Source organism: Acipenser ruthenus, chromosome 11 (assembly GCF_902713425.1).
Source record: "Acipenser ruthenus chromosome 11, fAciRut3.2 maternal haplotype, whole genome shotgun sequence".
Lineage (NCBI taxonomy): Eukaryota > Metazoa > Chordata > Actinopteri > Acipenseriformes > Acipenseridae > Acipenser > Acipenser ruthenus.
In genome coordinates, this window is record NC_081199.1 from 29,712,673 (window position 1) to 29,784,761 (window position 72,089).

General features: G+C 36.0%; 1 protein-coding gene across 4 annotated transcripts; it reads right to left on the reverse strand.

Annotated features, from left to right (window-relative positions):
• Positions 1-6,508: 6,508 nt before the first annotated feature.
• Positions 6,509-46,442, reverse strand: LOC117426272 (pre-mRNA-splicing factor CWC22 homolog). Of its 4 annotated transcripts, none has more exons than XM_059033623.1 (21): positions 46,352-46,442; positions 41,889-41,982; positions 37,501-37,679; positions 34,748-34,803; positions 32,969-33,088; positions 31,707-31,988; positions 30,611-30,739; positions 29,005-29,173; positions 28,859-28,912; positions 28,397-28,532; positions 28,115-28,321; positions 27,360-27,422; positions 26,927-27,025; positions 26,583-26,667; positions 17,865-17,925; positions 12,266-12,343; positions 11,786-11,938; positions 11,441-11,568; positions 11,125-11,226; positions 10,812-11,017; positions 6,509-7,477 (listed from the first exon to the last, which is right to left on the reverse strand). In XM_059033623.1, the coding sequence occupies exons 2-21, from the start codon at positions 41,962-41,964 to the stop codon at positions 6,882-6,884; spliced, it is 2,979 nt and encodes a 992-aa protein (XP_058889606.1). In that variant the 5' UTR covers positions 41,965-41,982; positions 46,352-46,442; the 3' UTR covers positions 6,509-6,881. The 4 variants fall into 4 exon arrangements, with proteins under 4 accessions (XP_058889606.1, XP_058889605.1, XP_033899580.2 ...); XM_059033622.1 differs by having other exon boundaries at positions 37,501-37,682; XM_034043689.3 differs by lacking the exon at positions 46,352-46,442 and adding an exon at positions 46,058-46,208 and having other exon boundaries at positions 37,501-37,682.
• Positions 46,443-72,089: the final 25,647 nt, after the last annotated feature.

Below are 72,089 nucleotides of genomic sequence, written 5' to 3' on the forward strand. Positions count from 1 at the left end.
TGCCCCAGTTTTCCCCCTGCATCTACTCCTCTGGTGCTGCTGTGATTTGTAGATGTTTATGGATCCATGTGATTTGTTTTAAATACTTAAAGAATATAAAAATAATACTTCTCTACTACGCTAGTCTAGACAATAATGCGATCTAGTGCAGTTGTCGAAGTAGCCTATGTTGGAAAGATTATGAACATATATTATTATTATTATTATTTATTTCTTAGCAGACGCCCTTATCCAGGGCGACTTACAGTCGTAAACAAAAATACATTTCAAGAATCACAGTACAAGTAATAATACAATTAAGAGCAAGATATATATATATATATATATATATATATATATATATATATATATATATATATATATATATATATATATATACAGTGCCTTGCAAAAGTATTCAGACCCCTGACCAATTCTCTCATATTACTGAATTACAAATGGTACATTGAAATTTCGTTCTGTTTGATATTTTATTTTAAAACACTGAAACTCAAAATCAATTATTGTAAGGTGACATTGGTTTTATGTTGGGAAATATTTTTAAGAAAAATAATTTGACTGAAATATCTTGCTTGCATAAGTATTCAACCCCTGTGCTGTGGAAACTCCCAGTTTACACCGATGAAATTGCCCAAACGAGGACACAATTACCTTACCATTGGCCTCCACCTGTGAACCATTAAAGTTGCTGTCACATTTTCTAGATAAAACCCCCACTGTTGAAGGATCATTGGTCAGGCTGTGAATCTGAAGGAAAATGAAGACCAAAGAACATTCTACAGAAGTTAGAGATAAAGTAATACAAATGCATAGATTAGGGAAAAGGTACAAAATAATATCCAAGTGTTTGGATATCTCATTGAGCACAGTTGGATCAATAATCAGGAAGTGGAAGCTGCATCACACCACCCAGGCACTGCCAAGAAAAGGCCGTCCCTCAAAACTCAGCGCTCAAACAAGAAGGAGACTTGTGAGAGAAGCCACAGAGAGGCCAACAGTCACTTTGAAGTAGCTACAGAGTTCAGTGTCTGGGAGTGGAGTAATGGTGCACCAGTCAACCATATCAAGAGCTCTGCATAACACTGGTCTGTATGGGAGGGTGGCAAGAAAGAAGCCATTACTCAAAAAGTACCATCTGAAAGCACGTCTGGAGTTTGCCAGAAAGCATGAGCGTGATCCAGCTGCGATGTGGGAAAAGGTTTTGTGGTCAGATGAGACCAAGGTAGAGCTTTTTGGCCAAAACTCAAAGCGCTATGTGTGGCGCAAACCTAACACTGCCCATGCCTCAAGACACACCATCCCTACAGTGAAGTATGATGGTGGCAGCATCATGCTGTGGGGATGCTTCTCATCAGCAGGGACTGGGCATCTTGTTAAAATTGAAGGAAGAATGGATGGAGCAAAATACAGGGAAATACTGCAAGAGAACCTGCTTCAGTCCGCTAAAAAACTGAAGCTTGGGAGGAAAGTCACCTTTCAGCAGGACAATGATCCCAAGCACAAGGCCAAAGCAACATTGGAGTGGCTCAAGAACAAAAAGGTGAATGTCCTACAGTGGCCCAGTCAAAGTCCTGATCTCAATCCCATTGAGAATCTGTGGCACTATTTGAAAATTGCGGTCCACAAGCGTCGTCCAACCAACCTGAACAACCTGGAGCAAATCTGCCAAGAAGAATGGGCCAAAATCACTCCGACGCTGTGTGCAAAGCTGGTACATACTTACCCCAAAAGACTTAAAGCTGTTATTGCAGCGAAAGGTGGCTCTACCAAATATGAATGTGTGGGGGTTGAATACTTATGCAAGCAAGATATTTCAGTTTTTTATTTTTCTTAAAAATATTTCCCAACATAAAACCAATGTCACCTTACAATAATTGATTTTGAGTTTCAGTGTTTTAAAATAAAATAGCAAACAGAACGAAATTTCAATGTACCATTTGTAATTCAGTAATATGAGAGAATTGGTCAGGGGTCTGAATACTTTTGCAGGCACTGTATATATATATATATATATATATATATATATATATATATATATATATATATATATATATATATACACACACACATTATTTTAATTTATCTGAGATCATTATCTGAGCATTCATTCTGAAAGTGAAGAGCTAACTAAGCAAGTGCACCACAAGCAAAGAAAAAATAAACATATAGTGCACTTTGTTAAAATGTGAATGAAAAACAACCACAAAACACTAGACAGACCACATTTTAAGAAATGTGTTCTTTCCTTAAACTTTCAGAGACATCCCTGGGAAGAAATAATATACATACTGTGCTATGCTACACATTTTATTATTTATGCATAACATATTTAACCTTTTCTGATTAAACCTACTTGCTCTACTACCAGGACTAGCTGCAGAACAAGCGAATTCCTTCTTCCTACAGGGGCTGGGTTGTCTCATAACATACATCATACTCAAGTCACATCATGCATATTATTTAGTAGAGCCAGCTACATATTTATTTAAAGCTGCACAAATGACTGATGTTTAACACAAAACAGTTTTAAAAGTGTTAACAATGTCTGCTCCATATTTCCATCACCAACCTCCCTAAAGGAAATCGTTGAGGAATGGTCAATGTAAACAACAATTTGCAGACTTCTGATGTCAAACCAGTCCCATCCCTACTGCCCATGATGTCCCTACACACTGTATTCAATGTGGAGAAGATTATCATTGTGAGAATTCCAAATACTGTACTAGGACATTGCTTCTGCCAGAAGGAAGGCTGAGTGAACTGTTTTTGCATGACTGGATTGTGTGTGATACGAAAGTGTGGCGCAAAGAGGACTAGGAGCACTGAGAATCAAGAGATAAAAACCCTCAACCAGGAAGACTCAAGGGATAACTTTCTTTGTAGTCGACACTACAGATAATACCATGTTTAATACATCTGGTGACCAGCTGGGAACAAAGATTTTGGTTGTGTTGTGGGGACTGTCAATGGAAATTAGCCTACTGGCTAAACTGAAAATGCAATGTATCTTGTGTCATATAAGTGATATTTATGTTATAATTGTATGTGTTCCTGATAAATAAATACAATAAACAATATCCTGGAAACTGTGGAGACTTTTCAAACTGGTTAAATTCCAAAGTCTGGTCTGGTCTTCAGACATGACTGAGGGCTTTCAGTGCTTTACCGTGTAGTCCTAAAAAAAATACAATGTTGTTTTATTTCATGCATTTCTGGAAAATACATAGACTATCATTACATTGAATAGTCGCAGTTGTTTTTATTTCGATAATGTATAATTAAGAACTCAAAAAGGACGTTCATCCTCTTCAGTGTCTCTGAGGATGTACATATTCCTAGATCTGAGCTCTAGACGAGGCATATAGTCAAATCTTTTTTTTTAAGCAAATTATAATTGTAGAATCGTTCTTGCTTGTTAAATGTTACATAATGCATTATATCTGTAGGACATTTAGAATGTTAAAGAATTATTTTATTAGATCCCTCCAGCGTATGTAGTTCGTCTACAAATAAATGACACAATTCTAGTATTGAATTAACTCGTGTTTTAATTACAGGCGTATCCAGGAAACACCAACACGTTCACTCAACTCTGATGCATCTCTGACTAACTCTCAAATCCCGTGCGTGTGTGTAATTACACGGCACATTCGATACATCACAGATTTGTAGATGTCTATATATGACATACATCATATCATTAAGGGAACTTACTTCTAGTATGACCTACAGTATATTTAATTGTATAAAATGGAAATGGATTAGATGCTAATGCTAAGAGACCAAGTGCAATGCCTAAAAATGGATAGCTCTCATCAGTCGACAATTCATGCCTTTTATTTTATTTTTAGATAATTACATGAACTGTTTTGTTCCAGTTAATGATACAAATTATATTTGCCCTGTAGTAAACTATATGCATTTGTTTAAATATAAAGAACGACTAAATGCTCAGTATTAAACCACTCTTTAATTCACCGTTAGTTTTCTTCCTTTTTTATTTTTTTCTCGCACTCATAATGTGCTGTCATAGGCAAAAGTGAAACCTGGTTTATATCATGACCCACTTTATATCACGAATTATGCCTGCACGGCAATCATGATATCAAGCGGGTTCCTCTGTATAGACTGCTGGAGTCAAAAAAAAAAACTGTCAACAGGACAATGTGTAGCGGAACGTTCCGTTGTTGGAAAGGGTACGTCAAAATCCACTGTTTGGAAAAATTACGACATTGTTGTATTCAACGACAGTAAAAGTCCATGTGGATTTGTACAATGCAAATCTTGCAAAATACTACTGAAATAATAGACAGGAAATAAATCTCTGCAGCGGCAGGCACGCTGAAAAGTGATGTATTCGTCATGTAGCTGTTTAAAAGCACTAGTTGTGGTGTAATATTCGTTGTTGAACGTTAATTTAGCGGTTTGATATAGACTTGTACAAAATGAGCATGCGAATTTGCAAGAGCATCATCCGTGTGTCTATTTATGGTAACAATGATTTGTTCTGCACACAGAAATGTGACACTTTAAAAATGTGATCTCCTTTTGGCCTTGAACAAATGCAGGTCATTAGAAGCAGTATCTGCACTATAGGTCTTTTCCCATGTAATTACCAATCTTAAAAAGTGAACTGATCATGTGTCATTAGGAATAGCTATGCACTCTGAAGAACTTTTGAACTGCAAGATCTGTAGCAGGGCTTCACAACTCCTGATGGCTCATTTCCTTCCCCCTAATGACCATTACATGAAACTATTCCAAGCTCATCCAGGGAAAATGTATGTAAACAAAAACGTAATACAACAAATTGAATATGTCAGGGGAGAAACACGGACATGTTTCTTTTACCAGAGATACATAAACAATATTTTATTGTCAATTCTCGTTGACAACAAAAAAATTGACCACTGAATTGTTGTTAAACGTGCCACACGCACACTGGAAAACTGACAATTATTTTAAGCAATTTTAAGATGGTGCCCGACGTTGATGTAGAAAAGCACTTTGGAAAATCATTTGTTGCACTCCGATTCCTCTTCAGATATTTTCCTTCTCCCAGCACAAACAGGTTTTCAGTTGGTCTTTTACCTCCGCTGGCAAGTTCTCAAATATTTGTGAATATTTCCTTATATTAGACTTCTTTCTTACTGCAGTCTTTCTATTTCCCACATCTAAAATCTCAAACATTTTCACTGTGCGTCCACTTGTCTGTAGCATTTACTTCCTATCTGGTAAAATGGAGTGTGAAATCATGCGATTAGAAAGTGCAATGTCATTGGCTGAACACACACAAATTGTCAACTACATTTCTGAAAATACAGCAGAGGTCTATTCTAGCAACAGTTGCCAAAAGAACATTTCTAACACATGGTCAATTTTTATTGTCAATTTGAGCTGCCAAGAAAAAAGTGCTTGTGTATTTGTGGCCTTACAGTTAGGGAAAATAGAAAAAAAAGTAGTTGCCTAAGGGCTTTAACTATTTTTTCTAATGAACAAAAAAATATAAACAACCATATTATAAAGCACATTGTCGCTATACAAGCAAAGATTAAGCTAATCAGGCTTGGCTAAATATAAAAGTTTTAAATGTCACAGAGTAGCACGTCTTTCAGAAAAGTGGAATACTGGGTTGTGGAGAATCAATTTTTCTGTAGACCATTCAATTAAAAATCAGTTGGGCTAATAAAAGAACATCTTTGCCTTGCAACTTTTTAATTGACATTTTTCCAGCCATTCAGTAATTGGGTAAGAGTACCTGCAATAGAAAACAAAATGAGATTTAGTAGAAGACTTGTCCCTAAAGGCTGTGTGGTCCGGTGGTTAAGGAAAAGGGCTTGTAACCAGGAGGTCCCCAGCTCACTGTCTCACTGTGTGACCTTAAGCAAGTCATCGAACAACCTTGTGCTCTGTCTTTCGGGTAAGATGTTGTTGTAAATGACTCTGCAGATGACGCATACTTCACACACCCTAGTCTCTGTAAGTCACCTTGGATAAAAGCGCCTGCTAAATAAACAAATAATAACAACATTGTATTTCAGGCAGCTTATTTAACAACCTTTTGCATTTACTGTGTAGAACATAAGAAAGTTTACAAACGAGAGGAGGCCATTCAGCCCATCTTGCTTGTTTGGTTGTTAGTAGCTTATTGATCCCAGAATCTCATCAAGCAGCTTCTTGAATGATCCCAGGGTGTCAGCTTCAACAATATTACTGGGGAGTTGGTTCCAGACCCTCACAATTCTGTGTAAAAAAGCGCCTCCTATTTTCTGTTCTGAATGCCCCTTTATCTAATATAAGCACAGTTTATCTAATATAAGAACAAAACAATGTAGCTTTAATAAGAATTATGTACAATGCCTACTCTTTAAAAAGTCACTTACTAAAAACTCACCCAAGCTAAATGCCGACAAAATCCTTTATATCTAATAAGAATTTCAAAAGAACAGATTCGTTATTATAATTACAGACATACAGACATTTGCATCACGTAACAGTTCAACAGCTGTTTATACATTTGCAAGATTTTATTTTTTAACAAAAAAACATTTACAAGACAGCAATTAAAGAGGTTGAAAATACCTCTTTAAAAAAAGAGCATGAATCAATATTCAGGTCCATAAAAAAATGAATACTCCATCAAACACCATCAAATTTCATTCGATTTTATAAAATTAATCATATGACTCCATCATATGATTTGTTTCTTAAAATCATCACATTTTACCCAGTTTACAAAAAGTTAGCCATTAAGTGTAACAAGGAAAAAAAAAATCAGAATTTTAAAGGAATTTGTTTTGCAACTATTAAATGAACTGCAAACAGCCATTCAATTTACATACATATTTTTTTAGCATGGTTAAAAATAAATGTGTTCTACACTATCTCCGTCTTCGTGGAGAACTTTCCCTCCTCCTATCATCTGTTCTTCTGTTGTCCCTAGATCTATCAGAGTGTCTACTCTCCTTGTCAGATTTTTCTGCTCGTCTTCCATCGCCATTCTTGTAGCCATCCTCGTAGCCATCCTCGCTACCTGCTCTTGGGTTTGTCTCCTTGCGGCCCCTCTCTTTTGACTTTGACCTCTCTTCTCCCCTGCTACTGTACTTCTCCTCCCGGCTCCGGTATCTGTCTCTGTCATTTTCAGAGTGGGGGTTATTTTTAATGTTCTCTTTGTCTTTCCGAGAGTCACAGCGCTTGTCCTCAAAATCTTGGTTTCGCTGACGGTCAGGGTCCTTGTTACTGCGCCTGTGATCCTCTCTGTCATGTGTCGAGGTATGCTCTGGACGATCCTTTTGTCTTTGGGCTTTGCTGCTGTGTTTATGGGAGGACTTCTCTTGTTCTTCATTGTTGTCACTGTGCCTACTAGCCTGTTTCTTGCTGGGTGGCACTTTTTCTGAAGATCTTTTTTTACTGGTAGACTTTTTAGGTCCTTTGTCTTTCTTCTTGCTTGATTTTTTCCTGTGTTTTGAATCTGAATCTGTGAAGGCACAAGACACTAACATCATTACAAATAATATTTGCAGTATGAAATATCCTTAATGCAGCGTTAAAACAGTGTATTAAAACACCCTTAACATAGAAAGCAACACTGTTCACAAAATGAAATTACAGAGGTTAAGAAAGACATGCCTATTTTTTTGTACCAAATTAACTGTACAAAATGTATACATATTGGTTCTACACCTTTTAAAAAAAAAAAAAAAAAAAAAAAAAAAAATGAAGGGTAAGCCTGGTATTTCATGACCTTAACCTCAATTGTTTCCCACCATCCCTATATGTCACTTAATTTACCTGTGTGACAATGGCCCCCATGACTTTTCTTAAATTGTGACACACAGAGCATGAAGGATGGACAGAAAGCATAAATGTAGTTTACTGAGCCTTGCTTCACACTGTAGTAAATTATTACACAGATTACTTGATTTTAATATATATTTTTTATATTAAACAAGATTGATATCACACCATATAGCCAGACTGCCATATTTATTTGTATATCTTATGCGTTTGTCTGATGGGGCAATGTATAGGTAATGGTCACAATTGACCTGGGGTGCATTCAATAGCAAAGCACTCTCTTATGGCCCCGTAACACGTTAGCAGTTATTGAACGGTCTGTAGGAGCGAGAAGTTTTACAATAGCAGGCAATACATTGCTGTGCATCAAAACAGCTGCTTTAAGTGAGTTTTGAAATTTTTGTATTTTTTTAATGTAATTACTACTACTGTATTTTTGTAATGTAAAGTTACTGACACTTTTTTGGGGTTTATCATCGTGAGGCGCAAGTCAGATTTGTCAAGTTATAAATAGTTTTCTAATAAAAAGCCAAAATGACAACAAAATATTACTCATCACACATGTGTTGGTCATACAAATCCATATTTGAAAAAAATTGATAATGCAGGTCAGCCATTTTGGACCTCCATCGAGGCAGGTCTGAGCTTGACTCGCTACTGTTAGGTAGTGCTCTCTGTGTGCAGGTCATTCAATAGCAAGCGCTACGTAATGCCCTGGGACCCCTTTGTCTATTGAACGCACTCCTGGTTTGACTGTCTTCCCACCTTTGAAAATTGCCTGCGGTAGAATTTGTCAGCTGATTTTTCCCCAACAATTTTAGCACAATAAAGTAATCTTTGTGAATCAGACATTTTCTTTGGCTGATGGTATATGGTCTTGAATGTGTATTATGTGGAAAAAATAGGGCGGGGGGAACAGAAAAAAAAAAAAAAGGACAAAATGCTCTCATTTCAAAAGTATTTTATACAAGACATCTATCTGGAGCAAAAAATTAAACTAATCTTTCATTGCTCTCTGGAGTTGCCACTACTTACTCATATTAAATTAATCAATACATCCTTGTCTACTTTAATCCCTTAATGCTCCACAACAGAGAGGAGCTGCCACGTGTCACAAAGCAACCACGATACCTTGGCTGAAGCAAGAAGATTAGCATTATGTAGATTTATGGTCATTACATGATGGCATTCATTGAGACAGATTGATGGTCATCACACTAATCTGTTTACATTGTGTACAATATTAGTTTATAATGCCAAGTTTATAATGATTAGTACTAAGTCTACGTCAATATTAGGTTTGAAATAGCTGCTTTTAAAAGTGACCTTCTATGTCAGCAGTCAATAAAGGAACAATTGGACTGTCCACCTGACCTTTTTTACTGCACATGCTTCTTTGAAGCCTGTACTCCAATACAGAATTAGCTTTTGAAGAAGATACTTTACTTTGTTTTATAAGTACATCTACTGTATCCACTGTACTGGATTCCTAGACCTTTCCTAAGGGGGTCCTTTTTTAATTATAGGGCTTGGTATTTTACAATTTTCACCAAATAAAGTAAAACCATTATTTTGCAAAATACATATACATATGTGCACATAAAAACAAATAATCAAAAAAATATGTTTAAAATAAGGCATGTCTCTCAAAATATAACAGTAATAAACCCCCAAAAACTCCCCAATGCACTTCTTAACTGCTTAATTTAGGGCAGAACAAGATCTTGTTCCAAGGTTTCTTAATCGGAGTCCCTCTCCAGAGCTCCTGTCAAACAGTTCAGCAGAGGTGCAGCTCTCCATGTAACAGCCATCTGGCTTATTGCTGAATCAATGCTTTTCTGGCACACTAACTATGTGTCTTTCCTAAACGTCCCTCGTAACATTTCAAATCACTCGACAACTTGAGTTGTGTGTATACTGTCATTTTCTTTATGACACTCCATAATTCCATAACAACCATTTCCTGTGTTAAAAGTATGGAGTGCCACAACACTAGCTTTACGTTGCAGTGGATAAAATGTAATTATCACTCCTGTTATTATGTATAAATGGCCATGCTGAGAAACTCACCAGCGACAGTTTCTATTGTTTATAAAATGGCATAAACCCACTGAAAAAAATCCAATATAATGCAAGCCAAGCACATCAAGGCAACCATGCTACATATAAAAATACAATCAAAAGGAAGAATACTTTTTTACAGTTAAATACATAATACAAATCTAATATATTTTTTAACAGATACAACAAATAAGCAAATGTACCATGCACAAGCGCTGCTGTGCTTAACACCTGCTCTTGAAACACAATGCGCTACTGCACTAGATGATAATACCTGTCAAATTATCATCATTATTTTAATTTAGAATGGCGATCATTCAGGTTGGGTTACATTACTGTAGTTCATTATTCAAAACAGACACCAATGAATGTATTGGTCATCCAACATTAGGCATATTGTGAATGTATTGGTCTCCTATATCGAATAGTTGAGTCATTGTAAAAGTTTTCAATCTCTGTATTTCCCAGATTACCTAGTAAAAGTAAAGGGACAGGAACTGCTATAACTCTTACTCATGTACTGTCATTATTGGTTTATGGATTATCCTTTAATTAAAATAATTTGGCTCAGCTGAGTGATATCCTACTAAAACATTCCAGTGCTTCCAAGTTGTCTTGGCTTTGGGGTGTGGGGGTTAAAAAAAAAAAAAAAAAAAAAACTGATCGCATGTCAACTACTTGTGTTGTATAGCAACAGAAGCACTAATATAATAGGCTATACAAGGAATCTCTGCACCAAAAATGTCCAATCCATGTAGAGTAGGTTGGAGGCACCTGATGTTTGATGTTACCTTCCTCCAGAAACGTGACTCTCAAAATACTGCACACTTTCTTTTTCATGGTTATTATTAGTGAGCCTGTGTGTCTAACGTACATTTCTAATAAGTGCACGCCACACATTTATGTAAGGATCTGTATTGGCTATTTGTTATATACACAGTTAGCTACCGTACCTGAGCTGCTGCTGCTTTCACTGCTGCTAGTACTAGAGGAAGAATCACTGTTGCTGGATGAGCTGCTATCGCTGTCACTGCTGCTGCTGTCTGAATCGGAGGAAGAGTCAGAATCCGAGGAGGATGATGAATCGGACGATTCCACTTCTTGCTTCTGCGTCATGATCATTTTGGGAGCATTTTTTAAATGCTCTCGAAGCTCATCTCTGTCAAAAGTAAAGTAAAAGAAAAAGTAAAAGCACTTTTTTTTTTATTTTGTCCCACAAACTAAAAAGTTAAATATTCAGAACAGGCCAAATCTAAATGTACTTACGTTAGACCTCCCAGACCAATAGAGGTAAAGAAATTGATGGCAAATCTTGTGTTCCTTGGATTATCTCGAGGAAATAGTCCCTCAAAGTACGGCTGTAATGTCCTTTTAGAAAGAAAAAAAAAAAAAAAATTATTGTACGATATTGAAGTGATCTTATCAACTTTTTTTTTATCCCCATAAAACAAACAAGAATCTTGTAAACACAATACTTTTGCTCATTCTAGCTTTAAAATTGTTATTTGATATTCATATTAAAAATTCTTAATTATGGTTTAAACAATCACTGAAATTGACATATTTGTATTGTCTAACTTACACATCTTGAAGCCTTTCATTGAGTTTTGGAAGTCCCATGTAAGCACAAAGCTCCTGGAACAAAATCTTCACAAAGATTCTACTGGATGATGTAGTGGTATCTTCACTTATTAGTATACATTCCAGGACCTAATAATAATAAAAAAGAACATTCAACATGTACCTTTTTTAAGAAAATGAACACTTAATCAAACTGTAATTTATTAAAGTTGTTGAGACTTTGGGACTGTTATATTAAATAGCACACACATTCTTTACTCAAGACAGTCCAACTACAATGTAACACTTGTTTTCTAGATGGATGCAACAAACAAAAATAATGAAAAAGTAAACTTGTTTTACGCACACTCCAAGGGATAGAATCTGTATATAACAGATGAGCAAACATCCTGGCAACGTTTCGTAATTTATTGGTTTCAAGTCGGTGAATGGTTTCATATTGTTCTTTGAATATTGCTTCAAAACTCTCCATGTAGTCTTTTTTTAACAGACAAAAACGCTGTAATAAAAAATAAAAAACATTAAATGGTGCATGTAAATGAAGATATTGCAGACAAAAATAAATACATATTATATTTACAGATACTTATTACTTAATTAAATGCAAAAGTTGCCAAACTTGGTAGCCAAATTATATATATTTATATATATAAATAAATAAATAAATAAATAAATAAATAAAAACAAACAAACATGTTTTGGCCCAAACCTAAATACATTACACTATTGCCAATCAAGATTCTGTAAATGTAGCTTTCCATTAAAAGAGTGATATGCACAGAAAAAGGGTTTTCACATCTGATTACATCAATAGAGCTCAACTCACCCCAGCAAGCAGGCCAAAGAATTTCTCATATGTTCTTTGCTGTGCACAGCAGTCTAGTATCATATTGCAGAGTTCTTTCTATAAAAAGAAAACAAGATTGTATTTGCCTTGAAAAGTAACACATTCATTGAAGATACTGACAATAACAGGGCACAAAATAACCAACGGCACTGGCGGCAATTGCCACAGTGCCCAAAAGTTACAGCAAAAGTTGCCTGTAAGCCCACCCGTTATTGCCGCCGGTGTCCCTCAGCACCAGAACATCTGATCTACAACCCGTTCACAAACTTGCTCAGCGTCAGCTGGCCCGTTCTGTCACAATTGAATTTAATTCTGTCTAATCTCATCCTGCGGGAAAATGAGTCATTATCATAATGTATTATTGTTGCCATTCTTTTTATTGTAGCCTGGTGAGCAAGTCCAAGGCCGGACTTGAGGCTGGTAGGGGAGAGTGTAGCATGCACAGGGATACGGGTCAGGGCTGATAGGTGATGCAATCTAAAACGTGACGACATAAGCCCGATATCTGCTCCTGCAAGGGAGCCGGCATTTTTGTACAGCGGTATCGGAGCTATGCTTCAGTGCGGGAGGTCCCGGGTTCGCATCCCACCTCCGCCTGTGAGAAACCCCTGCCTGCGGGATCCATGGTTCACTACATTAATGCTACATTAAAAAAACAATGTTAAAAATAAACAAACATACACTAGGTAGATAATTATTAGTTTTGATCAAATTCCTACACCAAAAAAGAAATAGAAAACTGAGCAAGTAGCTAGAAGAACATAAGAAAGTTTACAAACAAGAGGAGGCCATTCAGCTCATCTTGCTCGTTTGGTTGTTAGTAGCTTATTGATCCAAGAACCTCATCAAGCAGCTTCTTGAAGGATCCCAGGGTGTCAGCTTCAACAACATTACTGGGGAGTTGGTTCCAGACCCTCACAATTCTCTGTGTTGAATGCCCTTTATCTAATCTCCATTTGTGACCCCTGGTCCTTGTTTCTTTTTTCAGGTCAAAAAAGTCCCCTGGGTCGACATTGTCTATACCTTTTAGGATTTTGAATGTTTGAATCAGATCGCCGCGTAGTCTGCTTTGTTCAAGACTGAATAGATTCAATTCTTTTAGCCTGTCTGCATACGACATGCCTTTTAAACCCGGGATAATTCTGGTTGCTCTTCTTTGCACTCTTTCTAGAGCAGCAATATCCTTTTTGTAACAAGGTGACCAGAACTGAACACAATATTCTAGGTGAGGTCTTACTAATGCATTGTAAAGTTTTAACATTACTTCCCTTGATTTAAATTCAACACTTCTCACAATATATCCGAGCATCTTGTTGGCCTTTTTTATAGCTTCCCCACATTGTCTAGATGAAGACATTTCTGAGTCAACATAAACTCCTAGGTCTTTTTCATAGTTCCCTTCTTCAATTTCAGTATCTCACATATGATATTTATAATGCAAATTTTTATTGCCTGCATGCAATACTTTACACTTTTCTGTATTAAATGTCATTTGTCTGCCCAGTTCTGAATGCTGTCTAGATCATTTTGAATGACCTTTGCTGCTGCAACAGTGTTTGCCACTACACCTATTTTTGTGTCGTCTGCAAATTTAACAAGTTTGCTTACTATACCAGAATCTAAATCATTAATGTAGATTAGGAATAGCAGAGGACCTAATTCTGATCCCTGTGGTACTCCACTGGTTACCTCGCTCCATTTTGAGGTTTCTCCTCTAATCAGTACTTTCTGTTTTCTACATGTTAACCACTCCGTAATCCATGTGCATGCGTTCAGTTTGAGAATTAATCTTTTACGCAGGACTTTGTAAAAAGTTTTCTGGAAATCTAAATAAACCATGTTGTATGCTTTGCAATTGTCCATTGTCGATGTTGCATCTTCTTTGTTTCTGTGTGTGATTTATTTATTCTACTTTTGAAAATAAAAATCTTGCTATCAAAGTTCTGTCGAAGACAAAAAAAAGAAAATAGAATTACTCTACATCTTGAGTGGTATTTCCATCTTATTTTTGTGACCTCTATACTCAGAAATAAATATACTTTTTTGTTATCACAAACAGGGTCATAATGTCTCCAGTCTCAGTTTTTGGATAGTCTTAGAGCTGGTCTGCATTTGCCATTTTGGAGGTTGTTTTTTGTAAAATACCATGCATTGTAAAACCTTGTGTAGCTCTGCAACTGTACAAGATATTTCATTTCTGACTTGAAATCCTTGGAAAATAATTTCTATATAACTTGGAAAGAGATCGAAATTGGCAGTTTTTAAAAATATTATAAATGTTTCTATTATTTTTTGGGAGGTGTGGCTTATATGAAAAAAAAAATACATTCCACAACAAAATATATTATATAATTGGAAACAGCTACTCAATGCCTTTCTGTAGGTATATTGGGTTTTAATTTCTGAGTTAAGGTTGCCAAACTACAAGTGCTAAAACACAAAGTGGTCATATTCATCCCCATATATGGGCATTCTGCTTAGGCAGCAAAGGGTTAAAACTCACATTTAAATGTAACAGTTTTCAAACAGACACACCTCCTCTCACCACCGCTCAGTTTGCCACTCCCTGTAACTGCATCCCTCTTCTCTGAATTGACAGCTTAATAGAGATCCCTGCTATCATTGGTTGTTTCAAGTGCACATTAAAAGAAAATTATTGATCTTATGAATTGGGAGCGGTTTCACCTATCACTCTCCATTTTTAAATAAAAACTTGAAATTGCCAATGATAGCGCTAGCAGGGAGGGACTGTAGTTAAATTGGAACCCTCCTGGAGGTCGTTGACAGAGCTCGGAGACCCTGTCTCTGGGGAAAAAATCCAGAGGTTAGGCAGGTATGGCTCACATTGCAAGAGTGAGCACCTTCATTGCCTTTAGGAAAAATGCTATCCTGTTAAAAATGTACCAACACCTTTGCTTCTTAAAGATGGAAGTCAGCATTTTTCTTTATTGGTTTGCAAGCGTACCAGTTATGTGAACCCCTGTACATAAAATATTAAAATATGAGGGACAGACAGACTCCATACACCTATAGATTCTAATACCATCAAGGACTTATGCTTGCAAAATACACACAGATATCTCCATTAAACCCCAGTCGCCACAGATATGCATGCCCAACCAGGCATAATAATGGTTTTAACAGCTTGAATGTTTTTGTTTTCCTTCTCAAACAGAAGCAAACACCAACCCTTTAACTGTCAAGTGGAAACACCAATAAGTAGTAGTAACAATATGTACATAATAAATTTATCATGTTATATATTGGCTATTATGTGTTATTGGCAGCAGATTAAAATGTGTATACCCACATATATAAACGTGTATAACAACAATGTTGTGTATCACTTTTGTTTCCAAATGATATTGTCTGAATTGCTTCTATTAAACATGATCTGGCAGACAATGCAAAGCAACAGATGGGCTTGGAATAAGAAGTTGTGTAGCTAAGTGATGCAATATTAATTATTTCCTGACATATTCACTTTATTACTGACCCCAATAACATCCATAAATAACTATGCCACATTGAGTGTAATTTTCTATCTAAAAAGCTATTAGTGATGCTACATTACTTCGTAAACCACACCTCAGCAGATCTGTAAATATGGGTTAATATTTACAACAAAGAAAGAAATCAAGAATAAAATAACTGTGATACCACAACCTAAGTCAGCATTTCTTGCTAAACACATTAAATTGCTTTCTCTTAAGCCCAAATGCAATTACAAAAATATTATCCATTGTGGATTGTATGAATTGTGACTGAAGGCTGTAATTTTCATGTGTTGATTATGGGAACCCAAGACACTGACAAATGGGTACCTTCTAATTACACTTACCAAAAAAAAAAAACAGAAAAAAACTTGGTTTTAGCATTAGTTTTTAGGTTTTTTGTTTACCTGTACCAAGCTGCTTAATATATCACAATGTCAGTGTGTTAAGCCACTCTCAGATACATATTTATGAGAATATTAACTCTACTTTTCTGACAGGGACCCAACCAGACTGTCAGTTCTTCAATCTCAAAATGTACTGTGTGTATCACTTCTATCACTGTCGTGAACCATTATTTTACTGCGGACATAATAAAGTATGTCAGTGACATACATCCCTGGAATGCCAGTAAGTAAACAATGAGATCCATCAGTATCAAGAAAAGTGAGTCCCCTTGACCTACATCCACCACATGCACACGTAAAAAAGGTAGACTTTTTTTTTTTTTTCAGAGAACTTCACTCCGTAACTATACAGTATTAAGACATGTTAATGTGTGGTTGCTTGAGAGCTGTTCTAGCCCAACCGAAAGCCTAAAGCCAATTTGAATTGGTCCATTTCATGTCTGTGAAGTGACTTCTTTGAATAGCCTTCAAGACATGCAAACTGAAACCAACGGATATGCAAGTAACAAATGTTCTAGTTTGTCCCTGGGTATGGGTAAAAAAAAATAAAAAAATAGGTACAGTAAATAACAAACAACTGAAGCCAGTATGTTCACTGGTGTTTTTTGATTTTGTGATCTAATCTTAGACTTGAAGTTAAATGAAGACAAAGGAAATAGTTGTATGACACCATTTTCCCTTGAAGATATACACTTTACCAAATCCTGAATAGTCTGCCATACATTTTACTTTATTTAAAACTTTAAAATACATCTTGAAGTTTGTAAACAGTACAGTATTGTATACTCTTAAACCTCAAAATATATACGTGTGCAATAAAATCACTAACGTACTTGTTACAAACTTATAACCTTTTTAAATATTACATTCAGGGAATAAGTGACTGTAAATGGGACTTGATTGCAGGTGGTAAATCCAACATTATAGCTTTATAATTATTTTTATATTGTGGTTTATTATTACAGAAGATAGGAAAGCTTGATAAAACCTTAAAATACAGAATTATATTCTTGAATTTCACCTTGTGATTGAATCTTGCAGAGACATGACTTTGGTAAATTGGCTTTGAATGTCTAACCTTTTTCTTAGACCTAATTCTACAATTTGCTGAGAACTTGAAACACTGGGAAATGCTTACAAAAATGTAATATAGCAAGGAAACATTTTGGAAGAATAAACTACTACTTATTAAGGGACCACTGTTTAAACAATTTCAAATCGGGCAACCAAACAACATTGCCACACAGACACTAGGGAAAAGCCATACTGAGCATTGAACTTGTGTGATGTGTGTAAAATGGCAGAAAATGTGTAAATTATTAGGATGGTCCATATAACATGGTTACTTATCTATATCAGAACAAACATAGATCATTGGACAGACCTCTGATTTAAGCCTGCAAGTCACACTGGTATAACCAGTGCAACAGTAACAGTGTACTTTCCTTCTCGGCTTTATGTGTAAAGATTAAGAACATGTTACTTTCAACAGTCATATGTTACCTTTTTTCGATTTAATAAAACTTACTACATATTGATTTAAAAATACCTTGCACTCCTAAACAATTAGGTAATTGAGAGCTTTACTACCAATATTTAGGAGCGGATATTGGATAACTTTATAGAATGCAAGCATGGTTATTTTGATAGGTTACATTTTATGAGAAGTAAACATACCGTTTGGCTGTCTGGAAAATCCATCTTTATCAATTTGTGGGCACATTCTTCAAAGTCCAAGCTGTAAAAAAAAAAAGGGAATACTTTAAACATGTCTTAATTATTAAGTTATGTAATTTTAATGTAATATTACTCAATAAAGTAGAAATTATACAACTAATAGTGCTAATGAACTCCTTTTGAAAAAAGAACAATACTGCAAATATCTAAATAGTTACTTAAATATAGACACCAAATAGCTGGAAGCCCCTTGTTTTGGTCCCTGATTACCATGTGGGAATTCTGAGATTGTCAATGTTGAAGGTGCCAGTTAACATTTTATAGAATACTGTACTTAATGTAATTATGGGAAAGGATTTATTTTTATTTAGAGTAAATTTTGAATCCCACCATAATCATCTCAATCTGCACAACTAAACTATAAACACATACAGGTTTACTAAGTTGAGGTTAATATTGTACATGCTGTAGCGGTATGTATGTTAAATACAAAAAAAAAAACTGTGTCAAAATAAATCTCTCTTTAAATCTTAAATTTTAATGTTCCCAATAGGAAGTTGTATATATGAATTATACAGTAACATTGTTTTATTAGGTACTTCAGGTGAAAATATTTAAACACACAGCATCTATAGATCTGTTAGTTGTGAGAGAATTGGTGATCACAACATAGATCAGTGGTACTCGCTTATAACCTTTTCACTGTACTTAAATAATGCCTGATGGTCAAGTTTTTTGTGAATTGTAAAATAAGTGAATAACAATCACATGGTTTCAATGAGTGTTGATCGCGTATTGCTTCAGTAGTGTGATAGATATTACTGGCTCTTGCAAACCAGTCCAGAGCTTTGGACTGGAATGGACTGAATTATTGAACAAACATACTATTAATGACCCAAATTGACCAGCTTCAAATGAATCTTGAAGCGTTACATAGTTCCTATTACAAAGATATTTAGCACTTCCACAACACACCTATGAAAATACTTCCCCTCTCTGTTCATCACTGCGATGTAAGTTTACAAAGTACACAGTAAACTTAGCAGCTTACGCTAACTTTTTTGCAAACATACCACACCTCATTGTTAACACATACCACAGCTCACTGTGCATATTAAAAAAAGTCAAAATAATGCGCAACCTCAGTACACTGTGCACCAACTGTATGCAGTGACTTCAATGGAGTTGAATGTAATGCAAACCCATCTTCAGATTAATAATAACAGAAATAATAATATGTGAAGTGGAAACCTGCATCTTTTGAGGATGTTTGTTTACACATTTTTAGTATAGATCGATGTAAAAAAATGATTTTTTTTTTTATCATAGCAATTTGAAGCTTTCCCTTTAAATCACAGCACAAAATGTAACACATTTGATTTGGTTATGAATAGAACAGTTTGTTCACAAACCACATACAGTGCCTTGCGAAAGTATTCGGCCCCCTTGAACTTTGCGACCTTTTGCCACATTTCAGGCTTCAAACATAAAGATATGAAACTGTAATTTTTTGTGAAGAATCAACAACAAGTGGGACACAATCATGAAGTGGAACGAAATTTATTGGATATTTCAAACTTTTTTAACAAATAAAAAACTGAAAAATTGGGCGTGCAAAATTATTCAGCCCCCTTAAGTTAATACTTTGTAGCGCCACCTTTTGCTGCGATTACAGCTGTAAGTCGCTTGGGGTATGTCTCTATCAGTTTTGCACATCGAGAGACTGAAATTTTTGCCCATTCCTCCTTGCAAAACAGCTCGAGCTCAGTGAGGTTGGATGGAGAGCATTTGTGAACAGCAGTTTTCAGTTCTTTCCACAGATTCTCGATTGGATTCAGGTCTGGACTTTGACTTGGCCATTCTAACACCTGGATATGTTTATTTGTGAACCATTCCATTGTAGATTTTGCTTTATGTTTTGGATCATTGTCTTGTTGGAAGACAAATCTCCGTCCCAGTCTCAGGTCTTTTGCAGACTCCATCAGGTTTTCTTCCAGAATGGTCCTGTATTTGGCTCCATCCATCTTCCCATCAATTTTAACCATCTTCCCTGTCCCTGCTGAAGAAAAGCAGGCCCAAACCATGATGCTGCCACCACCATGTTTGACAGTGGGGATGGTGTGTTCAGGGTGATGAACTGTGTTGCTTTTACGCCAAACATAACATTTTGCATTGTTGCCAAAAAGTTTGATTTTGGTTTCATCTGACCAGAGCACCTTCTTCCACATGTTTGGTATGTCTCCCAGGTGGCTTGTGGCAAACTGTAAACGACACTTTTTATGGATATCTTTAAGAAATGGCTTTCTTCTTGCCACTCTTCCATAAAGGCCAGATTTGTGCAGTATATGACTGATTGTTGTCCTATGGACAGAGTCTCCCACCTCAGCTGTAGATCTCTGCAGTTCATCCAGAGTGATCATGGGCCTCTTGGCTGCATCTCTGATCAGTCTTCTCCTTGTATGAGCTGAAAGTTTAGAGGGACGGCCAGGTCTTGGTAGATTTGCAGTGGTCTGATACTCCTTCCATTTCAATATTATCGCTTGCACAGTGCTCCTTGGGATGTTTAAAGCTTGGGAAATCTTTTTGTATCCAAATCCGGCTTTAAACTTCTCCACAACAGCATCTCGGACCTGCCTGGTGTGTTCCTTGTTCTTCATGATGCTCTCTGCGCTTTGAACGGACCTCTGAGACTATCACAGTGCAGGTGCATTTATACGGAGACTTGATTACACACAGTTGGATTCTATTTATCATCATTAGTCATTTAGGTCAACATTGGATCATTCAGAGATCCTCACTGAACTTCTGGAGAGAGTTTGCTGCACTGAAAGTAAAGGGGCTGAATAATTTTGCACGCCCAATTTTTCAGTTTTTTATTTGTTAAAAAAGTTTGAAATATCCAATAAATTTCGTTCCACTTCATGATTGTGTCCCACTTGTTGTTGATTCTTCACAAAAAATTACAGTTTCATATCTTTATGTTTGAAGCCTGAAATGTGGCAAAAGGTCGCAAAGTTCAAGGGGGCCGAATACTTTCGCAAGGCACTGTATATCTATTGACTATATACCCTGGGCTCTCTAGCAAATTCAAATGCAATCTATTTATTAAATATGTACAACTGAGGCCCTAAGAAAGTAATACCATGCTAGGTTGGCACAAAATCTGCTGCACTTCCACTGTAAGCAGTTTAGATATTTTTATAGTTCTGCAGAATGGCAAAAAGAACTGTAGTCTTAAATCCCACAGGTAAAAAAGAAATGATTAGATGACATTAAACTGCATTGCCTGTGGAGTACTGTGATATGTCTAATTAATTAGCGTTCAGCCACTGACAAGTATGATCTATGAATCTAGTAAAACAGCACATTTAAAAAAAAAGTTAGAACAATTAACAGAAGCTATCATTCTACAATTTGGAGAAAGTCGATATACAAGTGTGTTTCATCTTTCCACTGTAAGCAAGATTAACATAAAGGGTACATATTATCAACAGACCACTGGTCATTTAATTAAGTGTGTCTAATATTTGGACAGTTTAGAAAATAGGAGACTCATTACAAAATACAATACAGTCTCAAAAAAAAAACCCAAAAAACCTGCAAAACCAAAAGCAGTGAAACCTTTGCCGCTCATTCTAATGAACCTTACATGGAGAGAGGGGTGAAAATAAAAATAAATTTAAAAAAAACCTAGATTCATTCTTTTGGCTTCATTGATATTTTCATTGAAATTGTAAAACACAAGGCCATTTGTGTGCTAAGTTTGCAGCATTCCTTTGTAAAACCAATAGCAAACTTCTATTGTTACAGAACAAAAGGTTAATCCAAGAGGTGACACATTTACGATATTATTAACCTTATGTTTATTTCGTAATAGGCTATTCCAACAAGTCACATATATTTTCCAATAACCCCAACACAGCTGCATTTGAAAACTGGCATGCATAGATATATTTTAGAAAGTCTGACATTTAATAGGTGTGTTTGATACACAATTACATCCATAAGACTATATAAACCTAAGTTTTGATTTATTTCTTAAATGATAAAAAGGTAGCTTCAGATAAAATGAAGTCAACGGCAAGAGAAATAACTTTCAGTTTACTTTCCTTTGCATTGCTGGCCTACATTGTGCCTGTCAGAGCTAAATTTGGAGCTTCAAGTTTCTGGAGACAAACTATGTCCTGTGAAGAGAGGTTAATACCACACACAGGACTACATCTCCCATCATTCATTTTCTAGTGTATGCTGACACCACCTTCACCCAGCTGTTATAATTAGGGACCTACCTAATTCGCGATTTCGCGGAAATCGTGAAATTGAGGGGTCACCGCGATATTCACCTCTTAGGGGCCAATGCATACAAAAAGTACGGAGAGGAAAAAAAAAAAAACTTGTTAAATGAACTACTGCACAACGCTAGTGACGCAAACTACGTATCTTCCTTCTGTAGATAGCCCATTTTTATTCCTTCACCGTCCCGTGTGCACTGCACTTAAGTAAAAAACAAACAAAAAATGTCCACAAGTAACATTTACAAAATAAATTCTCCAAAGCAGTTAACATTCTTGTTTACTATTCAAATGACAACGTTTTAAATCAGCCTATCAGTGCGTCTTTACTGCTTTTATGTGACCTGTACTGTGCAGGAGGGGGCGGGACAAAGTTGCATTGTTTTCATTTAGGTTGCTAAAATCTAGTTTTCAGCATTGGAGGTAAAATAGTAGAAATGGATCATCGGCTGATGATTGTTTCAAGATATTTCCCAAATAAACTACATGCAGACTGAGGTAATTGTTTTCCATATCTGAATGGAGAAAATACGATTGATCGCTATTTAGCTTCAGAATCACACATTAAACAAAAGGCTACTACAGAGGCTGTTGAACAGAACGTAAAATAAACAGCTTTCAGAAACCAAACTGGAAAGTCAGCCAAGACAAAAAGTATTCCTGTCTGCAAGTTAAATCAGTACTAAAACGATCCAGCACAGCCACCTCGCTTCAACCTGCTGCTTACAGTTGGAATTTTAGACCAGAATAGCCGCGTCTTCTTTGTTTTGACTCGGTACTAATAAAATAAATTATTGGATGGGACAAATAACATGACAACGAACGTGATGCATACATTGACTTCATTAAAGTATGCCAGATACCCTTGTGTAACCGAGTTTTTGGGGTGTTTCTAATCGATTTCTACATCTGTATAACTTGGCAAAGCTTTGCCTTAACTTCCAACCAATTCAGTGGATGCAGACGTGCAGTCTCAATGTATGGGCAAGTCAACTGCAAGGGGATGCTGCATACTTGCTTTTAACAAATGCCAGCACTCTGTTTTAGTAAGGAAGCAAGTACCACTATTTGTAGGCTTCATAGTGTTCTGAAATACTGTCTACTTAGGTTTATTTAATGTTTAAACATGTCCGAGAAATCCTAATTTTATTCCGCAACATACCCGTGAAAAATACGTAAATTTACCGCGATTTAAGTAGACCCCTAGTTATAATCTAACTGGGTCTTACTAGTCTGCAAACCATCCTGGAACTGACCCAATTTTCAGACTCATTTTAAGCACTACTCGGACTTTAGGTCCCGGAAATAATGGTAAATTGTAGTTTCCAGCAACAGAGCAAACCAAGACCACAACAGACAACCCAATGAGCATTTACATCACAGGAGTTAAATGTTAAAAAGACATCTTAGCAAAACATTTTGTGATGGTGATGGATATTATTTCTTATCCGTCTTATTTGATTTAAGGATATGGATGGATGGATGGATATATATATATATATATATATATATATATATATATATATATATATATAGACACAGACACACACACACAGTTGTAGTCAAAAAGTTTACATACCCCAATCGAAATTTATAATTTCTAGAAATTTCTGTTTAGGAAAAAACTTTTTTAGCAAAAGTTTTGCTTTTGTGGATGAGGGAAAAAAAAGTTAAAGAAATATATGTCTACAATTATTTATTTCAGCAATATTTTTGCAAAACTTCTAACACTTAATTCAAAAGTATTCATACTCTTTGATGCTATGATAGTATTGTCTACAAGGTGCTAGAGATTTCAATATGATAATGCAGAACCTAATTCTAGAAAAATCTAGAAAATGCTGGATTGTAGGTGAAGATTTTTAGAGCGTATAAAAAGGTTAGGCATAGGAGGATTGCTGCCAATACCAATAAGTCAATATGGGAAAAAGTAAACAGCTATCTGAAGACAGGCAGAAAGCAGAAATTATTTATTGTCATAAAGCTGGAGAAGGATACAAGAAGATTTCTAATTCCAATTTCAAGTATTGTTTCTATTATCAAGTAGTACTCATGGTACTGTCACAACGTTTTGATATTCAAAGTGAATTGGCTGCAAGTGGGACTGGGGTTTCCATTTCAACCATAGGCTGAGTATTGCATGGTGAAGGTCTCAATGGTCGCAGACCAAGGAAAAAGCCGCTCTTAGGAAAACGTCACAAGGACAATTGCTTAAAGTTTGCAAAACAGCATTTGAGTGATAGATATGAGTTCTGGTCAAAGGTTTTGTGTAGTGATGACACAAAAAATCGAGCTATTTGGTTACGCTGATAGTCGTTACGTTTGGAAAAAGTCTGATGAGGCGTACAAAAGAAAAGAACACCATATCTACTGTCAAGGATGGAGGTGGTAATATCCTTCTATGGGGCTGTTTTTCCTCTAATGGCACAGAAAATTTAGTTCCAAAACATGGTAAAATTGATTCCATAGCATACCAAAAGATATTGGCCTGATCTGAAACCGTCAGGTCCAATTTATTTTCACACGCGCAGTTTATTTTAGACGCGCTGTTTAAAAGTATTTTTTTCACAGTAAAACAGGTTTAAAGGCACTGCATATCAACAGGACACTCAGTACTGCATCTCCAGCCCTACCCCACCACTTGTTCGATATATTTTTCAAATACCTTAATAATAGTACATACCGATAAATCATCTCCTGATCACTTGTTTTATCATCAAACTCCTCAATAATGCGATCCAAGTCGTTATTTTATTACTATAACATCTAAAAAAGCTCTGCAAATGTCTGTGATGTTCTTTAAGCGCTGAATGCGGAAGCAGCTATCTTGTTTGTTTATGTCTGTGTTATCTATGTGGTGTCGGGGCTATCAGTATTCATGAGATACGCCCTTTTTTTTTTTTTGGCTTCTCTCGGTCTCACTCGGCCATTGAATGGTTTTCTCAGCTTTTTCCAGAGAAAAAACGACTAGAGACCTGTTTTTTGCGTCTGAGGACAGAGTCCGACATTGGACCGGAAAGGGAAAATTGCAATGTCGGACCAGGTCTGACATTGGACTGCAAAGGGTTAAATGACTTAACCCTTTGCGGTCCTATGTCGGACCAGGTCCAACATTACAATTTTCCATTTCCTGTCCATCAAAAAGACGTAAAGCACAGGTCTCTAGTCGTTATTTCTCTGGAAAAAGCAGAGAAAACTATTCAATGGCCAAGTGAGATCGACAGGGGCAGAGAGAAGCCGAATAAAAAAAAAGTGGCGGATCTGAGCAATACACATAGCTCCGGCACCACAGAGACGGCCATAAAACAACAAGATAGCTGCTTCCGCATCTGGCACTCAAAGAGCTTTTTGATATGTTACAGTAATAAAATAACGACTTGGATCACATTATTGAAGAGTTTGATAAAACGAGTGATCAGGAGATGATTTATCAGTATGCATGACTATGAAGAGGTATGTGAAATACAGCGAACAAGGGGTGGGGCAGGGCTGGAGATGCAGTATTGAGCGTCCTTTTGATATACAGTGCCTTTTAAACCAGCTTTACTGTAAAAAAAAACTGTACGTGTGAAAATAAATTGGACCTGACGCGCCTGAGACAAGCTGCATAAAAATGGAACGCAAAGGGTTAAGGCATTTTAGAAACGCCGCCATGAGAGGCTCCGATCTGCAGCACTATACTCTTGTGTGTTTTTGGGGCTTGAATACAGTACATTTACTGACAGTTAACGAGAGCCTATTAGGTGGGAGTTGGGAGGTCAGGGGAGTACTGTACCAGCGAATCAGTAGTGTGTATTGGTTGCTATGGGGCGGGACAAAGAGGAGAGATTTATAAAATATTACCTCTGAATATCGGTTTGATTTCTGTTAAAACTAAAATATATCCTACTCAGTTATTTTTTTTTTCTCACTGTAATTGACCTGCTTAAGTTTAAGTTTTCACCATCCAAGCTGACGACGATTAAACAGACAGCCCTTGTTTTATCCCCTGCTGTGTTGGCACTGAACTCTGCTGGAAAAAAGGGACGCGAAGGACTGCTGTGCTGTAAGTAGTTCATCTTGGGTTGTCTGTCGGGACTGTACTATAAAATAACATTTGCTTACTAAGGTGGGTGTACATTCGTTTGTATTACATGCTGGATTGAGGTTGCAGTCTTCGGGGGTGTCATGTACATAGGCAGAGTTGCGCGTTTTTTTGAGCAGGGGTAGAAAAAAAATACCTTTATGTTTCTTTATTGAGAGCGGCGTTTATTCGAGGGCGGTGTCTATTAAAAAGCTGATATCTGAGTGAGGCGTTAATTCGAGGGCAGCATGAAATCGATGTAATACGGTGTGTGTGTGTGTGTGTGTCTAATATATATATATATATATATATATATAATATCACATACTCTAAAGAACCACATAAATACAAAGTACTGCTGACCTTGACTGAATAGCAAGATAGATGGTACGTCGAAAGGCAACCAAGTTCACCTCAGTCTTGTCATGAATGGTAACTTTCTCTTGTTCTAAATTAATGGAAAGAAAGTCAATTCTACAGTAAAGCATATCAGTCACATTTTACAAGTTATGCAAATCATGCTTTATATCCCCCCCCCCCCATGTAATTATTTGTTTGCTAAATTGTTGATTATATTTCTGTAAATTCAGCTCCAAAATTATAATCTACAGTTAGTTATTATTTAAATTAAATGCAAAGGTTGCCAAACTTGGTAGCCAAATAAATATAAAAGCACCTTAAACCATTTACTTTATAAATAGAAATACCTTCATCCTCTTCATTCACTTCCTCCTCGTCATCATCTTCATCACTGCCGTCTGCATCATCCCCAGACCCAGAGTCACTGCTGCCTTCATCAAGGATATCTAAACAGCAGGATTACAATATAGGCATACAGTACATTATTACCACAAAACAAAAACAGCTTTTCAAAAATCAAAGCTTCCCAACACAATGTGTATTTATACACATCATTAAAATACTACTTGTGTGTGATATAGAAGAGAAATCCAGAACTGTAATGTTTCTATAAAATGTAGATAGCTACATTCTCAGTGGGTACTGATCTTGATTAACTGCAACAAAACTTTATAAAATGATCTTGATTTAACTCTTCATCGCACAATTACTTTATATATATATATATATATATATATATATATATATATATATATATATATATATATATATAGCGCTTACCCTTTTTAATTGTTTTATACTTCTCTTCATTTTCCAAGAAATTAGGGTCCATCTTGAAGACATCTGCAAAGTTAAACATTTTTTTGTAAATACGATTTCTTTGCAATTATATATTTTACAGCAGTTGCAATTTTCAAAGGCAATTACCCTCAAAATGCATTTAGAAGCAGAGTATTAAAAAAACATTACTCTTCATAATATGCTAAATGTGTTAATGGCATTTAGTGGACCCAGAAGTGCTTTTGCATAGATTATTATAGTAGTCATTAAAAGCTGAAAAGAAACCCTAACAACTATAAAACTTGAAAGCACCATTGTTAGCATTGTGTAAGAGGAGGAATGCTAATGCTGATAATGGTTTGTAAACATGAAGTAAAATTGATCTGTGGGAAACCAGTCAAGTGATTGTAAAGCAGAAGTATATATTGCTAAAGCTTTCTGGAGGTATCGCCAGTAATAGAACTTGGCTGAGAGAATTGAAAAATGCAGCTGTGTACCAAATATGAAGGCAGTATTTCAAAGTTTGCAGTCTCCAGCAGAACCATAAAATACAATTGCCTAAATGTGCCATATTAAGTCAGGGGTCAATGAAAATATGAAGTTAATCTAAAATGTAGTGTTTAGAAGTACAACAACTCAACTGTTGTACCATGTGCAAAATAAATAAATAAGGGAGATTTAACATAATCTTGAGGTGCTCTAATAAATGTGCACACATATATGTAGTTCTCAATTTGAACTATTGAGCTACTTACTGAGCACATCCTCTGGGTTGTACTCATCTTCCAAAGGGAGCATATGAGTAAACTGATCCTCTTCTTCTACCAGATCAAGGCCTTCAGGAATTATAGGATGATCCTTAAAGCCGTCTTTGCGAATTGCAAACATGACTTCTATCATGTACTGGACACGCTTGTCAATCTCAGATTCATGAAGAATGTTGCGTAAGCGTTCAAATATAGCTGCAACACAAAGAAACAGTTAAACTGGGAGTAAGGCTTACCAGTTTTATCAAAGCAGTGCTCTATTGCACTCACCATTAATACCACGAGGGGACACTTCAGTCAGTTTGAGCCCACACTCTTTCAGAAAACTGATCGCTACTTCCACGCTGTCATCGTTAGGCCGCTCTAAGAGGAGAGTGAGCATTTCCAAGCAGAGAACTTCATGGGCCTTTACAGAAATTAGAAACATTTATTTTATTCACACAGCTCAAACCGCACAATAGTAACTAAACATCCACATGATTTACACACCTCCACTGTGTGTGCTTACCAGGAAGCTATTGTAGACAGCACATTCCACAAGGACAAAAAAAAAAAAAAAGGTTCAGGTCAAAATTCTTCAGACAACCCTTTGCTGCAATCACCAAAACCCCTAGGTCCTTTGCAGCCTTGTAGGTAAACAGTTTAATCCCTATTAGTATGCCCAGGCATTTTATTGTAATGGTACTATGCCAAGAACATTAAGAAATTACACTGCATCAATAAAGCACTTACCACATTCTGATTAACGAGGTGGGCCACAAATTTGGATGCTGCCAAGCAAAGTTGCTGAAACAAAAACAAAGTATATACTAATAGAATTGAAAACAAAAAAGGAGCAGGTATTTTTAGCCATGCATAAAGAATGATATTTTACTCACCTTATCATTTCTTCTATATCCCTTTCGGAAATTGAGAATTAATCTTTTGAGCATTAGCTCTCCAATCTGCGGAAACTTTGAATTAATAATTGCTACAACTGCCGCATACACATGTGTGAATATTGGAGAGGCATTCTGTGCCTGCAAGACTGACCTGGCCAGCTGACCTCTGAAAAAAATGAACAATGATTGTGTGAGAAAAAAAAGGACATTCATATTTAACCCTTTCGCACCTGTGCGAGAGTAAACAGTGCCTGCTAATTTATAAAACGGTTGCTTGGTGTTTCAGCAGTCAAAAAAATAAGTTGTGTTTTTCTATTTTCAGTTAAATTCCTTATCCTTCTTCATTTAACTGCAGCTTTATTATATTCATATGCAATTCTAAATATTAATTTCACACTTTCAAATATAGGCCTGTAATAAAAACTGTAAGCAACTGGGGTCTGGGGTCGACCAGACAATCAAACCACTCTCACTATGATAGTACTACAACAATGTTTAACATAATGAAGTGGATATTTTCTATGAAACCACACTGGCAATGAAATAGAAGAAAGCAGCAAAAGATGGTTGCATCGATATAAAACTCCATAATATAAGTTATGCACTTTATCTTTAAAACAATGAACGTACATGTATTATCCTCCATTTAACTCAACTACACAGCCACAGAATTACATAAAAAATGCATTAGTCTTGTAGCACGTAAAAATATAAATTTTAAATTAAAAACAAATAATTTAGATTCCCAAAACACACAAGCTAACAAGTTGCTGTAGTTTTTTGTAAGTATTTATTTACTTATTTTAAAGAGGAGTACAGAAACAGCAATGCATCAGCATGAATCCTGCATTTTGAAATGACTGATCTGGTACAGAAAAGTAAAAGCCAGAACAGGGAAAAAGAGGAGATAGGTAAAGAAGGAGAACATTAAAATGGCAGTCACAATCACCATTGGTCTTGCTATCAGTGTCCTATATCCTAAAACTCCCTACAACTTTTTTTTTTTTATATATAAAGTAAATGCAAGGACAATGTCCTTTTTTCATTTCCAAGAATACTCAAAAGTATTCAGAGCCTGATTAATATAAAGAAAGCATGAAATCGACAGTACCGAAGTAATATATAGCAGAAGAAAGGGTAAAGTTACTGAAAGAGGTAAGTTAGTGTTTGAAACATTAATTTCTTGTTATTCTGCAAATCAGTTTATTTCAGAAATTGGATGTGAAATACACAAGCTCACAGATCATAAAAATACAAAAATGAACCAGTCAAATGAGTTCACTTCCAAATGGTAAGTTTGGAGAAAACAGATGAACTCGGTTTCTTCCACTTGACTAAAACTCTCTTCGATAAATTGCAAGAGAGAACCAAATGTGAAAAGACCCCTGCAACCCACTCAGAAAGGATTCTTGATTAATAAAAAATAAACCTATAGTTACCAAGTGCTCTTGGTTGGCCAGAGAAAAACATTTCCCCGTCTTAATAATCAAACTCCATTTTATAATACACTACTCGAGAAGCAGCAAATCAGTAATAGTTCGTTTAAGAAACTGCTTCTGAATGGAAACAAAAAGGAAGATTTCAGCACCAAGAAATCACTCACCTTCCTCTCACAATGTTCTCTTGTAGAAGTTCATGAATTATATTGGCTATGTTTGAGACATTCACTTTGTTGATGAGACCATTGATTGACTTCTTCAAGGCTTCCCAACTCATTCTCTGATATGCCAGACTGCAATGAAAAAATGCTTAGTACTACCGTACCTCTTGTTTCACATATGATACAAATAATTACATGAAAACTTTTATTTTATAGAATTACACAATACACAACTGAAAGCACTTCATGTTTAATACAGACAGTTCATAAATGCAGCACAGAACTGTCCATTGGCAGACAACTTATCCTGCATGTTCCTCTCCTGGCTGAGCACATGGTAAACAGTATTTAAATGGTATATAAGGGCCTTTTTATTTTACTGTGTTACACGTTCCCATGTGTTGCTATAACTGTTTACATAAGTTGTGTTTTATTTTTATTTATTTTTTTTAAAAAATGTTGACCACTTTAAGCTTTTAAATTGCATACCCTGCCTCAAGATGGCTTCACATATACCCGCATGGACCTCTCAGAACTACATTTCCCATTATCCTCCTGCTCACATATGTAACTGAGATGGAGGATGATAGGAAATGTAGTTCTGAGAGGTCCATGTAGGTACATGTGAAGCCATCTTGCGGCAGGGAATGCAATTTAAAAAAGTGGTCAAAATGTAAAAAATGTAGCAACACATGGGAACATGTAACACAATAAAATAAAAAGGCCCTTACATACCCTTTAAATGTACCCATCAGTTCTGATTCTCCAGAAGTTCCTCCAGGGGGCCAGGATAGGTTAGATAGACAGAAGATATACGAGGCAACACCAAATCTTTTAGCAACAGGTTGCTATAAAATTCAGCGTGCAATCCATACATATTCACCTTTTTCAGAATCACGCAGTCAGCTAAAGATGTCATTTTAGATTCCCACTCAGAAAAACAGAAAAATCAGTCAAGCATTATATTGTATTGATGCCTCAGCAGTGCTTGCAACAAAACATTTGATACCAACCATTACCTTTTATAACTTAACAGTGTTCAGATTACCATTTTTCATCAGTGTTTTCAGTTGTGCTTGTACAGAGGTTTACTGCCTACCTGCTCTTGTCAGTGATTTGTGCCTGCATCATCCGGAGCTTGGCAGGTGGAATGTAGGCTCCTCCTGTCCGAGTCAGGATTGGATCCAGCTCTTCTTTCTTCTTTTTTACTGGAGGCTCTTCAGCAGCAGGGGAGGGAGATCTTCCTCTTCTCCGGAGATCTGCATCCCTCTCTCTGCTGGGACGGCGATCACGAACCCTCTCTCTGCTGGGGTAGCGTGTCCTCTCCCTCTCTCGTTCCCTCTCTCTGTCCCTATCAGGGTATCGTTCCCTCTCCCTCTCTCTAAATATGGAAGCAAAAAAAAACGTAAATATAGTGTGGCAGACTAGGGAGGAAAAGGAGAGAAATGTAGTCCAGGAGGGGCCAAAAGACTACATCCCCCAGAATGCCACGCGGGACAGCCAGGATGACGTTTACCTGGCTCTAATTAGGAATAAATGCCACCTGCCTGCGATTAGTCTCTAGTCTGTGTGTGAAGAGAAAGACTGTCACAGTGAAGAGACCTGTGTGGTTAGTAAATGGTTTTTTGTTTGTCTTTGTCTGTTAAACTATTTTGTAACTGGGAACCGGATTAGACGTCCATTATTTAGTTTGGGAATTTACAACAGTTCAGTTAGTACTCCATGTGGGAGTTAGGTTTTTGTTTTGTTTTGGATTTTTTTTGTTATTCTAAATAATAGAAGTGTGCAAACGCACTAAAAACATAAATCTTGTGTCTGGGTCTGTATTTTAAAAGGGCACAACGAACCTCAGCCGTGAGGCTGTGTTACAATAGTTATAACTAGGGCTTCAAGTTTTCGGGTTTTATTTTGTCCCTTTAAACATATTTTGAGCCGATTCGCTTTCTTAATCAATTCAATTTGAACCTGCATTTCGTTCTGGCTCTAATTGCCGAATTCAGTGTATTAATTTCCACTGCATTAGTTTCTGGTAGTGCGTCGCTAATTTAAACAATCTGGTATTCAGTTAAGGCTTAACAACTATTAATTAAGGTTCAAAGTGAGGGAGAGAGATGGAAAATAAAAACCGAAAACTAGAAGCCCTAGTTATAACCCAAAGCCAGAATGCAACTTCAGAGAAAGCGATAAATACGTATCTGTACTAAAAACAGTTTTCATTTTGATTGTGAAACTTGATATTCTAGGTGTTCATTACACAGTATGTATTTTAGAGGTAATTGCCCATTGAAGGTATACATATATATTGCATTATGCACAAACTTGGTATAGACTATCAGATTTACAGTTTAAAGAATGGGTCACCTGGGGTTTTCATCTCTGTCACTGTATCTCCCAATGCCAGGACGCCCACGGTCGCACCGCCTATCATACCGATCTTCATCATGGTCTGGTGGGGACCTAGACCGCCGGCGTTCGCCATCCCTGGAAAAACAATGTGACAGTACAATAAAAACAATGCATTGTTATTGGCACAACAAACTGACAAAATGTCCTGAAGTTTTGAATGCAGTTCTGCTTCTGAAATGCAATAGGCATGTATTGTGTATTAAGTAAATGTGATAGTAATAGCAGTAGTAATAATTAATAATAGCAACAACATGATCTACTTACACTGTTCACCATATACAGTAATAGTCAACAGTAAATCCTTAACCACTTCAACACCATGACGGAAGCACATACGTCAATTGAAAACCCACTTACAGTACCATGCCGTACCTGCGTACGTCACGTTTCCCATTCTACTCTATGATCGGTTTCTCAGTCTAGCGTTTCAGGTTTCATTCTCTAAAGCAGTGCTAGTACTGTGGAATGTGCAATGAAAGTTGGGGGAGGGTCAGGTGATATTTTTATCCAATTGCGTGTCATGTAGCAATTCCAGTCTGTAGTTCTGGGCGTTTAGAAGGCTGAGATATATTGCAGGAAGCCATTCAGCTTTTACAAGTATATATATATATATATATATATATATATATATATATAGATAGTGTTTTAAATGATTATTATTTTTTTATTTATTATTAGTTTTACTTGTTTAGTTATAGTTTATATAGTTTTTAGCAAAAGCTAAACATGGCAATGTACGTGGTCTTTCTATAATGAGCAACGGGAGTGAAGTTGGTTTGGAGGATTACGATACCAGCGACAGTGATGCTGACTTATCACTCAGCGATGATGAGGAAGAGGATGTGGAGCCAAGAACAGTACAAACAGAAGAGCATGCAGCTACTTTACAGGTAAGCCAGCTGCAAATGGGAAGCTGTTTGAAGCTGGTTTGAAATGGCAGTGCTGTGACGAAATACTATCAAAACACAGCACTGGGTACAGGCAATGTGGCAGGCAGATCCATCACAATGCCTGCGCAAAGTAGCTGTGTACACGCATTTGTGACTATCCCTCCAACACAAGCGAAGCAGACACCGTAAAAAAGGTACAGGGTCTGCTACAAAAATGAAAACAAAAGAAAACACGCAAGAAAAATGTGCAGTGGTTGCGAAGGCAATCCCGGGTTCCATTGTATTGAACATTTCAATAAATGGCACAGAGCAAGTCAATACTGCCACATGTTTTGATGTTGTTTGATTTTTTTGATAATTACTGTTTACTGATTATTATCGTTATTTGCAGCATTTGTTTTCATTGTTAAAAACCAAAACGTTTTTATCTATATTGAATAAAAAAAACAAACCGTTTTTATCTCTATATTGAATATGGGTATGTAGTACACAGCAGCATAAAGGGTTAATGAAAAACACAGTTTGAGTCATTTATTTGTGTTTTATTTACCATATGTTAACATTTTATAGCAAATTCCAGGTTTGAAAACATTATTATTTTCAAAACCTGGTACCTGGGAAGGGGTTTCATTTTTACATCTTGTTGAAGTGGTTAATTAGTTTTTCTAAATATACTACGACAGCAACCATCATTAAACAGTGATTTGGTGAACTACAAATAGCTTATTTTTGTGTAGAGCAGCTTTCCCCATGATGCACATTTTACTTAGCCACATGAGAAGCTAATCTGACTGAATTCAGCAGGGAGCCATGAAAAATGAATTTAAACCAGGTTATTATGTACCTGTATTCTGGAGAGGGGCTTTTGCGTCTGTCTCTTACATCCTCATTGAAATTATGCTGAAACAAATAAAAAGATAAGCTGAACATTGAAATAAAGTAAAAAGCAACACATGTGTAATTATTTAAAAGATTAAAAGAGTATTATTCCTGGAGCACAAAGACAAGGCTATTAAAATATACAATAATGTGTTTGTTAATAAAAAGAACAGCAGGACAGCAACATACCAAAAATAAATAAGTAAATATCCTGCCAAACTGCAATCAGTTAGACTGCTGATACTATAAAAGCAATTACGCACATGCACGGTTAGATTCTTACATTTTCTATATCTGTAGCCCTAGGGTTTCAGTACTAATCTGCATTGGGGTATATCTGAAACATTTCAGGTCCATTTTTACAATGCTCACTACTGCATTCTTATAGAAAACAAATCTAATGTTTGGCTTTACTGGTCTGATTTAATTCGCTGAGTTTTTCTAATGACACAATGTATGTAGCTGGTATAGTTTGTGCTGTGGTGAAAAAGAAAAAAAGAATCATACTATAAAACAAGAATGTAACACTAGACATTTAGTAGGCCAGTAAAGCCTCCTAAATTAAAACACACTTCTCCTGTGAGTGAACTGAGAAATTCTAAGAATTTGACAAGGACTAATAGACTTCATTGACTTGAAGCCCAGGGGACATTAAACTGCACTGTAATATGTGCAGTGATTCAGTGACAGTTACAATCAGGTTAACTCACTTTCATCTCACTGGGATGAAGTGCTGTCATGTTGCGCGAAGCAGTGTAATGTATCTAAATCATTAAATAAGTGAAAAACCTAATTAATAAAAGGGCAGGAAATAAAGGCCAGAATATGCTTTCGTTACAATACAATTATACAGGAAATTACCAGTAAATAGCCAATAAGGATTATATTGTCAGGGTATATGTTAGTAATGTATTAATGTTACTCAGATTATTACTGTCTATTTTTAAAACAGACATATGCTTTAATAATAAGAACATAATATTTATATATCTATATATATATATATATATATATATATATATATATATATATATATATATATATATAATATATATATAAAGTTTGAGAAAAAGGAAAACTGCTGTGTACCAAAATGATCAATAAGAAAAAAAGTACTTAAAGGTAGAATAATTGATTACAAATCAATTATCAGGACGTTTCGGACTACAAGTCCTTCATCGGCTGAATACAAAAAAAATTTTTTTATTATATATATATATATATATATATATATATATATATATATTTAATCTAGTGATCTTTACGAGAACAATGTTTTAAATCAGTAACCCTATGCTGCCGGAGTGCTCTAATTTCAGGACTTAAATCCTGATAACACAATCTCTTTTCCGGGTTGTCTCACAAACACATAAACAGGTACACTTCAAAAACACACACACAGGAAACACATCTACCAGCGTGAAATTTTAAGTGGAAGAGGAAGACAAGATTGAGAGCAGACTTGTACTTGACAGTACGTACTCCACACCGCATTACATCACTTTTATTTATTTGTTTATTAGTTTATTTATTTGTTTATTTGCTAGCTTACAGTGGTGGTCACATGTATTGCTTCACCACATTATCTTCATGATTACTGCTTTACGATCACCATATAGTTAGTTTTTCAATAGACTTTTTTGATTGTTTTGATTTGCTGTTCGTGGTTCTATTGAATTCTATAACTTTTGTATATAAATATGATTTTCTCTTCAAAATGAAAAATTATTGAAAGTCAGGAAATATACAGTACATTATGTTTATATGCCGAAAGTGAAATCCATTTATTTGTTTGCTTTTACAGTGGTGGCCACATTTATTGCAGTAGTCCAATATAGTTAGGTTTGTTGATTTGTTGCCATTTATACTATAGGTAGTTTTTCTATATGCTTTTTGTTTTGTTGTTATTGTACTTTTTTCTATAGACTTTAAAAAAAAAGAATTGCTATTCGCGGATATATTGAATTTTATAACATTTGTATAGAAATATGATTTTTGTCTTCATAATGCAAAATTATTGCCTAATTTAATAAAAACAACTGCATTTTTGACTTATTCACATATTTCATGGTTAAAAGGTTTTACATATGATTTGGCAATGTACTTTGTGATATTTTGCTTAGTCTGGACTACTTCCATAAAATAGCTGACAGAGCCTGTAAATGGCCGTTTTGTCACACAAACCACAGCTCGGACAAAATCTTTTAGCTCCTCAACGATATTTAAAAGCTGATTTTTTTATTTGAAATCCTCATAAAATGTCGCACCTGTAACGTTCTAATATTTTTTGTATACCTAACTTAGAAAGGGGTAGAAATTGGTAGTTTTAAAAAATATTATTTAAAAATTTTGTTATGAGATTTTTTTTGGAGGTGCAGCTTATATAAAAAATATATACATTCTACAACAAAATACATTATATAATTGGAAACAGCTTGGCAAGGCCTTTCTGTGGATATATTGGGTTTTAATTTCTGATTTAAGGTTGCCAAACTACAAGCGCTAAACACAAAGTGGTTATATTCATGCCTATATATGGACATTCTGCTTAGGCAGCAAAGGGTTAAACTGATGAATCATTTGTCTAATCCATGTCCTTAAGTTTAATCATATGTGTTTTTGAAGCTATGAATAAAAAAAAAATAAAAAAAATGCTACCATAATCCAAGATGGTATTCCAGTAGAAGTGCACGATGAACTAATGAAATCAACACTTACTGTGATTTGTGACACTCTGCTTTTCATTTTCCGTGCCTCTTTGCTACTGTCACTGTCTGAGCTGCTGGAACTGTCACTACCGCTATCGCTGTCATCGCCCCGTGAAGCATGCCCCCCTTTCCCTTGAGGAGGGCTTTCCTTACTTCTGTCGTCTGGGCTCTTCTCAGCATCTGAGGGGTCTGCTAGACAAAGACACAACATTCATTTAACCAGCCTACCAATGTTTTTTATTTATAATACCTTACCTGTAATTCACAAAAGATTAAGTAAGTCGATAAAACAGTTGCTGGTCATACATGACTATATGGAGAAGATGAGGGGCAATGTCACAACTTTCATTGTTGGATTTTGTGTGTCATGGGGTTTTGTTGGGTTTGTCAGTTGTGTCTTATAAATTGCGTCAATCTGCAGCTGCCAACTAAATTACAGGGATTTGTTTACATTCTGGCTTAACCACAGTGGATCAACAGGAAAATAATGAATTTAAGACTTCTTATTCCACCCTATACACTTCTGAATCTCCTTCTGATCCCCTCTTATATAACTCTTTTTTTGATAACTTAGATATTCCTGTAATTAATCCTGATTCTAAGGCAGACCTAGAGCAGCCCCTTTCACTTGATGAAATCCAGAAGGCAGTTCATTCAATGCAGAGTGGTAAGTCCCCAGGTCCGGATGGGTACCCCACAGAATTTTATAAAAAATTCTGCCCTCAACTTGCCCCTTTGTTGAACTCTGTATTTGCAGAGTCCCTCACATCTTTGTCTCTACCTCCAATTCTGCATCAAGCATCCATATCATTGTTATTAAAAAAAGATAAAGACCCCTTAGACTGTAGTTCATATTGCCCTATTTCCCTTCTTAACACAGATGTAAAGATCTTCGCTAAAATTCTGGCCCATCGACTCGAGACCGTCTTACCCTCTACAATCTCGCTGGACCAAACAGGGTTCATACAAGGCAGACACTCTTTTTTTAATATTAGACGATTATTTAACATTATCTATACTAAAACCACTTCACCACTGCCAGAAGTCCTGATTAAATTAGATGCAAAAAAAGCTTTTGATCGTGTCGAATGGGACTACCTCTTTGCAACCCTACAAAGATTTGGTTTTGGGATACATTTTATCTCCTGGATTAAATTATTATATTCATCTCCAGTAGCATCCGTCCGCACAAATAATACATTTTCCCAATACTTCTCACTACATCATGGCACAAGGCAAGGTTACTCCCCTTTCCCCACTTCTCTTCGCCACTGCCATTGAGCCCCTTTCAATTTCTCTCTGTGACTGTCGGAATGTGTGAGGGGTGGCATGGGTGGGCAGGACCATAAGGTTTCCCTTTATGCTGATGATTTACTTCTTTATCTGACAGACCCAGCCTCCTCGTCACCTCTATCCTTGAACAATTTGGCAAATTTTCTGGTTATAAACTCAATCTCAATAAAAGTGAAATATTTCCCATTAACCTAGCCGCCCAAGATTATCCTCTCTCTAATTTTCCCTTTAGAATTGTTACCAACAGTTTATATATATATATATATATATATATATATATTATATATATAAAAATCAAGGTTACTCGTTCCCATACCAGTCTTTTTAAATCTAATTTTCTTCCCTTATTGGATCGTACCAAACAGTACTTTGCTCGTTGGTCTATTTTGCCTCGGTCTTTAACTGGTTGCATTAATTCTGTTAAGATGAATTCCCTTCCAAAATGTCTATATTTATTTCAATGCATCCCAGTATTTATTACTAAATCCTATTTTAGATCCCTTTACCAAATTATATCCTCTTTTATTTGTAATAAAAAGTCTCCAAGAGGGGCTCCCGAATGGCGCATCCAGGAAAAGCACTAGAGTGCAGGATCCACCCTATAGTCTGGATGTCCAGGCTATTCCTTTGCCGACCGAGGACGGGAGCTCCCAGGGGGCAGCGCACAATTAGCCGAGCGCCGCCTCGTTAGGTCGGCCAGGGTGTCCTCGGCTCACCGCGCACCAGCGATCCCTGTGGTCTGGCCGGGCGCCTGCGGGCTTGCCTGTATGCTGCCCAGGGCTGCGTTGTCCTCCGACGTTCTAGGTTTGGGTGGCTGCATGGTGAGTCTACAGTGTGCAAAAAAGCGGGCGGCTAACGGCACACGCTTCGGAGGACAGCGAGTGTTCGTCTTCTCTCCTCTGAGTCAGCGCAGTGGTGGTAGCAGTGAGCCGAGCTAAACAAAATAACTGGACACTACTAAATTGGGGAGAAAATAACAAAAAACTAATTGGCGACTACAAAATCAAAAAAAAAAAAAAAAAAAAAAAGGTTCCAAGAATACGCAAAGCCTTCCTCCAGAGACCAAAACCTAATTTTCTGTTCTATTACTGGGTGACTAACATTTGTGTAATTTCTTACTGGATGCAGTCCCACGTTCAACAAAATGTTCCTTCTTGGCTACAGATGGAAGCATCCTCCTGCCTTTGCTCCTCTTTACCTGCCCTAGTATGTTCCTCCCTTCCTCTTTCAAAGTCTAGATTTAGGACTAATCCCCTAGTTAAGTGGTCACTTAGGATGTGGACACTTTGGCTTTCAGTCCTTCAGTACCTATACATAACTTAATGTAAATCACCTGTTTCCTCCCTCAGTAGCAGACCAGGCATTTTGCATTTGCTGTGAAAGAGGTATTGCATCTTTCAAAGACTTGTACATTGATGACTGCTTTGCTTCATTTGCACAGCTGTCCCAAAAATTTGAAATACCCAAATCACACTTTTTCTGTTACCTACAGGTTCGGGATTTCATACGAAACAAAGTGCCGAATTTTCCTATCCTCCCTCCGGAATCGGCTATGACTATTTTTAAATGAACTCCAAATTGTAAAAGTGTAATATCCCAGATTTACTCCCCTATACTGCATCTGGAGTCTCCTTCCTTGACTACTCTGAAAGGTCTATGGGAGCAGGATTTGGGATTTAAACTTTCAGAGGAAATATGGGAATCCATGCTTCCTCGAATATATTTCTCATCACTGTGCGCAAGGCTTGGTCCGATATAATTTAAGATCCTTCATCGCATTCATTTTTCTAAGGCTAAACTAGCTAAAATCTTTCCAAATTAGATCCAACTTTTGATAAATGTAAACAGGCCCCTGCTACTCTAATTCATATGTACTGGTCATGACCTAAATTAGCCCCATTCTGGAACTCTATCTTTGAATCTCTCTCACAGATCCTAAATACATCCCTTGACCCTTCTCTTATAGCAGTTTTTGGTGTTGTTCCCAATCATATAATCCTGCCCTATACAAAGTTAGGCACCCTGGCTTTCTCCACTTTTGCTGGATTTTATTCACCTGGAGAAAATCAGACTTACGCTACGTGGCTCCGCTTATTTTGAGAGACTGCAGCTTAAATCCACTATCTAAATGACCTTGATGACATATGACTTCTTTCTAGCTTTCCCTTATGCCTTTTACTCTTGTCTCTACTGTCTCTTGTCTTCCTTTTTCTGTATTCAAAGATGTATATGATTGAATATATTCAATTTAATTTTATTATATACATGTATATATTTGTGTTTATATTCTGTATCCTTTTTTTTTTCCCTTTGTAAAAAACAATAAAGAAATTGAAAATAAAAAAGAATACAATGCTGTTATACTACTAGTTGGGTTAAAGATTATTTTTGAAAACGAACCTACTAGGTGACAGACAATTGAACACGTCTATGAATATTCTAATAAACAACATTTGATGATAACAATTAAAACTAAAAAAAAGAAAGTGTACTGTGACCTTGTCGTTAAGGTTATTTAAAACGTCACTATAAGTATGATGACATGAAAGAAACATTTGTGGTACTCCGATATGCAGAACCAAGCATTTTTGAGTATAGATTTAAATCATATTTAATATATCAGTACTTTAGAAAATGCTTTCATTATACTGAATATATTCAAGAGTTGTACATCTTTAGGGACACATTATGTTACATGCCATAAATCTATAAATCACGTTTGACCACAATAACACTAATGCAAATCAATAAAAGACAATTTCATAGAAACTACAGCAGAAAAAAAAACATAAACCCCTGTACCTTAATTATAACCAACCATGTTGCAATATTAATGAGGTGTACCTACTTTAAAAAAAAAAAAAAAGCAGCTCCATACATGACTCAGAAATAACACATAAAACAATAACCGCACTGATCAATTCAATAAAAATTGACAATTGATCAACGTAGACAGGAAGAGACGTGTGAATTCCACTGCCTTAAAGCAACACTTGGTAATATAGAATTAAAGGGATTTCTGTCATTCCCTATGGTTCCTGGACGTTAGGAGAATCATACAGTTTTGGTTGTGGCGACAACTAGAATAATGTTTACTGTATTAACCTTTTTGATCTTTGCCCTTGTCATGCTCCTCTTCCTCAGATGAGCTCCCACTCCGACGTCTTGAAGGCTTGTCCATATTGCCTGAATCGGATGGCTGTGTATAGGAGGAAAGGAAAACAGTCAGCTTTCAACAACTTGCAATATAAATTCTGAAGTAAAATAAATAAAGTAAAATGTACACTGCACAACAAACTTCTTGGAGATTTCAAACATTAAATGGTGCCATTTGGGCAGTGTATGGAGATACATAAAAGACTATTCGGACTAGGAAGGGCTAAAGTACAAAAAGGTCAGTTGCAAAAAAAATGGATCTACAGTATAATTCAGTAATATTTTTTTAAAAGTATATCATTATTTGGCTTAATTGAATCAAGCAACACTTTATGGAAACCAAATAAAAATATAATGGGACATCTCAAAAAACAACAGACGCTGTTCACTGCATAAATAAAATGCATGCTTTATGATGAACCTTTTTGACAAAACCACCAGCTTGGTGAAAGCAAACTGCAACTTTGTATATTCCTTTTTTTTTTTAAACCTGGGAATGTTTGGGTTTTAGGGTTAATACTTTTCAGCACTGATCACTATTTGCCTTGAGGATTCACTATCCCCTTTCATTTTGTTGTGATCATTATTATTTTAGAGCTAGTGTAGTTGCTATAATAACATTATACTCACAGGAGATGAAATACATTTTCCTGAGTATGTAGAACACTGTGTTCAACATTTCCAGAATGGTTTGTTTCCATGTTATTTATTCCACCGAGTACAAATGTCAATTTTGTAAAACGCATCAGTTTGATTAGGCTGTGCTTTATTTAAGAGCATTGTATTCCTTCATAATATAAAGATGATTTCTGTTCTTAAAACCTTAAAGTGCCTATGACACCCTTCAAACCACTTTTAAGAAACAATGTATTACTAACAAGTATTCCCAAATGAGATATATATTTTTTTCAGTGATAGTTTTTTAATAAAATGCGAGACTTCCTGTCTCAGTTTTGAAGCAGCCTCAGGAAATCGGTAGTGACATCACAGAGGGAGATGGTGAACAAAAGATTGACATTGACATTCACAGAGACAGGACAAGTTTTTATAATAAAATGCCTTGTATTTGTGTTGTAGCTGGTTGCTCCAATCAGGCAAAAAACAAAAGAATATTAGTATTCACCGTTTTCCGAAAAACACAAAACTGCAGCGCATATGGGAGAAAAAAGTCCAAACAACCCGAGTGAAGTGGTGTCAAACTGGAAGTACACCTACATACATGTAGTGTGCATTTCGTGCCAGATAGTTTTGAAGAAAGACCGACGATGATGGCAAAGATGGGCCTGGATGTAAAAACGCGGTCTGAATATTAAAACCAACCCAGGTTCCAACCATTCAGAAGCAACAGCAAGCTGCTGGCATTGATGTGGGTCCCCAAACGAAACAAGCAAGAAAGGCATTTGAGAAACGGGAGGTCTTGGGTAAGTTTTGTATTAAACACGATCGGTGCATTAGTTTCAGATTCTAAACCAGTTACTAAGCAACCCAGCTCAGATTTTAGTATGTCAATGACACAATAAACTGGCAGTGAAATACAGTATTAAGAACCATTAATTCATTATATATAAAAAAAAAAAAGGTATTGAAATAATATTTTATAAATGTTCAGAGTATACAGCATTTATTTATTTATTAAAAATCGTAGTATTCTATCCCTTCAACGTTGCACCATAGCAGAACCTCCAAAACAGTAGCTGCTATGGCCAAATCGTAGCCGTTGGCATCTCTGCATTATGATTAGGGGTAATATTCATAAAAACTGAAAATGTGCACATCCTTAATATACTGTACATATATATGTAGAGAGATATATTAAATACATGCCAGTAACAATCCACAGTGTTCCGTTTTTCTGCTAGTATCACTAATTCATGTATCAATATTGTTAACTAAAGGACATAACTATACAATTATGGGTAATATGAAATATTTTAAGTATCAATCTATGTTACACGTAAGGGTTTTTATTAACCATTCCGTGCTGCCAAGATGCTGAATTTCCACAGTCATCAGCTGTCCCTCTGGTCTGTCCGCGTTGGTGTTGTCGGAGTCTCTCTCCGAGTTTGACTCTTCTGATTCTGAGGCAAACTGCTCGAATTGATATGGGAGACAATCCCTGTTTTCTCTCTCTACATCCGATTCATCACTACATGATTCACATTCATAAGAGGTGTCTGAAACTGATAAAATTAGGCTACTCTCACTTTCACTGTCGCTGTCACTGTCAGCCATACTGGCAGATGCAAGAAGCCTGCGGGTATCACCCTCTGTGACGTCACAGTCTCCTGGCCCCAAACCAGGAAATGGAGATCGCCCTCTGTGTATTTCTGGGTATTATTTGATTAATTGTAGTGCGATTAAACATAATTTGGTAAAATTAATGTGATTATATGTTCATGCGAGACCTGTTAATATTAGTTTTTTATGTTTTTGGTAAAAGTCAAATTCCATGTCATAGGCCCTTTTAAATTGCCAATTTATACACTGGAATGATTATTAACAATCTCAACATTATACTTAGTAGTTTTGATACTAGAACAACCAAAGGAAAGTTCAATGTAATATGATTTTGTATTTCTCTTTAGCGTTAACGATATAAGAATATAAGATATTTATTTATATGTATTTATTGAAAAGGAAACATGAGCATTTCTAATGGAGAGATCAGTGATGAAAAGGTTCAATGTGACATACTTCTGTCAGCTCAGGTGCAGTGGCAAATATGACCTAAACCTGTATCTCATAAGCTTTTTTTTTTTCTTCTAAATATAAGCAACAAAAAAAAAAAAAGATATTGTACAAAAACAGGATTTGGAAACAAGGTAGTGAATTTTGCTTCTGTTTATATTATATAGCAGGTCTTGTAGAATATAAATAAAGGGGACTGTCAACACACTGATAAAGTTCACATGTTAAGGTAATAAAGAAAACAAGCACAGTAAGTTCCTGCGCGCAATGAATAAAAGTTATATTATATTTATATATATATATATATATATATATATATATATATATATATTACTGCATGATAGAGTAAATAAGTAAGATTCTCACACAATATACTATTAAATGAAAACTTACTTGGTATTTGATCATTTTTGTCATAAGACTATATTGCATAAAAAAATAATAATAATAAAGCATATTTAAACACAATCCAATGTAATACTTCACGCATAACTACGAACTATGCTTTATTCATACTTTGACAATATAAGCATACCGGTACCTAGGAACAGAGATACTGTTTCATGGAACGGTAAATACACACTTGAGTGGCCCTCTCATAACCTAAACTTTGACATTTGTATTCGACTTCAGACAGTAGTACTGTATCAGTAAAAAAAAAAAGCATATATATAAAATATAAACCCACGTTGAAAGGTGCCAGTCACTGTTCTGCCTCAGTTTATTTAGGTCAATCATAATGTAACATGCCAATTCAAAACAAATCCCAGCGAATTTAAACATGTTTAGTAACTTCGTGCAAACGATTACATTGTACACCATCACTTTGCTTGTACAAACGCTCGTCATTTGATGTTGTTTATTTTTTATTTAAAAAATCCCAGTACATTGATACCTAGATTAGAGGGCTTGTTAAAGTTTCATTATATCGAATACAGCCTTTTACTTAAAGTTTTAGTTAAGTTTGAAAAATAACTAATAACATTAGGAACACATTTCATAACTTAATTTTCATGTAATTGTCATGTATTTAATGCATGCTTTCTCTGCACAACAAACACATTTGTCAAAATCTAGTTACGTTACCATACAATAATCAGTAACTTTGCCAACGTTAACGTAGGCCGTCTGGAATATACGTATTATATACAATCAGAAGCCTAAGAACCTACACTGATTTGAATTCCCAATTTCATATAAAGTAAACGGTAAACATAATACTTCAGAAAAGCGCTGTGCGAGCGATCAGACTTGACAATAAAATCATGAAGGCCTGCTATCTGTTCTGTACGAGTCTAGTCAGTACCACACACAAGCTTAAAAACCCCGAAATAAACCATCGAAATCCCTATCTACTGTTATACCAGCATTTGAATATTCACGCAGTAGCACTGGTCTTATCTCAAATGTGCTGAAAAACTTTGTAATACCTCCTTTTCTGTTGTAGGATGTATTCTCATTTCGAGTCCTAGTTCGTTTGATTCTGCCTCCATGTTTCCTGATATCGCAACACGCGTTCTACGGGTATTAAATGAGGACAAAAAGTGCAGACAGCAATTCCTTAGCAAGGCTAAAATTGGCGAATAAGAAAACCCGAAATTTGAAAACCGACGGTGACCAGCTTAATACGAATACCTGCAGAAAAAAAAAATGTTTGGATATTTGCTTCCCACAGGTTCGCCCAGCAATAACTTTATTCATATATACATGGTGTATCCACTAACCTCAACGAGTAGCACAGCAATGTATTGCACACAAAAAAGGAAGCTTGACCTAAAATGGAAGTTCACGTGATGGGTATGTTAGAAACAGCATCCATGGCAAGGAACTAAAACTGAAGAACATCTCCTGGACCACAGGAAAAGCAGCTTAAGAACTACCAACAAATGAAAAAAAAACAGTATTTAATTGTTTGCAACAAGAACCACTTATGTATTTTCAATAAGTAAGAAAATGTAAGTGAAAAGTAAAAAAAAAAAAAAAAGTGTAGGCTATATATTTATGGACAATATTTGTTCGAATTAAGTTTCATAAAATTCTGTTTTCTAAGATAATAGCCATCCTTTCCTGTCACCAGTGATAAAAAATCTCCTGCCACTAATAGAATGTATGTTTAAGGATATAAGCAGATCAGAATTTAGTTCCCTTTCAATTTGAAGACGACCACCAAAACATTACGTATGGGATATGCCTGTCTATTGGTAGGTATTTTCTGAGCTCTCTATAACAGAGCTGCTGATAGGCCCCTTCCTGTGTTGACGCCCTCTGTCCCGCCTATGGAGGGGTTAAAACCATCATTCCACGGAAGCCATGCCTCTTTTTGCCTCTCAAGACGGTAAGGTAAGACCCTCTGTGTTGGTATCTGAGCCTATTGTGAAAAAGAGCTTTCGAGTCAACTGCAGTTCCCTTGCCTTTCAGGCTGAAAGCTGGCTTGCCGCTTTCATGGAATCAGTGACTAATTCAGCCTTTTTCTTCTTTCTTCTTCAGCAACCTGCACGCGCTCGCTCGTCTTTGAGTTTCTCCTTAGCCCCACGCACATTTTCAAAGTGCATGGATGCCATCCTAGCTCCCTTGCAGCTGCAAGGGATCAGGGTGATGAACTACCTGGACGACTGGGGATCTGTCCCAGTCGCAGGAAGGAGCAGTGGCCCATACAGCGATTGTGACGAAGTATCTGTTGAGGTTGGGTCTCACCCTCAGCGATGCCAGAGCAAATTAATACCAGTGCAAAGTACGGTCTACTTGGGTCTCCGGCTGGATTCCCTTATGATGCGAGCCTACCTGTCTGACGACAGAGTAGCTGCCATTCACAACTGTCTGGCCCTGTTCAACAAGGGTTCACAGTATAATTGGTGTTGTGTTAAACTATTGGGTCTGATGGCCGCAGCTTCATCACCCACCCAACTGGGGTTACTCCACATGCGCCCGATCCAAGTGTGGCTCAGTGCCTTTCGGCTACACCCCAAGCGCGATAGACACCATTTGACGCGATAGACACTCATGCCTTTGATGCAAAAAGAGACATGGCTTCCGTGGAATGATGGTTTTAACCCCTCTGTAGGCGGGACAGAAGGCGTCATCACAGGAAGGGACCTATCAGCAGCTCTGGTGTTCGAGAGCTCAGAAAATACCTACCAATAGGCAGGCATATCCCATACGTAATGTTTTGGTGGTCGACTTCTCTTTCAGGGAACCAGGGTTACAGTAAGTAATCTAACATTCTAGAACAGCAAGTCCCTTTAGCTTTTGTTCATTTGAGCGCACAGGATGATGTTCTCTCCTGTCCACTCCACTATTTCAGATATATGGCTATAAAGAAAGGATTCTATAGAGGGTCTTTAATAGGGTGACATCGGGTAAAGAAGAAATACTTATACAATGCACACTCCAGCATCATCAGTCTTGCAGTGTAGGCTTATATTACAAAACATTCTCTATTGAAAAGAAGAGAAAGCGAGTGAGTTTTACATTGTTGAGCTGGCACCTATGATAAATCTTGCAACTACTATACTGTCAGGCAGCACACTCCCAAAGAATATATTATAGATGAAGCTGAAAATAAAGCGTTCGAGTGAATTAATGGAAATGAAAAGATGGAAAGCTATTTTGGATTTTGGATGGTTAACACAATTTTACAAATAATGGCTGTCGTCACACTGTTTTTTTTTTTTTTTAAAGAAAATATAAACTATATGTTTGTGATTATTATGAACAATGCCTTTAGAAGATATGTTTTGATCATAATTCCACATCTTTTAAAATATAAACATTTGCTACAGCCTTCTGAATTTATCACAGCTTTTGGAAGACAAAATATTGTACCTAATATTGTAATATTGTACAAAATATTTCTCAGTCCAGAAATATGTTGTGTTTTTGTCATCTCTTCAACTGGAACTAGCAATGATTTAGAACAGGACTATGGGCCTAGTGTTAAAACATTTAATCAAACTCAGTGTTTATGACATGCTCAATTTATGGACTCCTTGCATATGCTAGAGTATTCAAACCTAGTTATTGCTATTAACAAGCAGGCCCTACTACCAGTAGCGGAGCAATAGCAGGTGCAGCAGGTGCAACTGCACATGGACCCACACACTCAGAGGGCTGCGAAGGGGTTTGAAAGTTTTTATTTATTTATTTGTTTTTTAACACTGATAATATCCTTTGTATTTATATTTGCAGATGTTACACATTTGTATAACTGTAGCTGCCGGTGTGCCGTGCCAGTAATTCAGATTGTATCCTCCCTCATTTCAACAGGTATCGCTATTGTCTTAATTATCCTAACTTTTTTCCCCCGGAAGCTAGTACGAAGCAAGTCTTCATAGAAGGTTTTGTGGTACTATTCAGCACAGACATTTGCAGTTATATTCTGTGTGCACGATTCATCCTATAGTTTACGGAAGCTGTTGAGTGCTCCTGCGGGCACCAAATAAACTACAGCAAATCAACATGCCCGTATTTCTGATTTAAAAAATAATAATAATAATTAAAAAACGGTTTCCTATGTGAGACAATTTCTGCAAATGTCTGTGCAGAATCGTGAATTCTGTAATCATTTCTGTGATCGCAGAATTGGGGAATCCTGGTAGGGTTAGTGATTAAAGATGTACGCAAAATAAAATAAAGTAGGTGAGTAGAAAACGTTCTTATTATGTACTGTTTCATACATGCTAACATTCTGACAATTAAATATAGTTAAATATTGAACACTTGATTTGGTATGTTTGATGTTTATAAATAAGGGTTAAATTAACATTTGGGGAGGGGGGCCCACAGTATGGTCCTGCAGTGGGTCCCATCTTCCTCTTCTGCCTACTACGGTATATACTATTTAGTAATTATTTATTATTTATTTTGAAATATTTATACATGGTAACTCCCCTGAGATGTCAAGAGTGACACCATGTTTAAAAAATAGCATATTTTGCCTGGCAGCATCAAATAAAACTAGAATTATATTAATGAATATTGGATTTCAGTGGAATCCATCCACTCCACCATCAAAGAAATAGAATGGATTTAATAGGAAACTGGTCTTCAGAATACTTACAAATGAAAAAGGACTGACCAAGAATGGACAAGGACAAGTATTAAGAAAAACAAGACAGTTCACAGATGTTGAACAGACTGTTTATCTTTGAACACACTGGTTATTGTATCTAAAGTAGGGGACATTAAGGTGACTGATTCGGGTAGTGGAGTTTACTGGTTTGGCTCAGTGTTGAAATAACTGGGTTTAGTCTCTCCCTGGCACTCCACAACAATAAAATGCACAGATTTGTATTTTTTTTCTTCATTTAAATTTACATACTAGAATATGCTCTTTAAAAAAATCTCCACAGTTTAAAGAAATCAATAGACCCTTAAAGAGAAGTACAACCACATGATGGTACTGCAACTCACTGCTTGGTACTATACACATTTACTGCAGGCCAAGCTTATCAACAGAGGTGTCTGAGTTAGGAGATACAAGGATTACATTAGGAAGAAAGAGAATTACAGTAATTATAATAAGGCACCAGTGTTATTAGTGAGAGAGCTAGGAATTGAAAAAGTGAGTGAGTTAACCCGCTCTTTAAGAATGTATGAGGTATTGCCTTAATCTTTAATAAGCAATGTTTAAAATAAGCATAACTGTATAAGGTGGGAACTCAATATTAATGTTTAATTGCAAAACAAAAGATAAATCAGCAAATTAAAAGTCTTTATGATCATTTTAGAAAGGGTGTCTTAGTAATTATGTATTCAGCTAGTTAATACACATTACAGATTTGACTTTACATTTTTTTATCGTTTCCCAAAAGGTTTGAGAGTGTTTTTTTTTTCTTTTCTTGCTGGCGCACAGCATACCATCTGTTCATAAAAACAGACAGTGAGATGTTGTTAGTGAAAATCACTGAGTCGCTGAAGTATGCTTTAATCACAGCCTGTGTGAATGCTCAGTTCCAAAGAGCGATATTGCAATGCTGGAGGTAGGAGCGTAAAACTGCTGTAAAAGAAAATATTTTCTCATCACTCATGTAAAGGTGTGATATGATATTTTCCTAAAGATACATTCTGGTTATTAATAAAGTTCTATTTTTTAATGAAACATGACAGAGAATCATACAATAATATGATGCAGGATGCCTAAAAAGTCGCTTGACCTCAACATGGCAGCTATATTGACACATTCAATCTCGAAATGTATGTAGATATACTGTACAATTATGAAGTGGTGCAGTAAATCAAATGTTCTTAACAAAAATAACATACTTTTAATGGATAATACTATTAGTGGAATAAAACTATTAGTGGATTTTCTTTTTACATTGCATTGCTTTTTAATAAAACTGACTGCTCTATGAATGAAGTGGTGTTTTCTGTTACCATATACAGTATATATATATATATATATATATATATACAGAGAGAGAGAGAGAGAGAGAGAGAGAGAGAGAGAGAGAGAGAGAGAGAGACAGAGAGAGAGAGAGAGAGAGAGAGTACCATATTCGTGTACTATTTTTATAATGCCATTTTTAAACACAACAAGAACATGTTCCTCAAGGTTTTAATCAGGATGGTATATAGACACAACCCACTTTGCTTCTTTATGCAGGGGAGCATATGTTTTATATCAAACCAGGGTCATTGTTATCTTGTGAAGTGGACAATCCACTGAGATACTCATTACTTTTGCAGGCACAGGAGCCCACACTGCGCTGTTATCCTGTCATCTTCTTCCACTCTGTACCTCATTAAATCTTCAAGAGTAGGACCCTAGTCACTATGTGGAGTTTTGTTATCTTGTGTATTTTAGCCGCAATGTTTTGCCTTTTAGGGGCCCTTTCTTCACTGTCTCCACTTGAGACAATATAATTATGTTTCCAGATGCAAAACGAGACACAGTAGCAGGACTATAAGCCACCATGAGGATAAGAATGCTTCTTTATTTGGAGCAATGTTTCCCTGACTATTTAGGACTTCATTATGCATTCCCAGAGGTGTCTTTTCCAAAAAGAGGAAGGATGTCTCATTAGCAGTATAGGGGTTAGATTGCTAAAATACCAGAAACATGCATGCTTAATACCGCCCTACCGATTTGAGTGAGAGGAGTATCAGTGCTCTTTTTGTTTATAAAGTGGAACACCTGAAGCCACTAATGAGGAATTATAATTCCCCTTCAGGTATTTATTTTATTTGCTTTCTCTTACTACTTAAATCACATTTCATCATAAACTTGAGCATGACTGTAGAGCACTTTGTAATCTTTGTTGAGCATGTGTGCCACCAAATTATTGTATATGGTCGACTAATCCTTTTGTGATTTAAACCAAAGATCTTCATATTATTGTGCAGTATGTCAAACATCTGCAGATTTGTGGATCTGGAAGACTTTTTCCTTGAATAAGATGGAAGTTTACACATTGATTTTTGTGCCGCAGTAACTGATTAAGCTCCCACGCATTGTTGAACCAGTGACAGATGTCCACCACAGGCACTGGCTATGGGAGAGTTTGCAGGGCCTCCAACGCTAGCCGGATATATTCAACAGGTGTCCAAATGTATAAATATGTGCTTTTTTCTCCCATGAAATCCTGTCTTATTGTACTGTGACGAGCAGAAAGAAGTAACATTTTTCACTTCAGGACATTCTTTTTGTTTATTTTCTTTTTATTTAACATTCTTATCTCATTAACTGAGTTAACCTGAGTGAATCTGTCTGAACTAAATCCTCCAGCCATGTCTCTCTGCATTCCCCTTCTGTACACAGTTCTAGTTTTTGCTGCAGAATTGATATATGAAAATTGTGGTTAGTGCTAATGCTTCTAAATATAAAAGTATCAGGTCCCTGAAGAAACAGAAACCTCTTCAAGATGAGAGAATTATGCTATACACAGAACATCAACTGCTTTGGTGGCGTATGTACTTTTTTTCCTTTCTAGATACATAAAGCAATTTATGATTTTCCTTTACAGTCAAAGCAGGACAAATGGCTCCATGGGATGTATGCTGACCTCAAGTTTGGGATATTTTGCAGATTGTCATGCATTTCCAGTTAGATAGCCCCTCTAATTATTTTCCATTAATAACAAAATAAAAAAGCTATTCACCCATTCACATAGTCCTGCCATGTATTCTCCCCCCACTTTACATTAGCTCTGTCTCAGGTATGATCCAGCATATACATTACAAAAATTAAACAGTAACTCTGAGTGATCCAACCTTAAAAAAAATGTATGTTAATATCATATACATAAAATACATAATATGTTGTGGACTCTTGCAAGTGCAGAATACTCTAGGGTTGAGTTTTTTGTATGTTTCATATTAATCTTATTATGGTGGATTTAATGTCCAATGGGAACCTTATTTGAATCTTTTATAAATTGTCATATATTGTAAACATGTCATACAAATCTTAATTTTTTATGGGTAATATCCTTGTCTGTAATGTCCTAAAAAAATAAAATATTTAGCAAATGTCACTTCCATTGTTGAATTAATAATTCCAGTTTCAAGGAAAGCATTATTCTTTTTTTTTTTTTTTTTAGGAAAATCAGACTCTATTTTTAGAACATCAGTGAAAGCTTTCAGTCCAAAAGGGGAAACCATTTGAAATCCAACAGCCCCGCCTACTGGCCAAGGCACAGAAAACATAGTAGCTCCAATCACATATGAAATGAGGAAAGTTGCCAAAATAGATTGTGTGCAGTGCCAGATTCCAACAGCAGAGGATGTGCTGGAGACAAATCAAATGCTTTCAAAGTTAAGCCAGAAAATTGAAACTGGCAGTGTTGTTATGTTATATTGGTTTGTAACACGGTAAATGACATCTCTTCATAGTTATAATATACATTTGCACTGTTTTTGAAGTTTACTTTTGAAGTTTAATGTTTAAATACAAATCTACAGTGCTTTCTTTTGAATTACTGGTATTGTATTATTAAATAAAGACAACATGCACAATCTTTCTAGTCTACAGTAGTAATGTTCTGACAACAAGCAACGTGGTTCAGTCAGAATTAGCTTAGCTTTGGTCAAGATGTACCACATGTGTCAATAAATCCTGGTATTAATTACAATAAAAAAAATCAGCATATGTTTAACATACTCAGCATACTCATAGCATTGTACACTGACTAACTATATCTGGTCATAGCTGTTGATTCGGCTGGTAATATTTGAATAATTTCCCAAATATAAACGACTCCTCTATAAAAATGTAATGTGGTATACCATGGTAAAAGCATATCAAAGTGTAGTAAAACATATTAAAAGCATTGTAAACCACAAGTTAGCACACTATGGTACAGCGTTGAAAATAAATCATTGTAAAGGTCATGGTAAAGCACAGTGAATGCATAGTATATGTTTTTTGATAATAGTCCTAGCAATGAATTAGTAACACATTACTGTGCATCACTAGGATTTCAGTGTATGTTTGAGCCTGAATTGAAATTAATGTCTGGGTGGAGAGGAATAGCCGGAAAGGTCAACTCTGTAATGAATAGGGGTGTTCCGGCCAATTGCTTTAGCTGAGCATACATATGAGAATTCACTGTCTTCACTCCCAAACCATGTTGAACTGAAAAATCATTTTATTTTTGCAACTGTATTTATTGTTACTAGTGGTGGTAGATAGAAAAGTCAAATTGCCAATGAAGAAGTACACCACTTAAAAACCACGGACTGGATAAAATAAAATAAAATAAAAACACAGAGCACACTTATCAAACTGTAGATATGTATTTGATAAAAAGCTTACAGAATGCTAACACATGTTTTTCTATGTCTTGAACTTTGATTTAATTTTCTAGCGGAATTGTGCAGGTCATGCTGCATTTTTACATTGAATTTGCACCTCTGAGTACTAACATGTTTCTGTAGTTTTAATCATATTGTAGAATGGTTACCCAACTTACCTTGGGTTGTAAAATAATACAAATTAATATAACATTCATTAATATGTTATGAGAATGGCAATGACTGGTCCATGTTGCATGGTTTGTATAGATCGCTACCAAAATGTCAATGAAAATAAAGAAACGGCAGCTTGTGATCAGCAAACATGTTTATTCAAACTACAGGACCCAGTAAGACATTGATGTATAAACTGGTAGTCATTTTAATGCAAAATAGAAATGGTTATTGCATTATTGTGTCTGAAAGAAAGTTGAACTGAAATGAAAGCTAACAATGAAACAACAGACTTAAAGAGAGATTAGTCTCACTTTTTGAGACTGAAATGCATTTGAATGAAAATCGGGATATAATGCTTCCCACCGTTATTGGCTACATCCTCATTGAGTTCACCCGTGCCCTGGGAGCAAAACAAATACCTTCGATGTTATCCTTGACTTGCTAGTGATAACATAAAAGTAATATACTGAATTCTTCTTGGCATGATAGTAATAAACCTTGATGATTATTCCAAAATATAAATGTGAAATGTGTACATTTGACTTTATGAGATCAGGATTACAAACATAAACCGCATCAGCTTGATAAACCAGGCACCTCTCATGATGATTGCTATTTTAGTGTTGTTGGTAGAATACCATGTCTGAGCTAAAGGTAGGGTTAACGTTAGTGACGCCCATGCCACAAGGGAGAAATTAAGCATCAAGTTACCAATTAGTTTTCAATGGTTTATTTCCTTGGGATTTAAACCTGACAGAAAAACTGATTCTCATTTTTTTTTTCTAATTGAGCACATGATCTGAGAGAACTCAATAAATAGTCCATGCTAGTTAAAGGCTGGTAGTATCACAATTCATATTCTATCATGCAATGATAGTATGTTAGTCATGCACCATTAAAATGTATTTAGTAGAAATTAGGCATTTCACTAACTGTATCAAACATGACAGTTAAGATTTAAAGTATAGCTGCCCTTCAATTAAAAATGTTTGCCAGCACCAGTTTTAAACACATCACCTTGGTGCCAGGTGACAAGAGTGTTTCAGTTATTAAGTTGACTCCATGGAAATTGTTTTCATACAAGATTCAGGACCAGGTCACACCAGACATGTACAAACATTTTATTTTATTACAAACATTTTATTATGGCAGCAGTGTGGAGTAGTGGTTAGGGCTCTGGACTCCAGACCAGAGGGTCATGGGTTTAATCCCCAGTGGGGGACACTGCTGTTGTACCGTTGAGCAAGGTACTTTACCTAAAATTGCTCCAGTAAAAACCCAACTGTATAAATGGGTAATTGTATGTAAAAAATAATGTGTAAAAAAAATAATGTGATATCTTGTAACAATTGTAAGTCGCCCTGGATAAGGGCGTCTGCTAAGAAATAAATAATAATAATAATAATAATAATAATAATATTCCTGATTTCAAAAATGTATCTTTTTATAAGGAGCTATGCCTGGCATTTATAACCAGTAGATGGCTTAATATATGTTTGGGTGAAAATACACCCTATGTATGGCCCAATTGTTAGCGAACAAAATGTATCAACTTGGGGCCCACGAAAATATAAGTACAGTCTGAAATGGCTCAATATGTCAATTTTTTTCAGAAATAATGTCAGTGTTACAGGGAGGCTGGAAAAGCTCTCTCAGCCACAGCTTCACTCAAGCAGAGGTCAACTAAATAAATTAGCGTCATCCCATCAACTGCAACAATTACTGTCTGCTCACATTACCCAGTCTCTGAGCAGGAACAGAAAGATGTTGTTTGCAGGTTCAGTGGCTGCTCTCACTTGCTCCCTCTGTCTGAGGCATGAGGTTGCATGGAACCCTTCATCAAAAGCCTCCTGCCGAGCAGAGGCGTCCTTTCAGCTCCATCCTTCAGTAGACCGACGCTGAGGCCTCAAGTGTCAACCAACGGCTGAATAAACACTACACTTAGAAGGGTTGGGTGAACAATTAGAAACACCTGTGAGATTTTAGCACTGCCCTCAGGATTGATTCTTCTGTTATCTCTAATTCCATGCCTAACCCTGAAGAATGTGTAAACCAAACAGTTTAACTGTTTGTAACTGAACCCAAACTAATCTGAAATGGTAGGTAAACATTAATTGGGAAACTAGTAGATTGAATCATTTCATTTGCAAGGCTGGAGGTAAAGAAGAGCAAAGATTGCAAATCAACTGCCTTCCCTTGAGACGTAGCCTGTATAACTGAACCTGATGTGAGTATTCTGAGCATTAAATCCATCCATACAGACACTGGACACAAAGCAATTTAAACTTGCGTTACACAGATGTTGGAGCACATGTCTGCAGAAATAATATATATGACAGTTTGGAAACACTAAAAAACAGGACATATATACTGTACGCTTGCAGACTGGAAGTGAGTTTAAATGTCTACATTTATAGTGCAGGTTTCAATAATACTGTTGTATGTATTATATGTTGAATTAAGATTTAAACACTAATGACTTTACTTGTAAATAGTTAACTGGAGTGATCTTTAATTCAACATTCCTGTTGGATTTACGGTACATTTTTAGTTCCTTGGCTAATTATAACCGATGCTTATAATTATAATTGTACTGGGCGGGAGAGAGGGTTTTAGGCTAACTCTTCATCAATTGTAACAAGCATCTCAAAGATAGATGAGTTATTGCTTCCTAGATTTAATTTTTGAGGCTTTAGTATAATCTGGAAATAAGCTTTCCGAGTTTTCGCAATCACTCTGTACTAATGAATACACTTAATCTACTTAAAGCAAATTCAGCTTGTTTGATAGATACTTTGCGTGACAAAACATGACATGCTACAATGTGTTTATATAGAAGACCATGTGCCCAGTTTTCTAAACATGTTCTCCATTTCTCCAGCAAAGCACCAAAAAAAAAAAAAAAAAACTACAGTAGACATAAACAAACCTTAATATTATTTAAGGGCTCGCCATTTGATTAAAAACCCACAACCATGAAAATAAAAAATAAAAAATTGCAATTGTGTTGGAAAAGATGTGCAGTATATTGCAAAGGTGGCAATGGTAAGTAAATTATAAAGTTTTTTTAAACTCTGCTCAATAATGTCTCAAAGTCAATAATGACTTAAATTGTAACTGGAATGAAATGTCACTTACCTTTTGTCTGCATTTCTCCTTCTTGTACCCTCCGCCACCTCTGATTCTTGGATGAAAGGTATGTATTATTTTATAATTTTACATTAAATAAAATGTATGCATGCTTTTGGCTTTGAGCTACTTTTCTGGATAATCCTAAGTGCCAAGACTGAACAGCGTTCCTCGTTCCATTGAAATAAATGTAACAGCGCAACATTTCAACTCTGCAAACCCCTCTGCATACTCTATATAAATGTATAATGGGCTGGCAGAATTGAAAGCTCAGAGCAGCTTAAGTAAAGGCACATTTCCAGAAAAATTATAACATTGGAGCAACATTACTCAGAACATAAGAATGAGAGGAGGCCATTCAGACCATCTTGCTCGTTTGGTTGTTAGTAGCTTATTGATCCCAGAATCTCATCAAGCAGCTTCTTGAAGGATCCAGGGTGTCTAGCTTCAACAATATTATAGGGGAGCTGGTTCCAAGACCCTCACAATTCTCTGTGTAAAAAAGTGCCTCCTATTTTCTGTTCTGAATGCCCCTTTATCTAATCTCCATTTGTGACCCCTGGTCCTTGTTTCTTTTTTCAGGTCAAAAAAGTCCCCTGGGTCGACATTGTCAATACCTTTTAGAATTTTGAATGTTTGAATCAGATCGCCGCATAGTCTTCTTTGTTCAAGACTGAATAGATTCAATTCTTTAAGCCTGTCTGCATAAGACATGCCTTTTAAACCCGGAATAATTCTGGCTACCTACTCTTTAAAATATTGTGGAATACAAATTGGATGGAAAGATTTAATTAAGTGAATCAAAATAACCTGTCTGGTTCTAAATAGACATCCTTGTCTACAGTCAGAGTATTGGTTTTCGTCTCCACGTTTGCCCATTTAGTCTATGCTGGACGCTCACCTCTCTGGTTACCACACAGACCACAGTGAAAGTTGCTTGTTTTTGTCTTGTACCTCAAGGGCCTGGTTCTGAATACTAATGAAGGGTGACATATCATTCAAACATTAATCTCTAGCCCAGCTGCTTAATTTGTGTTGAATGATTGGCTAGTGTCCAGGGCAATTATACCGTAGTGCAGAGGTCACTGTATATCCCCACTGGAGCACTGCATGTGTGTTCATAATTACAGGTCTCATATTACTCTTACATAAGTATTGGGTATTCCTTACACCAGGTCATAAAGAGGGGAAGGGCATCAGCGATAACTGTTGCAGCACTGCCACTGTATCAGCAAGATAAGCAGAATGAGATCAGTTCATATTTGAATAGACTTTTACATTCCACAGATAAGTATCATTATTCACATATATTTCACACATATTTTCTGTACTGTGGTCAAAGTAAAAAAAAACCTGTCTGAAATCATATAAAGGATTTCCTGCTGGATGTTTGCCCAGTTTTAATCTGATTTCATTGAATTTATTATAGCAGTATCTAAAGATAGAAATCCACACACCACTTTGTACACACAGTGGTGCTTTTCAGTAGGTTAAGTAACGGAACAGCTTAAGTGTATGCTTTTGTATAACATACAGTAGGGTTCACAATTATGAATCTACCTACCAAATAAAAAGACAAAGATGATCATCAGTCAGAACACATCAACTCCTAAATCTTATCTGCACACCTTTATATGAAGAGTCATCGCTCAATACATGTTGAATTACATTAATTTCATGTTTTGGAGCAAATATATCAAGAGAAAACTCCTAGATGAATTCCAGCCTGCTATATTGCATAACAGGACAAAGTCAAATTTAACAAATCTGCCAATTGGTGGTTAAACCTTCCAGGTTGACAAGTCATTACACAACTCAAAATTTGAGATACAGCAACAACCAAGCATCTATCAGAAATAAATCTGTACTTTTAGCAACTGGCTACTTATAAGACTGCTGCAGGTGGGTTCATTATTTCTAATCCTAATCCATGTACAGTAGGCTATTTGTGATGCTGAAGGATGGCTATATGTCATAAGGTTTTTTTTTTTCTGATCTTCCATGTGTAGAACAAAACAGTCCTACTTATAACTCTGTGTTTCCAAATTAGCTCTTCTTTCCTCAATTCTAAGATATATCTCATCGGGTATCTAATCTCCCCTCCTGGCAGCCAAATCCCCACTGGAAAGCAGTGCTCTTAAATTTATAAACAATGGTGCAGCATTTCATTTGTACCTAAATGTATGCAAGGTTTGCTTAGACTCTTTGACTTGAAGTTAAGTGTGTTTCAATGGTAAGAGCAAAAATATCCTCAACCAACCAATCAGAATTTCTAGATGAAGGCATTAGACCTACATCCAATCATATTCACATTACATGTCACAAGGCATGTCTAATTGAGTCAATGTTATGAAAACATGAAAAACATCACTCCTCTGCATTAGGAGGACGCAGTGTAATGCTAAATTAGACTGCAAATCTACCATGTTAAAGTATCATGAGTCTCATTTTCCAGACATAATTGGACATTTAAATGTATTGAATGTCTGCAGGTCACAGTTATTTTATTGAATAAAATTACTTTACTTTTGTTTGTCAAACATGATCTACCATAGACAGCAAAATACAGTGTACATACTTCCATAAAAATGTGCGTGGATTGGGTTACAGATTAATGGGGAAGTGTTACACTTGTTAACTCAAGCAAGACCATTTAATTTAAATACAAAGTTTATGATTTTTGGTTTTCACTTCTGGGCTCTGTCCATCTAGTTCCCTAATGTCGAAATAAAGGCAGTAATCCTCCATGCTTAAGTGAACTGTTTGGAATTGAAATCATTCTTTAAATGACAACTATTGCCTCTAGCTGAAACGTTCAGTGCTTCTAACTGGAAAAGGATGAACATTTTAAAATGTTTTATAATACTGTTACTGTACTGTGCATTAGATACACAATTTTCTGGATAGGTATTAAAATATTGAAACTTGTAATATAGCCATAAAAAAAGACAAGCTCAGTTTTTCAGTCCTTAAACTACATAAAAGCACCACTCAAACAATATAAGCATGCTAAATATATCATCTAGAAATGTGTTCTAAAGGTTCTAAACAACCAGAGGTGACAGCACTGTATATTAGCAGCAACACTACTGAAGCGTTTTATCCCCCAAATGCAACAGATTTTCAGAAACTATGGCATTTTTTAGCATAAATGTAAATATTTGAATGGAAAACTATGATTTTCAAAGTAGAAATGTATCTTCAAACCTGATTTGACATTACCTCTGGCAGTTCTCGGACAACCTCTGTCCAATTACCTTTGGAAAAACAAAAGCGAAGTACATGCAATGTCATTAAAAGCAAGGCTACATATCATCAATCAATATTTCTCATGTAAGTACAATAATAAGAACATAAAATGATGCCATTGCACAACATTGCTTTTATTGTATTAAAGGAGAAAGGAACTTTTTTTTTTTTTAAAGAATAATTAGGCTCACATGACCAACATGTGTAATGAGTGTAGTGTTTCTCAACAAAAAAACAACCAAGGCATATTTTGCCTTCTCAAGTACAATAATTATTATTTTGATTTTTTTTTTTTAGCATGTACATACTATTATATTTGAGACAAATTAACATTGTATAAACACTATGGAAATAACTTATATACATAATGGAGCATTTGCTTATTATTTATTCGTCTGAACTTTCTCCCTTATATTTAGTGCGTGTGATAGATTAATGCCTTTTCTGTTAGTAAATTTAGAGCGCACGTTAGGCTCACTACTTAACGCACAAGCTAAATCTTTAGTGCCCTTAGTAAATGAGGCCCTTAAACTACAAAACAACTAATAAGAACAAGGATTGTGTTTGAGCTTAAGACACATTCCATACATAGTAGTCGCAGGAGGCCCTGAACATACTATTCAAGGGTGTGCTTGTATTTTGCTTAGATTGTGCATGGATACATTCCAAAGCTGATTAATAACCCAGGGCATGTGAATAATTATATATATATATATATATATATATATATATATATATATATATATATATATATATAAAGTTTCTTATGTTAAAAAAGATACTGAATGAGTATACACAGCACAGGCTAGGTTAAGTACTGAGCATATTTCTTCTGAAACAGTTTAAGATGTATCTAAAGTAGTTTGTAGCAATGTACCAGGCATTACCATCTAAGGTCATCTGTAAGCAATTTGCAGTCATTTGCATACCTTCACTACTCAAGGCATTGTAAATACATGTCTTCAAACTACGGTACAACAAAATCTTTATCCTGTTAGTTTACCTTCAACCTGTTAGTTTGTTCTGCTATATAACTCATAAATAAGGGACAAATTAACTGCAGTGAGGTCCCACTTACCAGAAATTATGTATCTGGAAACCTGTATTATTCCAGGTTAATTTGAGTGAACCCACATGCAGGAGGCCAGAACTTCAGTTACTTCAGCGACATGTTCACAGTTCACCTTAACTGCCTTTGTCATGGATAGAAACTGTAACTACTGTTTTATTTATCCACATTGGAAAGTGAAGCATCCACGAAAAACAGAATTTGATAAACTGGCGTTGACCTTTTTTTACTCCAACTTGTAATTTTGGTAGAAGGCTTAACTTTCCTGGCTGTGTCCTCTCTGTTTTTTTGGATGAATTTTACATAAGTAAGCTGTAATACATGACAGGGTGTGCAGTAGTTATAAAATGGCCACACTCATCGTGTGTGTTGGGAGTTGCGAGGTGAAGCATCAACAACCCAGAAATGTGGTAATTTGCACATCCTCTGGAAAGTATGATTGTCACCATAGAACAGCAAAATAGCACAAGTCCTGCTTTTTTGTGTGTAATTAAGACAGAAGGATAAAATGCCTTTTATGTTTTGGTGTTGTTCCCCCAAAATGTTCTTTCAGTTTCAAATGAGTTTATACCTTTCAGATACAGTCATGTCAAACCTGCCCTGTAAACCCTACCCCATTAATTTCCTGTCTCTGAAACATAATGCTGTCCTTGCGAACCCAGTGCTGCTCTGGAATAGCTCTCTGCCTCCTCTTGTGAGCCTGCCAATAAAGTAGGCACAATGCACATTAACTAATCAAAAAAGACAGTGTTCCTTTTGTGTATCTTTATATTTACTATTATCAAAAAGCAATGACTGGTGATTTCTAAGCCACTGTAATCACTATGACTTACAGGAGCATCCGATTTCTCTGCTGTAAAATTAATACCCAGTACTGTAAATGTTACTGGTGATTACCAGAACAACCACTGTCACAGAAATATACTAGGAACTGAATGGAAATTAAACCTCGGTCTGTGGTTATTATTCCCAGTTTCTAAATAAAACATTTATATCACTCCATCAAGGATGAGACATTTTGTTTTTATATTTTCAGAGGCAGAGGCACACTAAATTTTTGTCAGTAGGTGGCACCGTGGTATGCCAGCATAAAGTGATCTTGTGATCTACTCATTGCAAGGACAGAGATCTGTTTCAAATACTGTAAGACAGTTGACAGAAAACAGGACAGTTCACAAATACATTTTCTAGTTTCCACCTAGGTTGTATCAATCTGAAAAATTACAATACATCTAAGCTACACAGACTAAACAGTCTTTAGATGTAATAATAATAATAATAATAATAATAATAATAATAATAATATATTGTTAGATTACAGCTTCACAATAAAAAATGCATTTTTAAAGAAGGTTTAATAGAGGTACTGTATTAGTAATACTCATACTTCACAGGTCTTCATTTGAGCCTGTAAGGAGGCTGTTTCATGATTAGCCGCTAGCTATGTGAAGCTTGAACTGATATGAAGGAACGTGCCTCAGGCCTGACCTAAATAAAAAATGTGTTATAGATCCTGTGTTGCAACACTATATAGCCATTAAATTTGATTTATAACGATTACATTTGTTCACTTGAATAAACCAACTTTTTAAAAAATATGTCCCTTTACATAACAAGCCCCTATAGTCAACATCATGGATCTAGTAGTGCTATAGCTGTCCTTAAACCATGTCAGCACATCAAGGGAGTTCTGAAGTCCCAGGTCTGTGATGTGATAGGAGAGGAAAGGCACAGCTGGCTTTGGTGCATTTATAATCAAGGACAGGGATCTTGTTGTTATGAGAAGGCCCAACCAATGTGATGACTGATTATAGACAGAAGTTAAGTAAGAAAGTATTACAAGCTGTGAACTGAAGAAAATACTATTTGAATGGTTTTCAATATTGCTTAATAATGCATCTCAAAATGCATTTGTGTCTAATCAATTGATCTTAAAAATAGGGTTTAAATACAGCCACAGTGTAGATTATAAAAACAGGGTCAGTTGTGCTCCAATATTATGAAAGCCAATATCTCTGACAGTGGATATGAGCCATTTGTGTATTTTGACACTAAATACCACTTACAATGTTAGTACCACAGTGATAACTGGTTTTTAGTATGTTTACAGACCAATGGTATTTGTCTACCACAGCATAAACACTGTGCAATTTTGCTCCAGATCTGTGTTTCCCCTTGCTGGTAATGACATGGTTTTCAAATGGCTCTGGCAAGCTTTCTTTGGGGTAATACACTGGTATTGTAATGTTCCAATGCAATTTCATATAAGGGTTTCTTCAGAGAAGGAGCCTGCAAAAGCAGCACAATACAGCTGTAGAAGCACAACAAGATCTCATCACAGGAGCCCTAGGGGCACAAACTGGAGTTCAGTGAGCTGACACACTTTAAGCACTGAACCACTTTTCCTGCATTGGTTATTTTCTTTTAGTACACTGTAATTAAGGTTAATTGTCTTTAGAGCAGCTCTGTGCAAAATTATTTACAAGCTATTATTAACACTGCTCACTAATAATAATAATAATTATAATAATAATAATAATAATAATAATAATAATAATAATAATAATAATAATAATAATAATAATCTTGTGTAGCATTAGTTAGGATTCATAATCTTCAGTTGTTTGGTCTAACATAAGTAAATAAACTCAACGCAAGATGTCAGAAGAAATCAAATGTTGTTTTCAGTTTAAAAAAAGACCTGTTTTCTGTTTAAAAAAAGACCTGCTTTTAGCACTTTTCAAATAAGAAGAATGACATTTCATAATCAAAATCACGCATCTATGTATTATTTCATTTTGCCTGAAAGCTTGGACCCCATTACAACAGACCTCACCAACAGACCTCAAATAGCCTGTTTGCCTGCTATTCTGTCTTCAGAGACCCCTTAGAGGCGCACTCAAACTCTGGTACTGTATTGGCTTTGTTGTCTATTTTTCTCTTTACAAGTTGCTAATCAATAAATCAGTGATGGTCATTGTTATTGACTGTGCAAGAATTGTGGAGGTAGAGGACTGTGCACATTGGATGTCTTCACAGAATTCACATCATTGCTCCCTTTCACTTAACTGGTAATTGGAATGTACATAATAATGAGAATGAAAGAAAATGTTCTACCTTGAAAAACACGTTTGGGATACTATTATAATAGCAGCATAATACCTTACACGAAACCTAACCCAACCATTAGCAGACCACTGGCATCACCAGCAATGAAAGCACAATGAATTTGGAACACATATTGCATACCCATGCTGATATGGAACAACAGTGTTGCCTTAAACCATGTACCATTAGTATGACAAAACACACCAGTCTACCAATGTATCACACTACAACAACCACTTTGCTTTAGAATAAAACAGACCACTGAATTCCCATTTAGCGCTGCTGCATTGCATTGAAGATCTTTTAACAAAGGAAGGTTCTCTACAACAGAGAACTATATTCCTTTAGGTATTTTCTGAACTGTTACTGTTTGCCTGGCATCATTTCAAATTTAGTAGGTGTTAAAATTGGAGCCTGCTGGTCTAAATCCTAATGGTATCTGCTGATCAGCTGTTGTAACGGTATCATCCACTGAAATATATACAGTAGAAACCTGACTGTACAGACTGTACACAAAACTTCTATATAGTCTAGTTGTTATTTTACAACAGTATCACTTTAAAAAATCTAATTTCCACATTGGACAAAATAAATAAATAAATAAATAAATAAATAAATAAATAAACTCCAGACAGCACAGTGTTTAGCAAGACTACTTCTACTAGTATAAAGTGACAAAAGCTTACAGGATAGTATTACTTGAAGAGGTAGCTCTTGAATAAATAAATACCGTGAAAGGAACATTCTGTAAACTAATTGTAGGGTGTTAGATCAGTTAGAATACTTTAGATTATTCTTTTTAAGGTTGTATATATTACTGATTAATTTGTGTGGCAAAGTGGCTGAGTGGACACAGGTGCAGGAGTGATACAGTGTGTTAATGAAGCAGACAGAGATGGTTATAATCCAGTTTGGAAATGGTTTTATTGTAACTTTTTATATCCAGGTCTGGTGACCAAACAGTCTAGTGCACAGAGTAAATAACAACGGGGTTGCAGTCCCAAATTATATATATATATATATATATATATATATATATATATATATATATATATATATATATATATATATATATATATCCCTCCCACAATATACCAACACGGTCACCAGTTCTGGGTGCGTGCAATAGTGCTCATGGTGGGTGATACAAGTTTATTAGTGACAGTAGTGGAGTGCTGTTCCAGCTTTTGTTCTGGCCTTTGGCGACAGCTCCGGAATGTGTTAGCCGTCTAATGATCACAAACAAGACAATTACAGACAGACAAACAAAACACTCACGGTACGTATAGTCACAGAGTCTCTCACGGTCCTTTAAGGTTTCAAATTACAAACCAAAGCGAAGGAACAGATTGTGTCTCTCCGCCCCCTTTTATGCCATCACACATGACCCCTTGGTAAACGAGTGCAGCCGCCCCTCTAATCTGCAACTGCCATGTAATTTCCCTTCCAATGCGTTAATGGAACGGAGTCCCGTCCTCTTACTAGCTGGCCGACTTCCCTTGAACCCTGGGAAAGAACTGCCAGGCCAGCCCATCCAGGGAACTGTTCTCACTGCTTAGCACCCTCACAGGTCGGGAGGGAGATTTACAACCAAGAATCATTGTATTTCTGTCACAGTTTGTCAGAGAATTCTCCTTTTAAAGAAGAACATAGAGTAACTGCACAATAAAAGAAAATATTAAATTGACAGGAGAAGACAACGGTGATAATGTTGCAGTGACAAAGTTGCTTATACAGTAATATAACAGATTTTAACATCATGGTTATCATTCTTTAAATCTGGATAAAAAAGGAAATAACAGAAAATTCCAGCAACAGCTGGTAATCTGATGACCAATAATGAGTTGGGAATTGGAAGAAATATTTACTCACTTCCTACTTAATACCTATAAATGATGCACAGATTTATCTCTATTTGATTGACTTACAGATATAGACATTGACTGATTTTAGAATCTTACAGTAAAGGTACATTAAATTGACTTAAAATATTACTTTTTTCATTTCAGTCGACAGTTGACAATATGCCATTCATAGAAAATAATAATTTGATGCTTATCTACAGCAATTTGAATTGCACTTGTGCAGAATAATTTTAGCTAAATAGACAACAGATGCCTAACCCTCAGTCTTTTTGCATCTGTCCCTACGGTTGTTGCTGTCTTATAAGGATTATAATTCAATTATATTTGTTACATTTATCCGTTAGAGCTCCTGAACTATATTGAACATCAGCATGATAAAATGGTTGAAATTTCAAAGTAAACTAAACATAAAATGAAAGATATACGTTTTAATCTCTTGTATTCCTTAGATAATGGAAAGAACAGAACATTCTTAAACCACTTAGGAAAAATCCTTTAGAGCAGATTTATACATAAAACACAAAGGGGGAATTGCATTTGTATTCCCATTGGGAAAATGCTTGTAGCTAGCAATGCTTTCTGAAACGAAATTGTAAAAGATGATTTGCAATCGTCTTGATAAAAGATAGGATTGTGAACAACAGACCTTGTTGGTGGGCTCAGTATCCAAGCCAATGGTGGACACAGCTATTCATCAGCTATAAGAGATAAGAAATCCTTTCTCCACCCATCTTAATGATTTATAATCCACTTCGAGCTTTGTGGATGCCACTGTGTTTAAGTGTGCTGTGGCATGTTCAAGAAGATATTTGGAAAATAGTCAACGCCTTGGATGAAATTATTTTATCTTTGTCTACCTGCTAACTACTACAGCTATTGTCAAAAGTTTTGCATCACCTTAGAATCATCTAATTTTGCTTCATAAAGTCGAATGAAAAAATAATGTTTCGTCAACATGTTAAATTACATTCCGCTTTGAAGTTTTCTATGTGACATTTAAAAAAAATGATTTCCAAAAAGACGCCACAAATCTTGACATGTGTTACTCAATTAGAAGTAATCAATATATGAAAATTAGAAGTGGTAATGAGTAGATTTAAACTATATAAGCATGATTTTTACATAGATTTTGTAACTTCAGAGCAAGCCATGGGGTCCGTCACTGCACTTCACAAGAAAGGCTTTAGCAGTCGTCACACCTTCACATTCTTTTATGAAGAAAGAAAGTGTGCTGCATTATCCATTGCTGTATAATTTAAGTTTAAAATGTTGCTTTACCCCATTTAAAAAAACCCTCTCCCAAGAAAGGTAATCCTGTGAATGCACTGCTAATAAATTGTGTAAAGTTACAAAACACACAAAAAAAAGATATCCATCCTTGAAATTCAGTTACCTTTTTTGTGGTGAGAGAACATCTGATCATGTATGTCCCTCTCTAGTGAGCCTCTCTAGTTCCTGTGGGCTTTGCAGTGACAGTCTGTCAAGGAATCCACCTAATAAAAGTCCCTCCCCAGAGACCCAGGCTAGCACAATCCCTGGCAGTGTGCTGAATCTCAGTGACAATAGCGCATGTTATGGTAACTGTTTGCAATGATGTGGCAGATGAACTGTTTGTTTACAGGGCCATAACACAACATTTCTAGATGGAAATGTGAGCAGGTCATAGAGAGAGGGAAAAAAAATGCATGGATGAATTATTTCAGCACAAAATATGAGCCGCTGAGCCATGCATAAAGCTGAACTGGAGAGATGATGTGAATAAAACACTTAGATACCATACAATGAAATGTGCAGCACCAGTTAAAAAAAATTGACATGGTGATGACTTAATTTTTTTTTTTAATAATTCACTCTATTAAAGGTCAATAGTCAGAAAATGGTGTTGGAGCATTCATCCTGATCATTTGATCTTTTCCTATGGCACTGTATTGCTGTTACCAAAGGCTATCCTTAAAGAAAACGTACCATTGGGATAATCAATAAAACCATGTATCTTCTACATTAGCTATTACAATAAAAATGCATACCTTTTCATCTCTATTGAAAGTGTGTCTTTTGTGCATAGTTATTGAGTTAATGTGAGAAGGTTGGGGTACGTTCTCCATACAACATTTATTTGAAATCGATATTAACACTTACCATTAATTTGGAGAGGGGCTTATGTTTCACATGAAGTGAGATCTACTGTTCCATATAAAAACAACTATAAAACCATTACAAGAAGACTGCATGCGTTGTTTTGATTAAAGGGTCAGCAGAAGGATAATACCAACCTTAACTACAGTTAGGAGTGACAATGAGGGTAAACTGAGTTGCCAGAAATTCTTCACAGCCCATTTGTACCTGTTATAGAAGAGTGAATGCAGTTGTAAAAGGATGAGGGTTTCTTAATCTGAAGATGACTTGTCTGTCTCAGTAGTGGTTTCCCTTGAGGCAATGTAATACATGAGATAAGATGGTAAAACAAAACAATAGCATCTCAGCCTGATACCGACTGCAGGAGGTTTTTACTGAATTTTCCATAGATATTACTGTTTCTGTTTGTGGCCTCTATCATCAACCAACAACATGCCTTTAGTTATTTATCTTTCTGTTCGTGGATACAATACTACAGTACTCCATCCTTGTTAAAGGCTAATAACTTTGTGTCAGCCTTTAATTGTTCTTTATGAAGAGCTATACTTCCCAGCACAGAACATTGTATACAATACAATTTGTGTCATGCATTGTATGAATCCCAAGGCGTTTTTATAGATGGTTGTAGATGTCAAAACGCATAGCAGCAGGCATGGTCTAATAGGGATTTGGGCAAGGAGCCTGATTTGCAGGTGTCAGAAGAAATCTAATTCTAAACAAGAATTCAAATAGAAAAATCATTATCCGTATAGACTTAACTGCCAATGCAGTCTTTATTTTTAAAGCTGCTTATTACATTTAGTACTAGTACAAATTTGATACCTTGCTTGCGGAGGTGAGCACTGCATATATAGTAATTGTGGATTCCTGAACTTCACCAACTGAGTGTCTTTTATAAAAAATCTTTATTGTGAGCACTGAACATGATGTCATATTGAAAGCATGACAGAACATCTGCTTGTCAGGTTGTGGTTACACAATTATTGGCCCACATTAGTGTTTTATTATTTGTACCTCATTAATATTGGAATCAGAATTTGAGATGTAATAAAATGCTCACTGGTGACTTGTCTTTCTTCCTCCGTGTGGTTGACAGAATTGCGGTGTCTGTTAATTTTTTACAGGAAGGCCTATCCATTGAAAGAAAATACACTGTCAGATGAAATAGTAATGATGGCAGTGTTGTGTACAATAACCCTCAAAACCCACCTTCACAAATTATGGAACTTCATGGCTGGCAGCTATTTTGTCACCATGTTAGCTGAAACACAGTATTGAAAGTAAATGTAAATGTGCAGTTTTGCCATGATAATAACATGCATTAAAAGTAGTTAAGCATAGTTATGCTAGGTTTCTGCAGTCCCAAGTGTTCTTCTGGGTAACAGTACCTCTTCTATATGAGATTGGCCTATATATGACTGGGCGATGTTACCTGACTGGGTCATCACTGAATAATACTGAATCAGACACAGAGCAAGCCGGCCAGATTTAATAAACAACACAGGCCTAATGATAGGGTACCAACAATGGTAATCCTAGTGCCAGATTTAATAAAGAAAACAAAGCTAAAAAAAATTTGCCACAAGATGAGTGCTAGCCTCACTAAAAGAGATGTTCTGCTCCAGGAACCTACTGCACTATGAAACCCTCTCTATACTTAGTTTGGGATCAAATAAACTTACCTACTGCTGTTGCTCCTGAAGTCCTGGGCCTATGTTTGCCTCTGTTTAAGCTAAATCTGCCACATATCTACTCTGCCACATATCTACATATTTAAAAACTAGCAGGAAAATTGCATAGTTGGAATCTATTATTATTAGAAAAATATACACAACAGCCAGGAACCAGACGAGTTGATTCAAAAGTAGCTTTGTTATTTGATAGAATTGAATGGATAATGTATTTGTTGGGTTGTCCATTCTGCTATGATCTTCCTGTGATCATAATGTGTCTCTCCTAAATGACTGTGTTTGGAATGTCATAAGCAGCATTAAACCACAAACCCCCAAATTCCTATGAGCACTGTTATCGAAAGCATCTGGTATCTCTCCAGATGTGTTATATAGTCTATTTATAAAATGAAGCACTTATGGGTTTTCTTTACTGTAGTTTGAGATTAAAAAAATAATATTCTTTAGTAAAATACAGAAGGTCATCTTGCCTTTCATATTAGATTTTTGGAAAACTAGTGAATATAATATTTTCTCTGTTTGTGGAATGCACTGGGAGTACATGGACTGCAATGTGTTTTAATATATTTAAGCACATCAACAAGTGTAAGTGCAAAAATTTCAAGAGACTGAAGACAGCATGAGCTGAAATATGAAGAATAGTATGATGGCACAGCTGCATGTGAAGTAATTTATTTTGAAATAATGGCAAAAACAAATCAGCCTGTTTACTTGTGGTAGAGTAACTCCTAGTTATGCTGACATTATATGCTGACACCAGTTAACTTTTTTTTTTTTTTGCTGTGAAACTTCTTCAGATAAAGGAAGTGAATATTTATTTTTATTTGATTAACACAATTAAGTTGGTTTACAAAAGTACAGCAGTCAGCCATCGGAAGATTTTAAACAAAGATGTGTGTGTGAGTTTTAGTGCAGCAGTGTGGAGTAGTGGTTTGGACTCTTGACCAGAGGGTTGTGGGTTCAATCCCAGCTGGGGGACGCTGCTGCTATACCCTTGAGCAAGGTACTTTACCTAGATTGCTCCAGTAAAAATCCAACTGTATAAATGAGTAATGTGTGTAAGCAATAATGTAATTGCATGTAAAAATAATGTGATATCTTGTAACAATTGTAAGTTGCCCTGGATAAGGGCTTCTGCTAAGAAATAAATAATAATAACTTTTTTGTATTTAACAATACAGAGATTTTCTTTTTACTGGATCTCATTTTTTAATCTACCTTACACTAATTAAAATGCAATGATGGAATGACTGGGCAAATCAGTGTTGAAAATTACATTGTTGAAAAGCAAGTCATTCAGCTGATT

Coding starts and splice junctions, on each gene's coding strand:
- LOC117426272 (XM_034043689.3), bottom strand. CDS start 46,120: ATGGAGGCAGAATCAAACGAACTAGGACTCGAAATGAGAATACATCCT. Junction 28,322..28,396: donor GTCCCCTCGTGGTATTAATG/GTGAGTGCAATA, acceptor TTTGTGTTGCAG/CTATATTTGAACGCTTACGC. Junction 26,668..26,926: donor AGTGAATGAAGAGGATGAAG/GTATTTCTATTT, acceptor CCATTAATTTAG/AACAAGAGAAAGTTACCATT.